Source organism: Artemia sp. Qi Xiang Cuo, chromosome 4, assembly GCF_049724085.1.
Source record: "Artemia sp. Qi Xiang Cuo chromosome 4, ASM4972408v1, whole genome shotgun sequence".
NCBI lineage: Eukaryota > Metazoa > Arthropoda > Branchiopoda > Anostraca > Artemiidae > Artemia > Artemia sp. Qi Xiang Cuo.
The window spans coordinates 30,433,308-30,505,396 of record NC_142797.1 but is presented as its reverse complement, the minus strand read 5'-3'; the positions used below and the strand labels follow the sequence as shown (position 1 = coordinate 30,505,396).

The 72,089-nt window shown below is 35.5% G+C and overlaps 1 protein-coding gene across 2 annotated transcripts; it reads right to left on the bottom strand.

The window, feature by feature from the left end:
* Positions 1–21,870: 21,870 nt before the first annotated feature.
* Prosbeta6 (proteasome beta6 subunit) lies at positions 21,871–48,593 on the bottom strand. Of its 2 annotated transcripts, XM_089087487.1 has the most exons (6): positions 48,530–48,592; positions 47,912–47,938; positions 33,604–33,793; positions 29,660–29,774; positions 25,653–25,774; positions 21,871–22,195 (listed from the first exon to the last, which is right to left on the bottom strand). In XM_089087487.1, the coding sequence occupies exons 1-6, from the start codon at positions 48,535–48,537 to the stop codon at positions 22,010–22,012; spliced, it is 648 nt and encodes a 215-aa protein (XP_088943613.1). In that variant the 5' UTR covers positions 48,538–48,592; the 3' UTR covers positions 21,871–22,009. The 2 variants fall into 2 exon arrangements, with proteins under 2 accessions (XP_088943613.1, XP_088943612.1); XM_089087486.1 differs by lacking the exon at positions 47,912–47,938 and having other exon boundaries at positions 48,503–48,593.
* Positions 48,594–72,089: the final 23,496 nt, after the last annotated feature.

Sequence of the window (72,089 nt, the reverse complement as noted above, 5' to 3'; positions counted from 1 at the left end):
AATTATATATTTCCCATCTATTCTGTCACATGTCTTTGTCTTGTCTCGTGCTAAGATGAAAGAAACTAACGAAGAAACCGGTTTGGTCTCGAGTTTTACTCAGCGTAAACTTGAGTGAGTGGCGCATAATACACAAGTACCACAATTCCTTCCCCCTACAGAAATAAAAAAAAAATAAAACTCAAATAAAATTCTCAAATTTGGAAACCCTATTTTCCACTGCGGGATATTTTCGGAGGGGGGGGGTATTTACCGGGGGGATATTTTCCTCGGGGGGATATTTTCCACGGGAGGGGGGCGATATTTTCCGGGGGAGGGTATTTTCTGGGGGATTGTTTCCGGGGGGTGGTAAACGCCGGCCACCAAATTTCACAGTCAAACTGGTGAAAATTTTCGCTGATTTGGCGGTGAAATGTTTCCTTTTTACCAGGGATCTTGGCATCGGAACAATGGGGATAGAATCAGAAGATGGGTCAATTGAAGATAATTTCAAAGCCTTAGCGCCCTTTTTATGCAATAAAAGAGAGGTCGCCAATTTCTGGGATTTTTGTGCTACAAAACATAAAATGTGGCCAGGATTGGGCTATAGCACTATTACAAGAAGATTATAATATAGTTAATCAATCTACAACTCTAGTAAAAGATATGATTCCGAATTTCAGAGGCCTTATTACTGCACGGAGGCACATTCCTCTCTAAATATCTATGTCAGCCCATAAGGAATGAATGGTTTATATTTGGTCTTCTTTGGGAAAGCAAATGGAAAAGTCCTTATTTGGTGCTTTACTTTTGTATATTATCGTTCCGTATACTATAATGTTATAAAAACGCGATTGGTGGTGCAATGTTTGCTCGGTGAAAATCTTATTCAGCTTCACAATCGTTCGGCAAATTACCTGTCCTTTGAAGAAAAATTTTTCAAATAGAATTTGATTTCCATCGGCGCGTAATGCTCTTCAATCTGCTGGCAGTCAGGGTAACCCCGTAAAAGAGGCACAAGGTTTCCAGAAGGAGCTACTGAAATAATAAGAAGAGAAGATAATAAAGACTGGATTCCTCCTCCTCATGGAGGTTTTACAAATTCCCTGAACAAAACAGTTCTTGCAAGCTATTCCTAGGCTGAATGTACCCAGGGCCGAATCCAGAGGGTTTTTTAGGGGCACATGTAACCTTCAAAGGGTCAAACTTTTTCCTGATTACCGAGGTAGAGGGGCGAAAAATACCAAATAGGTAGCCCAAATTTAATATGAGCCAACCCAAACATTGATTCTGTATTGTCCCCTGAATGTACCTCTCCCGAATTCGGTGCACCCGAGAAGATAATGGATACATGAAACTAAACGCGGGTCTAGGAGATTTCCCCCGAGAAAACTCCCGGATACTTCCCTTCCCCCTGAAATTTTCCCCGTAGGAGACCCCCCCTGGAAATTTCCCCCCATAGGAGATTCTGGCCCTCCTAGCTCCACAATGTCTGTGAGACTTTGAGACTGAAATATAAATCTCTTAATTTAATCTCTTAATCTTCTTAATTAAATCCCATAGTTAATATGTCAAAACAGTTAACCACCCCGGATTATTCCATTCGAAAGCTTTTTAGGCTCCCAAGCTATGCCATACTGGGTCAGTTCATTTTTTTTCGTGCAGAATTCCTTCAGGAAAGGCTTTCCAGCTACTGAAGTGAAGGGGTTTTTTTTCATTTAAGCCAGAGTATCTACAGGAAAGTACAAAACCTTGGCCTTCAGACGAGGTATAGAGACGATGATGAATTTGCAGTCTCCGTCCAAATGCTAGCTGCTCTTCCATTCGTGCCCATTTCGGAAGAACATTCTGCATTTACAGCTGTCGTAGCAAAACTTACTGAAAATGTGTTTGGGCCGATCATCACCTACTTTAAAGATAACTACATCGGTAGAATGCGTGAAAGTAGGAGAGTACCTTGCAACTTTCCGCCCCGTATCTGGAATTTGTTCGACAGAGCGAAAGATGAACTCCCCAGGACAAACAACAATGTTGAGGGTTATCATAAACAAATGCAGTCTTCAGTTTCGGCTCATCACCCTAGCCTTTGGAAGTTCTTGGACACCCTCAAGCGCGAACAAGCACTTAAAAGGTCGGTTGTGATTCAAGCAAAACCGGGACACCGGGGATTTAAATGCTAGAATTCTACGATAGATGGGAAACTACGGGAACGTCAGGACCCTGTAGTACCTGAGGCTTATTGCAAGAAATATTAGTAATTGTAGCATTTTAACCGTGTATGTATTACTGTGTATAACCAACTATTTACTTAGCAATTCCGAGGCTACATCCGATGCAAATAAGTCTGAGGCAAGGGTAGTCCCCGGTGGCGATTATTTCCGAGAGGGGGGATTTTCAGCGGGGGGACATCTCCTGGGAGGAATCACCAGGGAGATCTCCTACAGGAAAAAATTTAAGGGGGGAAATATCCTACGGGGGAAATTTCTGGGGGAAATTACCGAGGGGAAATCTCCGGGGGGGATTTTCTCGGTGGGAAATCTCGGGGGGGGGGGATTTTCTCGGTGGGAAATCACCGGAACCAACTAAACGCATATCAGGTTTAGTTGACTCATCCATTCCTTTTCAAACAAAGGCTATTACTGCCTTTCAGGTTTTATTTCTTACGTTTAAAACACATTTATCATTTTCTATTTATGATTACAAATGAAATTGAAAAGCTACGAAGAATTTTGCCAAAAATTAATACCGAAATCACCCACTACTAATCGCAGTTGTTATTACCATGCAAACAATGACCGCATATACTGTAGTTGGAACCGTTTAGCGATTATAAAATAGGATCGATGAAAATTGTACCAAAATTCTAAAATTATGTCATATGCGAAGTTCCCATACAATAATTTACAAAATCATTTAGTTGACTTACTCGAATCAAAGTGACTTTTGTTACTGCCCAAGGCGTAATCAGAATGGGGTTTTGGTGGTTTAGCTGCCCTTCGAACATTGAAAAATTAATTATAACACAAATATGTACTATTCGATAATATAATATTTATCCAAGGACCTTTTCCTAACTCTGACCTTTCCTCTCTAAAGATTTAATTGGGAATCAACTGCGGCTACAAGACTCGACATTACACTTGTTATTGATGCCCAGACAAACTATTCTATCTGACCCTTCTTAGTCTTCATTGACTAAAAAAATTCCCAATACTTTCAAAAACTAATGATTTCCATAGCTCTAAGCTATTCTGATCGGCCATAGAACTTTCTAAGTCGAAAAGCGGAGTCAGTAGATCGTCTCAAATTGCTCCTTGTCCCTAAAAAGGTCTCTAACGAGTCCCATTGTCCCCCTTGCCAATTGCCTGGAATAAGAACGGCTCCAAGTGGTGAATACTCAATGTGGGAAAGTTGCAGAGTTTTTTCAAAGTTGAGTGGACACTATTGGAACAACTTGACTTGTATTTTCCCTGATTGTGGAAACTTGAAGGATCATTCAACATCAATAAATGTTGGTTCGAAAAATTGATGTAACGTTTTCGATTGAACGGAGTTTGTTCATTGGAGGTTTTTAGAAGAGGTCTGCAATTCTGGTCTAATCGATATATGCTTGTTACTCTCTTCACGGCATAACCAGCACAAGATTATCAAACTGGGTTAAATGTGACCCAAACTATTTAAGAGTTTAAGGGTTTTTGTGTGCTAAGTATCTAATTAGCCCTAGAAAATCTTGTAGGGTTGAACCAAGCTTGCCATTTAGGGTTTTCAAAACAAATAAAATAAGTTGAAAAGATAGGACATGCATGAAACTTGTAAAAATCTGGGAATCTTAATACCGGAAATTCAAAGGGAAAACAGTAAGTTTACCATGAAGTGCAGGCTGAATTCAGGAATCTTCCACAACAACTAGAGCTTTTTTTTGTCGACTGGGGCCGAAAATCTTGCCTATTCGGAATATTAATCCCCCTAAATCAGTTTACTAAGTCAAAATTCGCTTGAAATGTGAAGCTATGCCTAAATAATGAAAAGAAGAAGTTACATTGCGAATTAAAGTCGTTATATAACGTGCAAAATATAATTTATTAGTTATTTAGTATAATTTTTCAGTTTCTCGTTTCAGGATTTAGTAGTTTCTCTAGACAGAGCAATTCTTTTTTTCTTCTTGAAAATGTTTGGTGATCATTGTCTTAGGAATGCTTCAGCCAAATTTACTATCGGTTACTTTGGAAATTACTTTGGAAATTTTGTCACAAGGAAACAAATAACAAACTATTTTTCAGACCCAAGCATGGCAATTGAACTTTCAGATTTGTTTCTGAAAATAAAGAATTGTTTTTCAGATTCTTACCCAAATTTGAGACGACTGGGATGTATGAAGAAGTTAAAAAAACAACATTCCCCCAATCAGGTACGTACGCAGAAATTGGTTTCGGGGGGGGGACCCTTCCAATCCCTTATTCTGTGAGAATTATCAGAAAATTTTGGGGGAAAAGTCGTGAGATTCCAGGGGGACGGGCTCGGAGCCCCTCTCCCTGCGTACATGCCAGCCCATAATACCTTTTCTGATCTCATGGACGAAACTTCAGCTCAACTTTAGTTTTATCCATCCTTTTTGACTGTATCCTAGTCTTGTCAGGTAATCCCTGAAAGCTAAAATAGATTTGTGACCCGTCCCTCCTGATCATATCTGTTAGTCAAGCAGTAAATATATTTTATTAGCTGCGTCAAGAAAGCAACTATTATACTTATTCGAAGTAAGACATGTTTTCAAATATTTAAGTCATTCCTTCGTCTCTTTTTAGAACACTTCTGAGAGATAGTGAAAAACATATTCGAATAAAGCGTGTACAAGTTTCGGCTCATAAATTTGCGTTCCATTCCAACTTTTTGAGCTAGTTGCAGTAAAAACTCGCCGAAAGTTCCAAAGAAATTAACACTAGAGCTTAGCTTCGGAGAAATAGAAGCATTTAATATTCGTCCAATCTAAAGATTTTTTTTTTTTTTAATAACGCAGTAAACACTGATTTGTAGCGAGTAATTTTTTTTTCGGAAAGGGCTTGAAACCTTAAATTACAATCAAAACCCTAGTTACTTATCTTTACCGCATTTAACTGCTGCCTGAGAGCGCTTTCTGATGGATCTATAAGTCAAGATCAAGGTCAAGATGCCTCACATCGCTCACAGAGGTCGAGGCCAGGTGGGGACCCTAGAAATGCACAAATACGAGCTAAACTTAAACTAAATCTAGTTAGGCTTGAATCCGATGCCCGAGTATGTGTACTTAAACTATCTGGTAGTTGTGCTGGCCTGAATTTAATCGCTCTCTATCCGTATCCCCAAGAGGTCGAATCAGTCCTTGGCCACGAAAAGGCATAATTGGGGCACTGACTCATACTTTTTACGAAGTTTAAATGAGATACGTAAACCCATTTTGATAGGTTTTCTGATTACAGAAATCTAAAGAGCACCTCTCCTTCACAGATTTAATATTCATTTGGAACCCCAAAACTACAGCTAGGAAAATAGCCATTATATCTCACCAAATTCGATCGATAACTGTCGAATCTGACAGCCCTTTCCGGTAAATGGTCCCCAAAGAAATGGAATAGGGACCCTTTACCCCTGCAGAGGTTAAACCGAGCACGGACATTTAAAAGGCACAACTAGAATGCTTACTAATATTTTTGTTCGTTTATGTCATATTCAAGGTCATTCTAATTCCCTAAGTTGGCCACTAAAGTAGGCCACCATTTCCCACAGAGACGGGATAAGGATCCTTTACCCCTACAAAACTCTAACCGAGTGTGGAAATTTAAAAGGTACAAAAAGGACGTATACCAATATTTTTGGTCGTTTATGTCATATTCAAGGTCATCCTGATTCTCCCTCCTCAAACCCTGACTTTTCACCAAAAGCAAACAAATAAGATCACAGGGGAAGGAAAATGGGAGAAAGGATTTCGAACTTTAGCATAAAGAGCAGGGGGTTGAGAAAGCGGCTTTATTTTTTTAAGTATTTTTCTTTTTTTTTAGACTTGAAATCACACGTCAGATACCATACGTTCATTAATAATGCATGGCTCATTCTCTTATGCCTAATGTTACTAATTTGTCACCAACTGATTAGCACGTGCTGTCTCCCCAACTAAAAGACTTTCTAACACTCGTTTCCTAACCTCATCATTCCACTCAAAATCTTTATTCAATTTACAATAACGAAAGTTAGGGAAATCAGTTACGGGTCGTTGCGTGGGAAAAAGAGGGCTTTCGGCTTGTCATTAAAGGTAATTTTCCAAGATGTATTAATTATTATTTGTTTCCACAATCAAACAAAATGTTTAGAAATCACTATGACCCTGTTAATTTATGTTACATTTGTTGGTTTGTTAAAACTGGACAAATTATATGGGCGAAACGCAATGGCACAGGGACTCAATCAGAAGGAGGGATCTCTTTCCCTTTGGGAGAAGAAGGTCAATACGACAGGTATACCGTTTAAACGGAAATATTGTAAAAATATTTCCACACAGTGGTTGAGAAGGAGACAATCCCCACTCTTTAGTCAGAATCGTTTGCCCCTCCCCCACAAGACCTGATGGGGAAATGTTAAGAGTACTGGAAAACTCAAATATTTTGAGGATCAAACTAAGCTTTCCTGAGACTTATCTTAAACTTCCTATGGAAAAAGATCCCTTGCCTTAGGGGCATGGGCTCAGTACGCCCATGGCACGTAGGTTCCTCCGTGCCTCTGTGCCATGTTAAAGCACCATATGGCACCTTCTGGAGTGGAAAGGCTGTGAGGCATAATAAGGCTATTATTAATCCCCATGTTCGAAAGCCCTTAATTGGAGGTTGTTATTCCCCTTCTTACCTCCTTAGAAAGTGTTGCCCCCTTAGAAACTAAAAAAAAGCTGTTTTTGAAAAATAAACTGCCAAATTTCACTTATTTATTTTCATTTCCATTAAAACGAATATATTTCTTATGTGCAAAGTCCCAGATATACAGATGAGAACACTCCCCTCGGACTTTAGTTTTGTAAGGATGTCTTTAGTTATGTAAGGAAGTTGCGCACACGAGCATCTTGAGGGAAAGTTTAAGGGAGGTAGGAAGGAAAACCTATATTTAATGTCATTTCAAACAGTTTGTGGTAACGAACTGTAAATAAGGTGTGCAAGGCCGTATCCAGGAGAGGTTAAGGTTTTTGACCCCCCCCCCCCCGCGAAATGTTTGCCGACTCGTAAAAGTGTAACAAAAATGAATATAAACAAATTTTTGATGCGTTTTTTAAGTTTTTGTAACCCCCCCTCCAGAGAAAAAATACTTTCGTAACCCTCCCCACAAAAAATCCTGGATACGGCCAAAAAGGAGCGACTCGGCCCAATAGTAACTGTAACTCTAAAAAATGGAATTTTGATAACAATAGATACATAAAAAAATTGATTTTTTATGCTGATTCCTAATATATAAAATCCATTAAGTTTAATATTACCCATCAAAAGCAACGAGCCCGACAAATGTTTCCTAATTTTCGAAAACTGGGGGGACATCCCCAAAAAGTCAAGCGACCTTTCGAAAATCACACCATCAGATTCGACATATCAGAGAACCCTACTATAGAGGGGTTTTAACTCTACTCTAGAGATATACCCTTTACTGTAGGCTACAGTATATTTTTTGCCAGAAAAAAGATCACGGATGAGTGTTTGTTATTTTTAATCCCCAGGATTGATCATATATAACCAATTATCCTAGAAGATCGGAAGAGGGTTCATTCAAACGGAATTCAAAAGTTGTAGTGCCCTTTTCAAACGACCAAAAAGACTGGCGGACAACTAGCCACCTCTTTACGCTCCCTTTTTCCACAAAAAAACCCAATCGAAATATTCCGAGATGGGCACTTGATTCAGTACAGTTAAAAGGTCTAATAACTATGCCTTTGGGGATTACTTGACCCTCCATAGTTCCTGAGGAAAGGGTCTTAAGTTACGTAATTTGATACATATAGTGTCTTTCATCGGGAAATAAACAGATTTTTTTGGAAGGGGGGGAATTCTCTTCGGAGGGATTCCACTGGAGAGGATTCCCTGTGCGGAGCAAAGTTTCCAGAGAAAATTTTACAGGAGGGGTGAAGGAAGGGGACTTCTTGGCTTAACCTTTAAGACGGTAAGAAATTAAATAAAAAAACTAGTTTTTTTTCAACTGAAAGTAAGGAGTAACTTTAAGACTTAAAAAGAACAGAAATTATTCTTTGTATGAGGGGGGCTGCCCCCTCCTCAATCCCACGAGGAATATTTTTAATAAAATTTTAAGACTTTGGCGTAAAGAACGAGGGATTGCGGAGAGGGCAGCACACCTCATATACGGTATATTTTATTTTTAAGTTTTAATGTTGCTCTTTACTTTCTATTGCAATAGATACATTGAAAGAATTGGTTTTTTATGCTGATTCCAGATATATAAAATTCATTAAGTTTAATGTTACCCGCCAAAAGCTTCAAGCCCGAAAAAATTTGCAGGATTTCGAAAAGGGGGGGGGAACACCCATCAGCAAGTCAAGGAATCTTGATGAGAATAGCACCATATTATTCAGCGTATCAGAGAGCCATGCTCTAGAGGTTTCAAGCTCCCATCTGAAAAAATATAAAATTTTGCATTTTTCACCAGAAGAAATATCACGGTTGCGTGTTTATTTTTCTTTTTATTTATTCTTATTTTACTTTATTTTTTTGTCGTTGTTGTTGTTCTTTCCCAGGGTTGATCGTATGGAATCAATGGTCTAGAAGATCGGGGAGGGCTTATCCAAAAGAAAATTTAAAGTTCTAGTGCCCTTCTTAAGTGACCAAACAGATTGGGGGGCAACTAGACCCCCTCCCATTCCCTTTTCTCCTCAAAATCATCTGATCAAATTTTTAGACAGCCATTTTGTTCAGCTTTGTCGAAAGGTCCAATAATTATGCCTCTGGGAATGAAATGTTCCCCCCCCCCCCCCCGCAGCCCCTGGGTAAAGGGCTGTAAGTTTTTTTGGGGGGAAATGGGAAAAGTAAAAATTTCCCCATTATTTACATATAGTATTTGTTATTAGCAAGTATAGACATTTTTGGTTGGGGGAGGAGTTTTTTTAGGGGGGATTTCAACGGGGAGAGTTTTCAGTGGAAAAGGAAGTTTCCGGGGGTGAATTTTCCAGGGGAAATTTGAAACAGGGGGAATTTGACAGAATTCCTATACGAAATTCTTTTTATTTGTCTCACTTTCTCCTTGGCGAAGCAATTTTGCATGTGGAGGCGTTCCGGAGGAATACTACGAGGGAAATTTTCAGCGGGATTGGAATTATCTGGGGATTCCTTCATTTGGGGAGAGGATTATTTTCTGATGAGAAATTTACCATGAGGAAATTTTCCGTGGGAGAAACTTTCCATTTGGGGAGGAGATTTCCGGCATGATTTATAAAATGATCAGGCATTAGATAAAAAAAGACAAGTTTTTTTTTCAAATGAAAGTAGGCTAGAAAGAATTTTCCTGGCGGAGTTGTCCACGTGAAATATACCAGGAAGAATTTTCAGCAAGGATGGAATTCCGAGAGGAATTCCATCCGAGAGGAGTTTTTCATTTTTCCGAGAGGAATTTTCCAGAGGAGGGGGACTTTAGACGGAAAGAACTTTCCACAGAGGAATTTTTCATAAGGGGAATTCCATGAAGGGGGAGGGGGATTTCCTTGCTTTATTTCAAAAACTGTCAAAAGTTAAATACAAACATGTTTTTTTCAACTGAAAGTAAGAAGCAACATTAAAACTTAAAACGAATAGAAATTATTCCGTATGTGAAAGAGCCTGCCCCATCGTCAATCTCTCTCTCTCTCTCTCTCTCTCTTTATGCTAAACTTTTATTTTTTGTCCAAACTCTTTAAGAACGACTCCTTAAGCACAAGGGCCGTTTAATTAGAACAAGAAACTTTTTCAAGTACTAAAAACTTTAGCGTGAAGAGCGAAGAATGGAGGAGGAGGCAGCCCACCCCATATAAGGAATGAATTCTGTTCGTCTTAAGTTTTAATTATGCTTCTTACTTTCAGTTGAAAAAACTTGTTTTTTCAAATTTAATTTCAACAAAAACCCATATTGGCTTCTTTAATTTGATCGCATAAATTAAACAAAAATCTTGTAGGTTTTTGTGTAAGTTTGAAAAGAACAAAAATGAGCAAAACTAATTTTCAGTAAATCACTTATTTTTAGAATTCTATCAATGTTGGGAAATATCGCGAGTTAGTTTATTTGAGCTGTTTTTGTAAATATAATTGCATATTCTATGAAGTAATAACTTTTGTTCGTTCTAAGTTTTAATTTTGTAAGAAACACTTTTTTTTTTACTAATTTGTTACTATAGGACTTTAGTCTTATAGCGTAGCACAAATAAGATTTTTCTTCCAAAACTTAATTTAGAATCAGTTTACCCCTTTTTTCCACATGGTTGTTGTCGGTTCAGTTGTTTTTAACATAGATTCCGGGACTGAAGAGTAGTTGCGAAGGAGTGAGAAGTTTTTGCGAGAAGAAAAAGAGGATCTTTTTTTGTCTGATAAATACCTGACTAATTGTTTCTTCCTTCCTATCCAAAAGTATAATCAACCTATTACTCGTTCTTTGCGGGCGATGCATTCGAAAAAAGTGTCAATAGAAAACTTGATTTGAACAAATAATGTAGTTAAGGAGGCTCGCTCATTCCCCCCCCCCCCCCCAAAAAAAAAACGAAAAAAAACTCTGAAGGTGTACATTGAGTTTATAAAGATTTCTGGTTTAGCAATGAGTTTGTCTATTGTATTTTGTTTAATATAATGTCTGAGACTTATCCAGTTCTTCTGTTTTTTTTTTTTACTATTTATTTTTTACAATAACGAATTTAGTTCATATTCTAATTAAAATTATACAAGTTTTCCATGTGGGTAGCCACATTGCTGTGGCTCTTGAAAATCCTTTTACTGACTTGATCTACATTTAATTTCTTTTAAACAATAATTTTTTGTCTATTGACATCTACTTTATTTGTCAGAAAAAAAATGTAAACAGAAAAACTGAGAACAGTACCTGGTCGGCGACTCGCATTCCTAGACATCTCTCCAACAAACATATACCAGAGGAGTCAACGGCCCTCTCCTCTAAAGACTTCCCCGATATTTTCCTTTTATTCATAATTCCCGACAGGTTTCGTGTAATTTGCCTATACTTAGGCTGCTTCAACAAGCAACCCCGTCCATTGAAATAGTTTCTTCAGAGATTAAATAAAAAAAAATAAGTTTTTTTTAACTGAAAGTAAGGAACGACGTTAAAGCTTAAAACGAACAGAAATTATTCCGTATATGAAAAGGGCTGTCCCCTCCTCAACACCTCGCTCTTTACGCTAAAGTTTTTTTATTGTCTAGACAAAATCAAACTTTAGCGTAAAGAGCGTGGCGCTGAGGAGGGGACAGCCCTTTCATATACGGAATAATTTCTGTTCGTTGTAAGTTTTAACGTCGTTCCTTACTTTCAGTTAAAACAAATTGTTTTTTTTATTTAATTTTTGAACGTTTTTGAATTAATGCACATTTTGATTTTGGCTCACCGTACATGAATAATTAAAAAAAAATTTGCATATTAATTTTACTTTTATTTGATTAAATCGCTTTCTCGAAACTTGTTTAATTTTATTTACGAAAGTTTTTATTAGTAATAAATGTACGTAATTTACGAATTAACGTACGTAACAAACTTCTATATTCATATATTTTTAATACATATATTAGGGGGTTCACCCCCTTGTCAATACCTTGCTCTTTAAGCTAAAGTTCAAATTTCGTTCCAATTCTTTAAAATGACCCCTTAATCACAAAGGCCGTTAATTAGAATAAATAGCTATTATGAAAGTACTAAAAAACCTTTGGCTTAAAGAGTGAGGTATTGACTAGGGGCTGAACCCAATCATATACGTAATATTTTCTGTTCGTTTTCAGTTTTGATGTTGCTTCTTACTTTCAGTTGAAAAACTTGTTTTTTTTCATTTAATTTCTGATCTTTTATTTTTAATAATTCTGGGAAATCCGGCGCCCCCTTCATAGCAGTATCCCTTCTCCCATGAAAACTTCCTTCATGGAAAGATCCTCCCACATAACCCTTGACCCACCCCCACCCCGCCACTACCAGAAAAACCCCCCTGAAAACGTCTGTATACTTCCCAATAACCAATACTCTATGTTAACATTGGGTAAAGTTCATAACTTTCAGCCCTCCGTCCGGGGACTTCGGGGGATTAAGTCATCCTAAAAGACATATTTATCATATTTTCGATCATGTTGAACAAAATGGCTATCTCAAAATTTTGATCGGGTGACTTTGGGAAAAAAATGAGCGTGGGAGGGGGCCTTGTTGCCCTCCATTTTTTGGTCACTTAAGAAGGGCACTAGAACTTTTAATTTTCATTCCAATGAGCTCTCCCACAATATTCTAGGACCACTGGGTCGATACGATCACCCCTGGGAAAAAACAAACAAACACGCATCCGTGATCTTCAAAAAATGCAAAATTCTACATTTTTGAAGATAGGAGCTTGAAAACTCTACAGTAGGGTTCTCTGATACGTTAAATATGATGGTGTGATTTTTATTAAGGTTCTATAACTTTTTTCGAAACTCAGCCAAATTTTCTCAGGCGCGTAACTTTTAATGGGTAGGACTAAACTTAATGAAACTTATATATTTGAAATCAGCATTAAAATCTGATTCTTTTGATGCATCATTTCGTATCAAAATCCCGTTTTCTAGAGTTTCGTTTACCATTAAGCCGGGTCGCTCCGTACTTACAGTTCGTTACCACGAACTGTTTGATTAAGTGTAATGTGTTTTGCTATTCACAGGTGTAAATGTGTGGTACTAAAAGTTACCTATTCCTTCGCTCCCACATCCTGCACTTTGCAAAAGAACGGTAAAATAGGGATCCTAAAATACTTTATTATTAGCTAATGATTACTTGATGGAAGACATATGGCAAATCATCTCAAAAGTTTACATCAACGGAAAATTGACTCTAAATATTAGTTGTGCATCATCCCCATTGTTTGCATTAATGCACAATTTCAAGCCACCCGGCAATGGAACCGGACACCTACTTGGAGCAGTGCATAAGTTATCCAAACATAATGATTGAATCAATTAAATACACAGTGTTCCCGGCATCAGAGAATGAAATTGTTTGTTTACCCCACACAAGACGTCGCCATATTGCCATAGCAGAGCTATATCACCTCACACAGACTAATAAAAACTTTGACAAGTGGCTGTACTGTATAGTTTGAAAAGCGCGCTCTTTTCAAGATGTCAAATAAACACATGAGACGGAAGTGTGAGGAAATGAAAGGGCGGCAGGTTGATGAAAGACCTTTAATGTTTAGGAGGTACTTTATAGTTCTTCTGGTTTCTAGACAATGAGCTTCGATAAGGAACACCCAAGACGAAATTACTGATTTCGACTACCTTTTTGCATATTATTTTGAAATTCTTCTCTATTGTGCAATCCTTGCAAACAAACTTTATTGTCATCATCATCATTGCGAGTTATTTTCATATGTTTTAGTATGGGATTTTATTAGTAATATTGGTTTAAGTCTGCTTTAAAAATCCACTTTTATACAAGAATATTCAGGCTAATTGTAGAACTGCCACTCAAAGTGGAAAGCAAATAGTGTATAGAAACCGTAAACATCAACTTAAACTCCGAACGAGGGATTAAAAGTTGACTTTCAAAGAGCCTTTATCTTACATCACTCCATGGAAGCAGAGTTGCCACTCAGCAGAAAAAAAACTGCGTGGGCAGTCACACGTAAAATTCGATAGTCATGAGGCCTCTGAAATGGTCAGAACCTCATTTGATTAGTAGCTCATAAAATGATTAGCATTTACATCTCTACATGTCGATCATACTTTCGGCCTAATATCCCCGTGTCCAAAACGAAATTGTGTGTCTGACGCTTTTGTTTCCTTTTTTCAAAATCAACAATAGGGCAACAAAAGCAACTGTTTTTTGTTCAAGGAATTTAAATCGGAAAAATGTATTAAAATTAGTGATGGACCAAATCTAGATATATTAGGTAGCATTACACGAAACATAATATATACATAGTAGATTTTGATTGGTATTCTTTGAGTAAGCAAGCACTCACAAAGGCAATTATTTACTCTATACGTTTGCAATTTATTTATACATCATACTCATCTTGCAACGATTCTTTCTTCTCATGACGCTTACTAAGTAGAAATTAACACTTAGCATTCTTGTACATCTGCAGGCCTAGATATTTTGTCTTGAATTATTTTTCATATTAATAGCAATCAGTTTGCTTATAAGGAGAGACTTACAGTGGGATTTACCGCTTCAATCTGTGCGCTGTTATTTAGCAGTTATGTCTAGACTTGCTGTTTTGTTCCTGTGTGTAAAACGTATAGACGCTTACATTATTTGAAGCTGATTTGTATTTTTTAGAAAATCCTGGGACCCTCCTTCCCGAATAGCAACTCCTTTCTTTTTGGTTTACAAGACACTATCTTATGGTATTCGAGTTTAGAGTTGAGTCCCCCCTTCTAATCAGCAGATAGTGCTTGTGCTCGTCAGGGAAGTTTAAGATCTGCTCATCTTGAGTCGGTATATCGTGACCTTCTTAATAACCTTCTCAGCACTTGGTTATCGTGTTGGATCTGGATTCACTAATTATTTTGGCTGCTGCTTTGCGCACTCCAACTTAAAGCTTTTCCTCCCAGTTTATCACAAGCTCTTGAGTCTTTTGAAACTGATAAAGCTATTTGTGTGTTCATTTTTTTTTATTTTCTTTTCTTGTTTTGCAATATACAGTCTTTTGGCTGGAGTTACGTACTACATTAGCTCACACGAAAAAAAACCCCGATAGGATAGGTATAACTTGTTCATAAATAATTAAGCAGAAAAATAAATACGTGGCGGCGTTACTCCCATAAAGATTCCATAGGCTGTGAAGGAGATTGAAATAATTTGTGTTATTTAATTACTAATTCAGAGAGAAAAAAAGAGATTATAATATTCCTCAACAAACAATGAACAGACTCCAATCAATCCCTTATCAAACTAAAAAAAGAAGGAAAAATTAGAAAAAAAACAAACAATTTTTAACATTAATCAGTTAATGATGAAAGTTTCTTCCCTTGGAAAAGAAGAAATAACATTATTAACAGGAAAGTTGTACCTGATTCTCTCCAGTTCCAGCAAAACGCACCAAGCGAAATTATAAATGAGAAATTTGGCCCTTGCATAGTTACCTGCTGTACGGGTACTCCACATAAAGTTAAAAACTTTCCAGAGAAAAATTAGTTCTTAAGAGAAGGGGTTGCAAATAATCAAAAACAATTCATAGGTAGTAATAACCCTGAAATTGCCTAGAGTCGGTACTAAACTTTTATTATTAGAGTCAGTACTTTTTGTTTTATTATTTATCCCCTAACATCTGTTTTATCATTGTAATTGTTTTGACGTACTTATGCTAGCTTTCGTGCCATTTTAGCCAGTAAATCATATTCTATTCTAACAGCACCTACCACACTATAACTCAGCAGAAAGGGTTATCAACCCGTGTGGGGCACGGTTGCCAACTTTTCGTTTCGTGAATATGTCCACTGAGCATCCAAAAATGTGTCATTTTCAACCAAATTATGTCCATATTTTGTCTATAAATTGTCCATAATATGTCCATTTTGAAATCTCAGAACCTTGTTGTTTTTTAACACTTGTGTTATTGACCAAGAGATGTTTTGTAAAGCTCTTTCAAAGCGGTCAGTTGACATCAAATATAATGAAAAATTAAAAAAAAATAATTGAATTCATCCATACAGAATAAATTAATGTGAAAACACTGAATTCATAAAAACACGTGAATAGTAAATAAAAACTAATTGTGGGAGCTTAATGCTCATTTTCCAACGAAAATTCTTTCTTGACAAGTATGGTCAGCATTTTCACTTCATTTGGTAGCTTCTTGTCAATCAGAGTATTTCTTGCGTATGTCATAACATAGAATCCAGGAGTCAAGTGACGTTCCAGAACGTCAGATATCAATTACTTTAGACTCTTAAAAAGAGCTCTATAACTTTCAATTTACAATCGAATGTGCTCCTTTCGAAGTTTCTACGACCACTCTTTCTATACTCCTTCTATATGCTTTGGTCAGATTTTTTTTTAATGAATAAGTAACACATTATGCCCGCATCGCTCTTTACTTCAGCAGTGCTATAACGCTGTCAATTATTTCTGGTTGTTTTGAGTTTTACATGTTCTTTGAGCTATTTTAAAAAACATTGCTATCTCATAATTTTCGACGAAATGCAATTGGGGAAAAGAGGGTTTCGGGAGGGGGGCGTTTTTTTCTTCTATCACTTTTTATTCTTTAAAGAGAACTAGAACTTTCAGTTTCAAATCAAAATAGTATTTTATAAAGTCTACACGACCACCCTTTGCATAAAAACATTGTATGCCCCCGAGGCATAATTTACAACCCTTATCCCCAGCCTCTGGGGGTTATATCAACCCCGAAGGCTTTGTGATATGATGTTTGGACTATTTTTTCAACAAAATGATTATCTCAACATTTCTATCGTGTGTATTTGGGAAAAAGAAGACGAAAGGGGTGGCTAATTGCCCTCTGATCACCCATGACTCTTAAAAATGGCACTAGAACATCTTATTTCCAATCCAATGAGCCCTCTCTGAAGTTTATACGACCACCCCTTCCATGAAAGCCTTATATGTTAGCAAAGGGCAACTAGTACAACTCATAGGCCTTGTCCTGAGGGCTTTTGGAGAAGGGGGGGGGTCACCTTCAAAAACATGATCAATGGACCTTTGAACTATGTTGAACAAAATGACAATATCAACATTTTGATTGGATGTGTTTGAGGAAATGATGGGCAAGGTTTTGATTTTTAATCACTGTGTTTGATTGATTTCCAAGGAATTGTTTTCTTAAAATGGGCACTAGAACTTTCAAATTACGATCAAATTAGTTCTTTCGAGGTTTCTACGACAACTATGCGTAGAGCCTTCGTCAGAATGTTTTGATTCCAGAACATCAAGAATTCAATTTTTTTTTTGTTAACATTCCATTTTTAGGTAGTAAAACTTGATAAATAGATAAATGTTTTTGCCCGAGTATCGGGAGCTAGTATTAACGAAAAAAGTGCCTGGTTACCTATTATCTTGACTGTAGCGTAAAATCAATGAGAAATAAAATGGTTTATAGATGAAATAACATAAACTTGCAAATAATTTCATGAATATTTGCAGATAGTTGTGTTTAAGAAAGAGCAAGCAATTTCGCAAAATACCGAATAAAATGTAAAAAATAATAGAAAGTAAGTAGTTAAGTAGATTTGGTGCTAGATAAGTAGTGCTAGTGAAATTTTTTTTTTACAAAAATATATATCCATTAGGGAAATATTTTGTTTTATGTATAAGTTTGCAAAATGTGTCCCTTTTATGTCCCAAATTTCTAAAATATGTCCTCTGTTTGTTCAATTATGGCATTGTGTCCCGAGACACAGGAATATGTCCTTTGGACATAAAATATGTCCATTTGGCAACCCTGGTGTGGGGTCGACTGTGCTGAACCTATCAATGACAAAACTACTGTGCGTATCTTAGTAGGTAGATAATTTAGTTCTATATGCTGCTAACCCATACGGCAGGCAAATAAACTCCAGGGGAAAATAGAGTCATGAGAGAAGGGGTAGCCAATCATACAAAAAACATCATAATAAGTGATTACCCTTAAAATGTTTCCGTCTGGAATTAGTGCCTAGTCGCATTTTTCAAACCAAAGCTCTTCAGTCAGGTTAATTAGCCCTTGCATCACTAAACGTATAAGTGATAAGACTTTTTATAGGGGAGATATAATCACCACATTTAGATTTTAGTTGTGGTTTAACTTTGTTCATAATTCGGTTAAGATTATTTGCACACACTAATTGATTCAACTTGCAGGGGCGTCATTTCGGAGGGAGAGGGGGTCCAGGGGGCAGTTCCCCTTCCCAATAATTTGGAGAAAAAATTATTATATAGCCCATACCTCTTGACCATCCGGATATGAACCCTTCTTGCCCCCCCCCCCCAGTAAAAATGTTGGAGCCACGGCCCTGTTAGCTATGATGATGGCAATAAGAATGTATAAGCGATCTTAACAAGTAATCTGAAATGCCCCATTTAACCCCAACAGTTTGTATGTAAACCTACCATGGACTTCCTAACCTAGACCAAAAAGAGCCCCGGGGCTAATATTTTCGATTATGAAACAAAAACCCAATCTGCTTGAAACTAACAGGGTATGTAGCCTGGGTCAAATTGCTGGTCGTGGTACACTTTTACTTTTAAGCAAAAAAAAGGGGCTTTTTCTGTTTGTATATTCGAAATGACGGTTACAATAGAAGCTGCAACCTAGAAAAGAGCAAACTATGGCCCATTGTAGCCGAAATGCACAAAACGGGTTAAAAAAAAACTTGTACGGTGAAAATCATTTTCGTCATTTCGATTTAAAATTATTTTAGGTGTTGTAATTTTTATTTAAATTCATCTCGACTACAGTTTTTAATTACGAAAAGAAAGTTCTGATAGTTTCGAAAAATAACCAGAAGTTACTCAAAATGACGCCAAATTGAAATAAAAAAGCAATATTGCAATCGTCCTCCCGAAAATCCCGAACTAAAGGTCTACAGTCCCGACCTTGGAACAACTTGGGACATCGTACTTTTTGCATGAGCAGCACTGATTTGTCTCCTTTTTTCTCAGAGGTGACCGTATTTAACCAGTGGTCGTCGAATATCAGAAGACGGCTCATTTGCCCGGAAATAAAAATCTCTAGTGCGCTTTTTCAGCAATTGAATAGAAGGCGCAAAAGGAAAGTCCTGTTTTCTGCTATTTGGTGCCGTACAAAGGGTTTGATCCAAATATGACCAACATACTTGAGTATAGAAATCCTGAGGCATCCGTTCGACTTTTTAGTGGGTTTTTCATAAACATCACTATCATCATCATCATGCCATGTGCACTTCGTTTCGTTCACTTATTATCTTTATGCCGGATGGATTATTTGAAAGCTAATGCTAACATATAGGTTCGCCTTGCATTCGCCTTGGTAGTAAAAGAACAACGTACTAAATGACACCCAGAACTATACTCTTTGGTACCATATCCGTAAGCGTCATCCACTCCTCATGTCTACTCATTAGGACAAGTAGCAATTGCATTTTATGTTTTCATTGATTTTTGTAGAAGCAAAAAGTTGAATTAAAAGAAAGGTCTTGTTTACGAAAAACAATTTATTGGAATCTTTACGCATTATACGTATGCACAGAATTTTCAGAAAGAGGCACCACAGGAGATGGAGAAGGATTTAAAGATTTAAAGGAAGGTTTTAGATCAAATAGAATGGAGCAAGAGCGTGTGCAGCCGAGTTGGCTTCAGGCGGCTTGGTGCTGCAGTGAGTTGTTAGTAGTAGTAGCATTTAGATTAAAGGAAGAGCAATCCTGATACTACTCTGTAAAATAAACACTTCTACAATTCTAGAAAACGTCTAGTCTTTTTTTTAAAATGTCAATACGGTAATTGACTTTCAGTATCGTAGCACTCCATGTCATGTTTTTTTTTACTTCATTTAGTTTACAGAAAGAACTAAATCTTCAACAAAAGAAAAGTTTAAGCACCGCAGAGAAGGGATAAATAACTTCTTCAATCAGGCCGACACACAACTGGACACCAAGTAGTCCCTGCGACCTCTAATTTACATGAGCATTTGTGCAAGCGGGGGTCGTTCCCAAGATCGGGGGTCGATCTTGGTCGATCGCAGTTTTTAGCACTTAGAGAGAGAAAGTCCAACAAACTCGACTTGACGTCCTGCAGAAGCATTTTCAAGGCCAATTATCTCCGACTCATTATGCATTCATGCCTTCAAGCATTACACTGCGATAGGGAGGCATCGTATAACATAATAACAAAAAAAAAGCCAACCTAAACAAACGGAAAATCAAATAACTGTCTATTACTCAAAATTTAATGTAATGCTGTTGTTAACCGGGCAATCATATTCTTGGGGGGAGGCACTCCTTAGGATCCACCGAAACGTCACGATGATGCCATGCAAACAGAATACTATTCCAGGGATAGAACAAAGAAAGAGGCTTATGACGGACCAGAGACTCGCAACCATCTCAGAACAGCTCCTGCCTTTTATACCCAGCCTACCCTCGGCAGGGTATCCACGAGAAAAATTTGATTTTCAGAATTGGTTGCTTAAGCAGCATGTGTTCTGGGCTTTAAGTCTGGAACATCACTGACATTGAGCCAGCAGAACCCGATGCAACCTCTGATTGGAGGATCACCGAGTCCCTATATTCTTGACACTACAAGAAGGGATTGTCGGGTCTTAACCAAACTTGGTGAGAGGTAAGAATAAGAGATTAGTGCCTGATGGGGTCCATGTTCCATACCATACCCATCCTACCTCTGTGAGGGATCGGGATGCCTAAATTCTTGCCATTGCAAAATCTACGACAATAAATCGTTCAATCTTAATCAAACTTGGTGGAATTTAAGATCTTGTGTCCTACTCGTGACGTTTCAAAGTTCATACCAATCCAACCTCTCTGGAAATAGAGGAAAGGGCTAGAAATCTTGCAGTAAAACATCAACTACAGCGGGTTGTCGGATTTAAAAAAAGCTGGTGAAAAGTGAAAGCTTCACTCCATGCTGCACTTCTTCAGATCCTTATCTGATATTATCTCTGTGAGGAGAGATGGATCCCTAATTTGTATTTATCAGAATATTTGCCAAAAGAGGGTGGTTAACCACAACCAAACGTTTCAAAATTAAGAACAAATTATCCTTCTTTGCCTAGTTATCCTTCTATCCTAGTTAGCCTTCTTTGCAGAGGTTGGCCGACTGACCATCAATAGAGCAACAGAAAGGAGGTCCCCTAAATCCTTATCATCGACACATCTACCACGCGAAAATGTTTGACTCCAACCCAACCTTGTGGAAAGCAAGACTAGGATATAGTTTTGCCCTTCTAGGGTTTGTACCTGACCAGACACTATGGGGGAAACAGGAGTTTCAAATTCTCCTTCCATTGTCAAATTACTAAGTGGGCACATAGAATTCAACAAAACCGGACCAACAACTACAATTTTGGTTTTAGGTCTCCTAGCTCTCTGGGAATGAAGCTAAATTGTTGTAATCTGTATCTATTGTAAAGACTCATCAGATTTAAGCTAAATATGGAATGAATTAGCTATTAGGGTCCAAGCTACACCTTTAGAAGGTTTGAGTCCAGCCCCATAGCTTATAGAGTATTTAATTACAAAAGCAAGGGTCATATCAGCTTATACGCAGATTTTGCTTCATTTATTGGCTAAGATAGTTCTTCACATCCATAGACCGGCTATTTCAAATAAAATTTATTTCTGGAGCTATCTAAATACACAGCAAATATCAAATGTGAAGCGAAACGTGCCTTTTTTCATTATGTGACATCCTCCACGATTGTGACCCGTGGCTCACAGAACCTGCAAGACTTCACAGTGCCTTGGCCTCTGAGGTCCAAAGTTTGGAATTTTGTCTTAACTTCTCTTTTTTCTTATTTAATTCCTTGAAGAAACCTTTTCTCACGAAGTTTAAAACTTTATTGTGATACATTCATTCGAAATATTTTGAAATTAAGAACAAATCGTGCTATATGAGGTTTTAAGCATAACAAATCACACTTGGAAACATGCCAAGAAAAACACAGTATGCTCTGCACTGTAATCCATTTTTTTCATCCACATACAAGTGAATATAACTCACAAAATAAAACCTAAACTTAAATGTAGAGTATAAGTTTTAATGAAAAAAACTTTTATGAATAAATGTAAACTGAAAATTAGTTTAAGTTTAAATGACAACGTCACTTATACTGTTGTAATATTTTAACAATCTTGCCAAAATAAAATAGTAGCAGAATAGCTTAATCCTTTCTCAATTCCATAAGCTGCGTGTCAATTCCATCCTTGGTTATAACATTTATCACAAGACCATCCCCAGTATGAATTTCACGTTCTGTTGCACTGATAAAGATGTCTTTGACAATTCCAATGGCTTTCTCTTTAGTAGGCATCTTCTTTTCAACGTTTTCCATATTATACATCGAGATCTATATGAAATAAGAAAAAAATAACTTGATGAAGGGGGAAAATACCTGTAAATGGGGATCGCATAGCACGCTCTTAGCACTACAAACCAAAATAACAATACAAGTAAGCCCTACTATTTCGTTGACTTATCTTTCAAAATGGTAATATACTCGTATACTACCGAGGCTATTTTTTAAGCCAAAATTCTAACTATACTTTTTTTTCGCTTGGGTAAACACTAACTTATGATCCTCGTCTGACTTAAAACTGAATTTGTCACTATTGTATAAAAATTTACCCATAATTATTTAAAAAACTTACACACGGTAATTTTTTAGGGGTTTGAACGCAATCCCCGCCCAAAAGATCTGAAAAGTTAATTGTATTTTATACTTTCCAGTCAACTAATAGCTTAGAAAATCTTTTACAGTCCTCCCCCCCCTTCCTGAATCAAAATCCTGGGTAAAGATAATCCTGGGTCAGCCTTCGCACGCTTCTAATTATCTTCTACTTTTAAAATTGCTGTTCGCGGATTTTTTTTTTCAACTCCAGGGGTTTGCGAACCCCTAGCTAAATTTTTGGCACATGTCTCCAAAACTATTTAACAAAAAATAGTTTTATTTCTAATTCTATAAATTATTAAAGTAACAAAAAAAAATATTTAAGTACTCTTATCATAAGTAAAAACACATATATGATTTTTCTTAACAACCACCACGGGCTAAATGGAACCTTCTGTATAATGAGTTAGGAAAATACTTGCTAGTACCCTCAATTACCCTTTGTCTGAGGTCACATTATTGTTACAGAGCAGGGGTCTACAGACCTACACTATTTCTCTATTGGATTTTTTTCCGCCATAGAAATGTTGACAAGTTTTTTGCAGAGAAATTAAGCATCGATGAGATTGTCTAATAATTAATCCAAGATAAGTAAAAAAAAAGGTTTGAAATAGCAGATGTGGAGGTTTCTTTAGAAGTTTTTTTTTAACAAAGAAAATATGCCAAAAATGGGTATAGAGACAAGTTCTATTTTCCAGCATTCTAAAACTTCTTTCGTTCCTTTTTAATCTGTTCCTTCCAATTTTTTTATTGGGTATGGACCTACCCCTCGCTTAGCTTAGCGACTTGGCTAAGATGACACAAGTTGTTCCATTTGATAGTTTCACAAAAGATTACTTATATAAACATCTAATATCTTTAAAAGACTAAAATAAGATTTATCCTAATTTAAGATAATATTTAGCCAGTAAAACAGAGAGATGACTAGGACACGTTTTATAGACGAGAGATGACAGATTGCCGAAAGATTGTGCTTTTTGGCCATTCATCTGGAGCCAAAAGAAAAGCAGGTCGTCACCGAATGGGGTGGTAAAAAATCATAAGGAAGGAATGAAAGGAAATTGAGACCTTATAGAATGGAGATTCGAAAAGATTGGGATAGATGGGGTCATGCGCAGCCATGTTAACCTCAGGTACCTTGGTGCTGCAGTGAGCTGTTACTAGTAGTAAAAGAAAGTAAAAATTCATTTTGTCAGTGGTGTTTAAGGGTTTTAGGAGTATTATATGACATGTATAAGGTGAAAAAACTCTACAAGTGTCCCAGAAAAAAACTCTACAAGTAACTCTACATGTATCCCAGAAAAAACTCTACAAGTGTCCCAGAACGGAAGGTTTGTAATTAGAGCGTGTAACAGTACAGTTTCTGTGGTGTAGATCAGATACGTCAGTTTTTTTGGATGCTTACAAGAGAGCATGCGTTCCATTTTTGCTTTTTGCCTAAATGAAAGTGAATATATCTCATTATAGAGATAACATGCTGTTACCATTAAAAGGTAACAATTTTTGATTATATCTTTGTAAGTATACCCTATTTTGTCTCACGACTCAGAGATCAAGGAGCCGTTCTAGCCGCGTAGTTGGCACGCTGAACTTGCAATTCTATGTCCTTCGAGGCAGTTGTTCGAGTCTTGGTGTCACTGATTATTTTGTTTTGGAGGATGGTATGTGATTTGACTCTGATCATATGATATTTTATCTTCTTGTTGCATCATAAGTTTCGTTTGAATGATAACATAGTTAATATAAGCCATTTTCCATTAATGGTTTGTCTCGCAAATTTCTGGCCACCGACATAAACTTAGTTACATTGTCATTTGTGGAAGATTTTTGACTGAAAATTTGTGTTAATTTTTTTTTCTAAAACCATTTTTTATTGATTTTTTGAAGAAAGTTTTCAGAAAACAGAACTTAACACACATTATCAGTCATAAATCTTCCACAAATGAAAATGGAACTAAGTATTTGCCTTTGGCCATAAACTTCGAGAGACAAAGCATTGATGGGCAATGGCTTATTTTAACTACATTAACTCATATTAACTCTTCAAACAAAAGGTTTTATGGAAAAAGATAGCACATCATACGAACAAGTTCAACAAATTACAAGGTAAGCAACTTCAAGATGGCAAAACAACCAGAAGTTATCACATATGGAGCAAGTTTTTCGACACTCAATACCATGTTTTTTTATTTTTTTTTTTAGGAATCGGTCACCTTGACCAATTTTCGGGCCACCAAACCAAAAAACGGTCCATTTTTAGGCCCCTCTTTTTGAGGGGTCTGCTATCCCAGCCTTTTTTTTTAGCAGTGGGGTTCCCTTAGCCCATAAACCTAAGGAAGCAAGTTTCTAGGCACTTAAAAAAAAAGTTTTTTGGACTAATTTTTTGGGGGAACCAAAAGCGTTTGCTTCTATTTTTTGTCCATTGAGATCTCCTTAGCTATTCGTCAATAAAAACCCAGTATTTTTTCCATTTTCAGAGTTAGTCCCCCCAGTCTATATTGTTTAGTGCATTAGGTGCCCCTTAACCCAGGAGCTTAAAGATATATGTTTATTATTCCTTTTTTCTTCGTTTTTCTAGTGTATTGGGGTTCCCGTGACCCAAGGACTTAAGGATGTAAGTTTCAGGTCGATCAGGAAAAAAATTTCTAGCCCTTTTTTCTCGGCCACATTTCTAGGAGACCTGTACTCCCAAACTAAATTTCGTGTTATGAATCCCCAAGGTGCGTATTCATTAGAACTCAAGTACTCTGAGATAACTGGCCACCTGAAAATTTTGATCCGATGCAATTGAAGGCCAGAGGAGTACCCCGGCCAAAAAAGATACAGGAGGGGGGGGGGGTTGGCTGTCCTCTGATCACAAAGAACTACGCAATTGTCTTTGTTGAAACAAATCGTCTTGTACATGGGACCCATAAGGGAAGACAGATTAGGCCCCTCCCTCCCCTTTAGGTCACCAAGAATATACGAAGGTAAAACAATTTTTATAACCTTCAAAATAAAAGAGAGACTTCTGGCAAAAAAAGCTTTTCATTCAAACTTCGCCTCCATGGAACATCTTTTGTGCCTCCCACTCCCTCCATCCCAATTCTTGAAGGCACCAATGCCAAACATAGACTAAAATAATGATTTTAGTTACCTGGTTGTCAAGGAATGGCTGGATTAGCGGTGCAGATGTGCCACCACAAGTAACAACATCTTTCTCCATGTGGCCAACAGGATCATAATGATAAACAACACCCTTTCCATCCTTATCAATACCTAAAAGACAAAAAGAATTTAGAATATTAAACAATTCAGACTGATTTTCGTATATTTTTTATGTCCAACCAGATGTTGGACAAAGGAACACGATTTGGAGTAAATACATAAGAAGATGAACACATTCTTCTATCAATCGTTTACGCCCAAGTTTGTGCTTCTCGAAAGGAGAGCAATGAGCTCCATTTTCAAAATATTATTAGATTTCAGTGACCAAAATCCTGATTGACCCCTTACTTCATACATAACAACAAAATTTGCTATTATTACGTTTTACCCCGAAAAAAACACAACAAAAAACGTGTTAATCATTGACCAAGCTGCAAAAGGCATAGGTGCAAACAGGTCATATTACTAGAGGGAGGTGGAGAGGTACTAGAGGATCTTTTCCTTTTCCATAGTAAAAGAAAAAATTATCGGTTTCTTAACCTTAGGTTTCTAGAGGCAGCGGTATATCCAGGAAAGAGAGATTCACCCTCTCTAGTTAACCCCTGTCATGAGTCCCACCATGATATAAGGTAAAAAAAAAAGGTTAAGGGGATTCGATACCTTAATGAATCACCCTATTTTATCCATTATAAATTTTTTTAGTTTGTGCTGCCGAACTACTTAGAATTGATTGGGTGGCTTGCAGATAGGGTGCCTGCCATAAGGGTGCCAGGGCTTGGATACGAGACCCGAATATAGGGCCTACGACAGGAAACTAATAGCTGACACCATTTCCCAAAAATCTTAAAAGGAATCATTTAACTTCGTCTGTTTTATGCCAGGGATAGAGACAGATATTCAGTCTTGATGAAACTTACATGAATAGAAAGTGTGATTTTTTTTATTTATTATTATTATTAAATGGAGCAGAATTTTCGTTTTAAAGATCAGGAAAGGGCAGTCCCTATAAATTTTCAAGCATACCCGAAGGGAAAACGCTTAAAATCAGATCAAAGGAAATATAATTTGATCAATTTGGCAGCTTTGGGAGTTCCCGTGGTGCTATCCGCTTTGATTACAAACCTTGCCAACACAGAGGACTTAAGATTTCATTTTTTTCCCCGTCAAATTTCATAGTCAAACCACAGATGTTAGATAGCTCTCGATGGTAGCTAGTCCCTGGGAGAATTCACTATTAGACTCTTTGTTTTTGAGCGGTCAGCCGACACTGCGGCTTGCAAAACGATTTTAAGATTTTGAATACCCTTAAAAACAAGAGTTGTTGACAAGTGCTGTCAAGAAACATAAATAGTAGTCAAAGAAAGTTACCAGTTTGACACCATCAGGAACAACCACAGTGAAGGAAGACAGCAAAAGATGTGCATCTTAATTGTAGCACAATTGTGCCTCAGAAATCCCGAATCCATTGAGTTCAACTTTTTTTAGGCAAGCCACTTGATTGACTATTAAATTTGCACAATAAGCTTTGCTGCATAGCTTCCTCCCTTTATTTTTATTTGTTTATGAGAGCAATTACACAAATAATGTTGAATATTTGAATTATACACAGAAAATAACAGAAACTATTTGCCCCTACGTATATGTATACAGGCGCCGAAATACGTATTTTTTATAGTCTTCACGAATGGATCACGTCATATATCGCAAACGGATTACGTCACTTTTATGGAGTTTCTACGTAATTTGCTTTTCCATTTAATTTACAAAAAAAAAAAAAAAAACTAATTCGCACAACATTTCTTATGGTACTAACCACAGTATCATTATGACCACAGGTCATTCATAATGCCTGGTCCATTATTTTAGTTTTACCTTAATTTCTTACTTCCAGCGATATCCTCGTTTTTTTGCTGTATGCTTTTATAACTTATTTGGTGTTCCTCGCAGCAACAAAATGTCTCTTCTTTACATTTCTTTGTTTCCTATCATACATCTGCATGAATAGTTTGCAACAATAGGAAGATAAATCTGCGAACCAACATTAATATATTGGAAGCCATGATAATGACAGTGGTCAAGTACGGTTTGAAACGCAGGTGCTTTGAAAGTCTGGGGAAGGTTTGCTAAATGTTTTCCAGAGGAATTGTATAAGGATAGTCTTAGGCACCCGATTGACCTATCCATCAAGAAGCTGTTCGAAAAAGTGTGATTCGGCCCACATTTTAGGGAAAGAAAGGTTAAGATGGCTAGGCCACGTGTTACAGATGAAGGATGACAGATTGCCAAAGATTGTGCATTTTGCTAATCCATCTGGGATCGAACGAAAAATAATGAAACCTACAACAAACAGAAATTAAAACGAATAATTGCAGAAAAGAATAAAGATTACAGATACTGATATTGATGAATAATGAAATCCTACAACAAGTAGAGATTAAAGTGAATCTCGAGTAAAACTTAAATCAAATAGCAATCAGTACAAACAAACAAGAGTTCGACTACTGTCTTCCCCCTAACCGAAAGCCTTTTAAATGATTTAGAAAGGCCTAAAATAAATGATGAAAAAATCATGCTGAATTCAGAAAACATTACTGATTATCATAAAAATGAGAATTGTAAAGTGCCTGAAAAATGTGTAGTATCTGTGATAGATAAAAACACTAAATTTCGTAATTTCCCCAGTTTGACTGAGTTAAATATACACTTTAAGTTGATCACTGGTCAGAGAATTCTTCAGGGGATATCAGCAAACAGTATTAATACCATTGTTGATGTTAATATGTGTGCTGATAGGAAGGAAGAGCGCCCCATCACTGAAAGCCCCTCTTATTTCCACCTCATTCTCCCGAAATGGGGTGGGAAGACATCATAAACTTCATTCCTTCTCTGGAACTTCATGGGATGGGAGTAAAGAGTGAACCTTTGAATAGATTGGGATTTAGGAGGAGCGGGCGCAACTGTGTTGGACTAAGGCGGTTTGGTGTTATGGTGAGTTGTCAATAGTAGTAGTATGTATCATACATCTGTATAGTTTTGAGATCTTTCTCACATGATTATTCAGGAATTGTCATGCACTTGGTCACTCCTTGTTCGAAAATACTACCTTTCATATTCCCAGTGCTTTCATTTTGTGAGATTTGTCCTGAAGTTAAGAATTTTTGGTCTCTAGCAAGATTCCTTTAAGAATTTTTGAGAATCCAAGATTTTTCAATATTTCCTGATTTTTACAGAACATATTGATGACTCTAGTAAGAATTCGGGTTTTAGGGACAAATTAAAATGTTGGTAGAAATCCGACATATTAGTTGGCATTCTTTGTGCCTGATTCTCACTCCGTCTCGTGACATTTTGTGATGCTAGAGCTTCTAAAGGCCACCAAAATTTGAAATTAATAAAAAGCGACTAAATCCAACTTAAATAGGCAGAAGAGAGATGGCAACAAGCTAACACTGATATACAGCATGTTTACCCAAGTTTTCTCCCTAGAACTGTGTCAACAGAGCTTCCTGTTAAAGGAATGAACAGGCGGGTTTTCGGAGATAACATCCCTCATGAGACCATTCCAAATCGAGGTCAGCGTTATACAAAGCGGTTCATCAATCACTTAGAAAGAAGTGTCTTCTCATGAAAGTAATCTGACCATAACGATTTTCTGCATGTTTGCAGTATCGGCCAGGCAGACGGCAGTACAAATAAGGGTAGCTCGTTGGAAGGACTGAAGGGGGGTGATGGATGTACTTCTAGAAATGAGTAGCTGATACCACGTCAAATCTCATACTGAGAGATTAAAAAGTTATCCTCTCTTACTGCTATAGCTCATCCTTGAGGCCCGACTCTTGATCCTCTCAAGTGGCGCAATATTTATTTAAAATGCATAAAAACACCCAATTTTTACAACCCCTTGATAATTTGATTTTTCCTAACACTCAAGGTGTGAACTGTGCACTTGGTAGTCAAAATGTAACCTATAAACCATTAGAATAAATTCTGACTCACCTGCTAAAACATTAGACACATAGTAAGGGAAAAACCTTTTCTGGTAGAGCATAGTGGATAACATTTGAGCAACAGCAGAAGTAGACATTGGTTTCAAATGCTGATGAAGGTAAATCTAAAGAAAAAAAAATTGTAGAACATGGAGAAATAATAGTATTCATATAATTAAACTGCTAAATTTAAATACAAGGCAATCCATAAACAATTTTTAGCCAAGAGCAGAAGCGCTTTAGAGTGCTCACTTTCAGAAAAAAACATAGCATGTCAGTGTTGAGCCCAAAACAAAAGGGTGTATCTTATATTTCCATAACAAAAAAAAATTCAAGTGTCCTAAATCACACTGTTTGAGGATTTTCTTCTCATTCATATACCCAATCACTGAGTACACCTTTCCTGTTTGGCATCCTGACATACCCAAATGATTGTTTAGCTAAAATATTTTAATTTTCTTTTTATAGACATTTTTATACTAAACTGTTTTTTTTCTCTCTCGCAAGACCAAATTGTCTGTGGGTTTGTTTGGTAAGATGAGATATTTATTTCAAAAAATCACTATCACAAGCCCCCAAAAGCCGCATTCTAATTTCAGAGCCAAAAACATCATAAAAAAACACCAAAACTGGAAGCCTGGCAAAGAATGCCAAAGCAAAAACGAAAATAAAAATCAGAAAGAATAAACATTCGTCAGTCAGTAATTAAACTAAAATATGTCAATTAAAAAGTTAAATAAATAAAAATGGTCAAATAAAACTAAAAAATAAATACATTTAAAAAACGTTAACAGGACACTAAAAAAGGGCAGGGGAACAAAACATGCAATCAAATACAAAACCGAGGCAGCACCACTGTCCAATAAAAAAAAAAAGAGAAACTAGCAGGATATATTGTTTATTTTTCCTGTAATGAAGGAGACAAAGATTTATTCATATCTGGAGGTAAAGCAGCAAACGGGGAACAAGATATGAATGGGTTCAGAAACAGCTCGAGGCAGCCGAAATCTGTAAGGGGAGTGACGTTTGGGGAGATTGCTTTTCGTGCGTGGCTTTGTTATTGCATTTTTTGCAAAACAGTTGCTCTCTTCTGCTAAAATGTTTCCAACCTAGCTAAGAACCTAGCTAAGAACCAACCTAGCAAGTTCTATCATACCTATTAAATCTTTTTTAATAAGTAATCACCAAAAATCATCAATAAGCTTCAGCATTAATCAATCTTCTTGGAATAGAGCCAAATCTTTCCAAGACATTATGCATAATTGCTTCTTGTATGACTTTTCTTCTGTTATTCCAGCTGTTTATTTCCAGCTTTTTCGCCCATCCACCTTTTATCAACTGCTTTTTCAGCCATATCTAGTGTAAATTTGAAGTTCTCGGGGGGGGGGGGTAGCTGCCCTCCTCTGCCCCCCTTTCCGTACGCCCATGGAAGGTTCAGCTTCAAAAGACGCATAATATATAGAGATACTTGCTTTTCAACAAATATAACAGAATCAGCTAAGGTGAATTTGCAACTAGGTAAAAGTTGTGAGTCCATGGGGGGAAACGTGGAAGATTTTTCGCGAAACGAAAGAGAACTGAATGAAGTTCCAACTTATCTGTTATAGTAAATATTTTCCAAAACGTTGCTAAGTATAATAATACATAGAAAAGAATGCTATGTATAAATAATAAGAAATATTTTAAGGAAAGAAAATTTTTAATATAAATATAGAAAATATTCTTTTTTAAGAAAAGAATATTTGCTTTTTCTTGGTGGAGACCGTTCTTTTTTGTAAGTCAGATATGTAGTAAAAACTTGAGGTATCTTTCTCCATTTCAAACTCATTTTTGAACAAAAAACACTTTTTTTTGGTGGGCGGGGGCACAATATCAATCTAATGTATGAGCAAGCTCTTTGACAATAATAAGTATTCCCTTTCATAGCTCCCAAAGCAATCAATTAAAGACTAGTTTTTTATTGTTTCAACCCTGGTGACCGTTTTCCCTGGACTTTGTTCCCAGTAACTTAATAAAATCTTGGTGCTTTGCGCCACGATTTTTCCGACGCCGTTAAAATTCTTTGTTCGGTTCAATAAAAACCACGAAAATACTCGCATGTCATCTACAGAAATTTCGAACTTGATCAATAAACGCAGCAGTTTTAACGACTCCTGCCGTTATTTTATAGATGGTGCCACAACTTTCTATTTGGTTAAATTAACATCATTAAAATAGTGACATGATATGTACCAAAATCTAAATCTCGGTTGGTAATTACAGCGATTTTACCGACTCGTGCAGTGATTTTACGTATTGTATTCGAAACGGAGATTATGCTAATTATTGATAAAAACGGTTGGTAAAAATAACCAGCCAGTCGGTAAAATCTCTTGATTTTACCCAGCTTGTGACCTCCTTGAGGAAATAAATAACAAATACAACTGAGCAATCAAACACTTCAATGAAACTAAATAGGGTGAGAAAGACTATAGGACTTTGGACTATAGTCAAAATTAAAGTTTGAGCTAGTTCCACCTATACGGGAGGGGGGAGGTATGTGTTTAAAAAGTGTTTTTATCGCTACCCTATATAACGAAAGTTCAGGTATATATATAATTTTTCATATAGTATCTTGATAAATCAAGCTATTATATTTAATCCTGTATCCATTTATAATGTGTATACTGTTCTTTGCAACTGTAAAAAAACAAGCTAATGTTTACCATTTTTGTTTTGATATAATAAATGAGCAACAAGATACGTTCTGCTAGTAAATCTGAAGTGAGGTATAGTTTTTGTTATTAATCAATAAGGTTAAATTGGTCCCTCAACTGCAATCAAGGTTAAAAAAAATTATCCTTGAAAATATAGCTCTTGGAAATGAGAACCTAATGAAAACATCAATACAGGTGCTAAAATAAAATACAATTGGTTAGTGATTTTTATTAGTTTTAAAAGAAGTATGCTATTTCCACTCAGAAATAAGGTTGATAGACTCCTTGACATTTACAATATCAAAAATAAAACTAAAAACTAATACTAGTCATTTATGCTAAATGCAGTAGGTTGAACTTTCTATAAAAGTGGTTTCTAGCCTTTTTTGTTCATATCCCCCTTGAAAAGACCCCCACCTCTGTCCTAAAAAAACTCAACCTCTAGCTTTAATGTTCCAATTGTCAGTCTCACAATTCAAATGAAGGAAAGGGTAGACTTTCAACTCATATTAAAAAAATCACAAGAGGCCTAAGGTCTTAAAAATCTATATACTTATAAAGCATACAGGAGGAACAAGGGTAGGATCTCCTGATGGTGGCTTAATTTTGTGCTAAAACTGCACTTTTTCTCATTTCATAATCCACCCCTAGGAACAGTATTCCAAGCCTACCCTAAGTCAAAAAGTTGAATCTGTGTGCAAGAATGCTTTGAAGCATCATCCTCAGAGAACAAACCTACCTCAAGGTCAAAGTCTGAGGGGGGTGGGATACCATAATATTATTCTGAGGGGGGGGGGGGCAATTGTGAGTGTTATATGTTATTTGCTATAAATACGTTGGAAACAGAATACTTGAAACTACATTATATTCTCCTTTAAAAGGGGTTTGGTAAAGTAAGAACAAAAAATGATCAACCAATCTGATCAAAAGACATCTGACCAAAAATACATGGGACAAACTCACATTCCTGAGTATTTACATTCTTCAATGAACTACACTCCTACCCCAGAAAAATATCACAATCCCATCCCTAGATGTTCAGGCTTTAGTTCACTTCTAAAAAATTGACGAAAAATTAAGCAAGAAAAACGGGTTTTAATTTTAATAAAGCAGTGAATATATTTATTCACTCCAGTGAATATATTATTATTAATATTAAAATTAAAACCCGTTTTTCTTGCTTAATTTTCCGTAAATGGAAAAGCAGTGTGGTCTAAGAAATTATTCTAAAAAATTATGGCTGAAATTTTGAACTGACCTTCATTCTAGCTTCAATATTCTTAGTAAGTGTTAAAACATCTGCCCAGCATCCTGTTGAGCCAAGAATTGTTCCATCCGAAAGCTTAAACAGCTTTGACTGATGACGGGTTAGGATGCTATAACCTTCACTCAATCTTGTATCAGAAGCAATTACAACAAAATCCTCTCCAGCAATAGCAACAACAGTCCTAGAAGTAAAATGAGCCTTGTCAAAAAATTAATGAAACAATTATATTTACTTGGCTTGAGGCATATTTGTGCAAACAAAAGAAAGGATATACTAGTCAGAAAGGGTATCCAAAGAAAAATTTCTAGTTGGGTCAGGGATTCAAAAAAAAAATTCAGAGAATTATTGCATCAATTGCAAATATTATACAATCTTGTATTTTCTGTGCAACTAGTCTTCCTAGAAGAGTGCAGTTGCCCATCCTGGATCTTTAAAGGAAACAACCTTTTGAGCAATTATTCTGACATGTGTTATCCTATTCCTTTTATCTAAAATTGGAAGCTTTTGTGAGATGACTAAGCACAGTTCAACCAGACAGTTTGCTTTCAAGATTGTTCCCTAGTATCCCTTAAAGAAAACTGGTTTACACTACTTCTCATAGAGGGACAATGTAGTATCCAGGAGGGGGGGGGGTTACAGAGTTTGAACCCTCCCCCCTTGCAATTTTTGTCTGACTGGTAAAAACGTAACAAAAAGCATTTAAACAAATTGTTGATGCCTTTTATTGTAAACCCCCCCCCCCAAAAAAAGTCTGAGAATCTGGATGCATTCTTGTAGAGCTACCAAAACTGAAGCCAATAACAAATTATAGTTATATAGGCATCATCAGTCCAAAGCTTCAAGAACCAACTTAGACACCTGATGTTTCATGGACAGCACTACACAATTCAAAACTAGTAGTGTTATAATTAACTCTGTAAATTGTGTGGTGTGCTCAATTTGCAACAGTGATAAATAAAAATTAAAATAGGGATAAAATCCTTTTAATAGACAGTGATAAATTTCACATACAGTTATAAATTTCACAAAAATACTAGATATTTTGGTCACATATGGCAGTGACCATCATCAGTAGTAGAACTACTGAGTTTTATTACTGTAGTAAAACTACTGAGTTTTACTACTGATGATGGTCACTACATATGTGACCAAAATATCTAGTATTTTTTTGAAATTTATTACTGTTTGTAAAATTTATCATTGTCTATTAAAAGGATTTTATCCCTGTTTTAATTTTTGTGAATCCTCATGGAAATGCAGTGTGGTCTCCAAAATTATCTTGGCAACAACAAACTAATGTTTATTTTTGCTTTTCTTATCTAAAAGGTAAAATACCCTAAATAAATAAATATACTAAGTCCATCCATAAAATGCTTGGTAACTTGAATTGAATATCCAAAATTCTTAGGTTATAAGTTTTAGAACGAATAATCCCTAATGCCAGTAATTATTCAATCCAGAGATGGTTTAAAACCTCCATTCACAAGCAGTCATCATGAATAAGACTGGGGAGTAATGGTAGATAATCAACTAAAATATTTCTACACAAAGTAAAGTTATGTCTAACTCCAAGCACTAATGAAGAAGCTCATAGCCTTACTCTAGCTTATTACAGGTTCAGAGAGCCAAGATAGGGACTTAGGGAGCTATTTTCATGCTAAAAGGAACCATCTGGACCTGAAAATCAGTTTCAGGAATAGCCTACTTAAGGGGGAACAATCACTAAATAAAACTAAAAATGACAGGTCTGAAGAAGTAAAATAAATGTATCAAAAAATTTGAGCTGAGACCAGTACATTTATGCTCTAAGTAAGAAAGAAAACTGGAATGATGATTTGCATATATCTTTCCAAGATTGAGCCCCCGTGACCACAAAAAAGTAGACCACCAGAGAACTCTCATATCATGGAAGGTGTGTGCTTTCATGAGCTATTCCAGCCATTCTTGAGTATTTCTATTTTTCTTTCTTAAGTTTGATTTCACATTTGAACTTTGAAGGACTTAGGGAGCTATTTTCATGCTAAAAGGAACCATCTGGACCTGGAAATCAGTTTCAGGAATAGCCTACTTAAGGGGGAACAATCACTAAATAAAACTAAAAATGACAGGTCTGAAGAAGTAAAATAAATGTATAAAAAAATTTGAGCTGAGACCAGTACATTTATGCTCTAAGTAAGAAAGAAAACTGGAATGATGATTTGCATATATCTTTCCAAGATTGAGTCCCCGTGACCATAAAAAAGTAGACCACCAGAGAACTCTCATATCATGAAAGGTGTGTGCTTTCATGAGCTATTCCAGCCATTCTTGAGTATCTCTATTTTTCTTTCATAAGTTTGATTTCACATTTGAACTTTTCACTTCCAAAAATGGCATCAAAACAATAGCAAAGAGTGGGAAAAAGGCTTAGTTCTCTTTAATCTGCACTACCTTTTGCTGGAACAGGACTGCAATCAGCAACTGTTTGTTTAGTTTGTGCACTTTTGAGCTGTTTTGAGAGTGAAGACCAAGAACACTCCCTTTCATCACACAAGAAATCAAGCTAGCAGTCTGGAAGAAAAAGAAGTTCTGGAGAGGGTACAAGGACGTCCCAACACAGGCAAATCATGACAAATTCAAACAAATATGAAATAAAGTCAACCTTACAAGAGAAGTTACTAGCAAGTTTGAGGAGTCTTTAGCTTCAGCATTGAAAACAAATCTGAAGATTTTTTGGAAGTATGCCTCCACTCAAAAGCCTGGAAGACATTCAGTAACCAAACTCTCAGTCAATGGGAATACCATAAGCAACCCTGGAGACATAGCTGAAGATCTGAACCAGAAGTTCAAGTCAGTTTTTACTCCAGAAGATGCCCCCTTGCCACAGATGCCGGAATATGATATTCAGAAACCAATGCAAATTATTACTGTCAGAACTTTGGATGTGGAATCACGGCTCAAAAGATTGAACCCAAATAAGTCAGTTGGTCCTGATGGGGTTCACCCTCGGACTTTGAAAGAGGCTCAAGCAGAGCTTGCCCTCCCCTAGCAAAACTGTTCCAGAAGTCTCTTGATACCAAACAAGTCCCTCAAGATTGGCGAAATGCAAATATTACACCTGTCCACAAGGGTGGAAACAGGAACTGTGCAGCCAATTACCAGCCCATAAGCGTCACCTCAACAGTCAGTAAAATTCTTGAAGGAATTGTGAATACTTCTGTTCTGAAACACATGATTGACAACAGACTACTTACCAATAGCCAACATGGATTCAGATCTGACTGCTAGGTCAAGACTTGATTCATATGAATATGTCACCAAACTGCTAGACCTGGGTATCCCTGCTGATATGATATTATTAGACTTTGCAAAGGCTTTTCACAAAGTTTTCCATCACTGTTTGAAGGCAAAACTCTTAGCTACCAGGATACATGTGGAGGTTATTGAATGGGTGATGCAGTTCCTCTCAGGAAGAAAGCAGAAAGTTAAAATGTTTGGGGATTACAGGCAAGAATTCCTGTCAGAACTTGCTTAACATTCAGAGATGCAAGACAGTACATTTCAGGAAAAAGAATGAGAAGTGGCAGTACCATATGAGTGGAGGGAATGGCTATGGGTTATCGATTGGTTCTATGACAGCTGAAAGAGATTTGGGAATAGTCGTCAAGAAGAATTGAAGCCTCACAAACACACACAAACAGCAGTTGCCAGAGCATTTTAGATACTTGGAATAATTAAGCATATAGTACATAGCAGATCATCCAAAGTCATGACAAAGCTGTACCTTAAATTGCATTGTCCAGCAAAATAAGGAAATAATCCTGGAAGAATGTTCCAGGGGGTCACTACTCTATTGGAGAAATAGTGGTTGCCAAGTCTGCTGAGATCTCTCTTCTGGAGCAGTTTCTGTACAAAGGTCTTGTGTGACCATTGCTGGAATTTGGGATATGTGTTGCCATGCCCCTGAATAGGGTGACAAACAGAAAATAGTCTGTTCAAAGGTGCACAACCAAAGTTATTGATGGATGCAAGAACCTCAAAGTTCTTGCAAAAATTAGATGTTGGTAAAGAATGGGATGCAATTTCAGTCAATGTCTATTGATTGTATCATCTTGCCTGAAAAAACTACAGCTCCCAGCACTTGTCTACAGACAACAGAGGGGCAATGTCATCTTGGTTTACAAGCTACTGCATGCTGATTTTTCTTCTCAGAAGTCTTTCCAACTTGACAAATTATCCAGGCCAAGAGGGCATAGTAAGAAGCTGCTCTGGAACAGAGCTCACAGTAGACTCTGCAACCACTATTTCTCCATTAGAGTGGTGGCCCCCCTGGAACAGTCTTTCCAATGCAGCTGCCATCACTCCCTCTGTTGATGCATTCAAGATTTCCATTGATAAGAATTGGTCCACCAAACCATGGAAAATAGAGTGGGATACTGCCAACCCAATGGCTCCCCATCATCACTGACCAGCAGCTCTAGAGGATTTTTTCCTTATTTTGCTGGACAATGCATTTAAGGTAATTTTTGGTAAGGTAGCTGCTACCATTGAACTGTGTCACATGTATCTCAACCATGTCCTTCTTTTAAATACCATTTCAGTCATTTCTAGGCCTCCTTTAGCAATCTATTAGCTGGAGGTTCCATGGAATCAAAAGCCTTTTTTCCTTTAGAGTTTTTTTCCAGAATCCCTGTTTTCAGACTATTTAAATAAGTTATGTTATAAGCTCCTGTTCTTTAAGCCACTTCTCTGCAACCAAATCTTGCTGACAGAGGGGTAATGTGACCTTATACAGAGGGGTCATGAGCCCACTTTCTGCCTCCACCTTGTTTTTGCAACTGATCATGTCTTGTTTTTTTTTAAACCTACTTTTCAACACAGTCATTGTCCATTTTTTTTTCTTCCAGTGTTTACTACACCAAAAAAGTTTTCAGACCCTTAAGATTTTCAAAGTAGCATTCCTGGATGACTAATTTTTGTGCAAAAACACAAGAAAAAAAAACTGAAGCAGTATACATTGTTAAGCTCTTCAAGAAGTGCTGAACAGCATTAAAAAGAAATTTTTGTCTCTCTTAGATCTAAAGTTGATTTTCTTACAATTTGCAAACTTTCTAATATCACTACTAATAAAGGATCAAAAAGAAACTAATCTCTAGTTTATTTAGTACTGAGAGAACTATAAATTTTCAGGAGACACATGTGTTACATTCCCTTGACCTTGGTCTCAAACAAAGAGCACAGAATCAACCAAATCATAAACAGAAACAGCTTGTAAATTAAATAGCAGCACTTTTGGACTTAAAAGGGCACCCATGATAGGCAAATGCTAAATGTGCAAGTAACCAGTGCCTATGCCCTACTACTTTTTATTAAGATATTTCCTTCTTTGGAGCTGCCCAAATAGAATGTTACAATAAGAATTTAGGTGTCACTTTACAGTCTATTTAAGGGCTTTAAATTTTATTTGTGCTTTTTTTTAATGCAATTCCTGCTATTTCAGTAGAATTTTAAGAAACATTGAGAGTTTTATTCCTAAATTTAAGAAGTAGATTTAGGCTACAGATCTTTAAAACCTACAAATTGGGATAAAGCATAAGTATGAAGCTGAAAACACTTTTCTGATGCCTTATTTGAGCAGAGGATCTATTTGATAAGGTTTTATTATTAGAACACAAAGATTATTAAAGACCATCAAATGTCAGTGGTGCCATGAAGAGAGAAGCAGTAGAGGTAGGGCCTTCAAAATATCTTCCCAAAAGACCATTAAGGCACTGGGTGTATTCATGCAAATATCAGTCACCTAACACTTCTACTTTCTAATATAGCAAAAGTCCTCAAGCTAGAATTGTACAAAAACAATTATTATGTTAAAGTACCAAGGACACCTAAAATGAAAACTAATTCATTAAATTGGCCAAGTGCAAACTTACACAGCCATATACGTCTTAAATTAGTGTGAAAAACTGATAATTGATTTTTTAAGGAGAAAGATCGCCAGTTTACATAATGTATTCCAATAGGAAAGTTCGTGGCCAATTTCAAAAAAAAAAATTTAAAGAACGTGTGCTGTTAAACGGCAGAAAATGACCAAAAAATAAAAAAATCAGCATATAGCCTTAGAAAGTGTTGTTTTCTTGTATGTTCTGGTAAAACAGAAATCAGAACCTAGTTCAGCAAAGCTCTTTTCTTTGAAAAATACTTTTAAGGAATGCTTCTAGAAAAGAGCAATGCTAGACTAGGCCTAGTCTTGATGTTACTAGGATTTTTGGCACTCCAGGATCTTTTAACCATGAAGCAGTTTAAAGGTAACCATTAATGATTCTAAAAGAAAGTATCAATATGTAGGCTACCCTATTGGTAGTTTTGCAGACTTAATGACTTCCACTGATAGCCTACCTTATGTAGGCTAAGGTAAGACACCTAGTTGGCTGTGTGATTTACTTGAATATTTTGATATAAATCTACCTCATAGTTATTATATAATAGTAGCATATACCTTTTATGCTTTTTTTTATATTAGAAATACAAATTACTTGGGTGAGCACTGTTTGACTTTTAAAGTCATTGGTTCTTTATACTCTAAGCAACAAATATTGTCATTTACTCTTATATACAAAGCACTATAAAGTCAAAACAATAGGCAATATTGTGTTTCCTTTAAAAATGGAGAATGATATAAAGTCTTCTGTATGTCTTTTTAACATCAAATTATGATAGAGAAACATGAATAAAGTTATACAGAATACTTTTTGGTTCTCTTATTCAATATATGGTCCACTAAAATGTCATACAAAAGAAATTACATTACCCCACTGATACATAGAGAAAACAACAAAGTCATACAGATGACCTTTCATAGTTCCAATTGCAGTTCAGGCAACTTGGTGGTCACATATCAATCCTAAAACTTAGTCAACCTACCTGAGAATTTATGTGGCCAGGAAAATTAGGCTTAGGATGCTTCTTCATTGGCAAGTTCTGTAGACATTGTCTGTTATGAGTCAACCCAAAAATCTTAGTCATCTCTATTGTAATTCAAGTAGACTTTCCAAGTAGGCCTGTCCCCCTAAAGTCTAAGACATTTTGACCAAGTTTTAGGATTATCATGACCACTAAGTCACCTGGACTTGCTGTCCTCAGTCAGAAAACCCAATTTATAAGCCAAGACAGTTACACTAAAACAGAATTAATTGAAAATTGGTTGACTGAAAAGTTCCCTGGCCTTGTGTACAAACAAGTGACAGGGTCCACCCGCCTAAAGTCTTAGACGGGCAACCCAGTTTATAAGCTCAGACAGTTACACTAACACAAAATCCATTCAAAATTGGTTGACCCAACAAGTTGCCTGGATTTGCAGGTGAACAAGTGACATAAGGTCTGCCTGCCTATAGTTTCAGGCAAGGGCAGCTGAGTTTTAGGACTGACATATGAACATCAAATTGCCTGGACTCACAGGCAAACCAGCAACAATAATAATAATGGATTGAATTTTCAGAATATATATCCTATAGGCCTTCAAAAAATTATGGGTATTTACTAGTGAAAATGATGTCACACTGTTATACTAAAGCAATGCTAGAAAAAAAAGTACTGTTCTAATATCTGGGGAACATGCGAGAAGTGAAGTTTGGTTAATGCTAGTGAAATAAAACAAAATAGGATAAAAATATAATAGCTTAGAAACAAATTTTGGCTGTATATTTGCACATTAGGGGGGTGGGGTAAAGCATAGCATATAATAAATACATAACCTGAACTAACCTAGGTATCTTTTTTCCTCCTAAACCCCAAAAAACTAAAGCTTAAATATAGTTCCTGGAGTGAGAAACCCCTTGTTTATAGAGCATAAGATAGGAAATTACTGGTTACTGTTATCTGTTCTTGGCTTTTCTCAAGTTGCATTCTTGCATGTTGCCCATATATTAGAACAGTACCAAAAAAATTTAGTGAAACAAAACAGAAATTACATTAAGAACAAAATTAGAGAGTAGTGGCTTCTCGGAATGATAAATGTTGATTAAATAAAGCAATACTATTAGATCATTATCTGTCATTGTTATTATGTAATATATATCATTGTATTATGACTCGTATACAATATATTATTTTATTGTTTGTACTTGCCATTGTACACTTCTTATTTTAATTCAGCATTAGGCCACATAATTTTGTGGTTCCAATCTCAAGAGGGGGGAGCAATTGCCTCAGTTATACTTTCAGAAAAACATTCTTATATCTATTTTGCTACTTTTTATTTTATCATTTCTTAATGGTTATTTTTTCCCAATTTACATTTTGAGGATTGGAATCACTGACAGAATTACTAGAAACAAATCATCAGCACAACTGGGTTATATTTTGTTTAGTGATGAGCCTGAATAAAAGATTCTTACTTAGTTACTTCATAATAAATAAATTATAATGGTTAATAGACTTTGAAGTTGATAGCACAAACCTATGGTTTACTCTCCCCCCCCCTAATATGGAAATATATAGCCTAAGTCAGCTTGAATGATTAGTCAGCTACAAATAACATATTTTTCTCTCAAGCAAGTTATTTAAACACGCATATTTTTGAGCATACGTCTAATAGGTTTTTTTGGGCTGTTCTGAGCCTTCTAGCACCTTCAGAGCTCCAAATTAATACCTCCTGTCTAGTGATTATTTAATTATAAAAGAGCATGAAAAATACTCATTATTTTGAATTGTGCTGAAACGCTAAATTTTGTTGAAAACTGCAGTCTAGGCTATGTACCAAAAAATATGGTGTTGATTTATAATTCAGGGTATATTTTTCACCATTATGGTGGGAGGGAGGGGAGGGGGTCTTTATAAATTTAGCTATATATGGATTCACAATGGAATTCTGACTATACGTGTCTTATTTTTTAGGCCAGACCATCGTAATATTAAATTAGGCTAATCAGAAAACTTTGAATATAGCTTTGAACTTAGAGGCTTAATTTTTTTATAATGCCCTTTGCCTATCACCTTTAAAACAGTTGAAATGGGTGACTTTGATATTGATTTTTTTTTTTTTTTTTTTTGCTCTTTTGGATTCTTAAAAAGATATCTTGTATTAAAAACAGGTTTTTAATAACAATTTAAAAAAATACATTTTAAAGTTTTGTTTTGGCTTCTTTACAGAATATATGTCATGCAGGCTAAGGCTGAACTGCTGCTTTTTTATTACTTTTGGCTGCTCTTTTGGATATGATTCGTTGTTTCTTTTGTGGATTCCTTTCAAATTATAAAATGATAAATATCTAATATAAGTCAAATTATAAAATGCATCTAAAAGGAGTAAATTTATCAAATTGAAAAATACATGATGAACAATTCACATGACAATGAAACAAAAACGCTTCAATTACAATGAAACAAAAAACACTTAATGGTTTATTCAGTATGTTACTTTTTAACTTTTTGGCATCCCTGCTTTCAATAAAAAAAAAATCAAGGTACTATAACTTAAATATAATAGCTTCCTATGCTTCCCCTCTGGATACTATCTTGATAGGATACCATCTGTGCTTTAAATATCAAAAATATTTAACTTATTGGCACCCCTTCTTAAAAAAAAAAATCAAGGTACTATGATTTAAATATTATAGCTCACTACCCCCACCCCCTCTCTCTGGCTACCACCTTGATAAAATACCATCTCTGCTTTAAATTAAAAAAAAAAATTTGGGATCCCTGCTTTCAATAAAAAAAAATTCGAGATATTATCATTTAAATGTAATACTTCCCACCCCTCCCCCACTGGATACCACATTGATAGGATACTGTCTCAGCTTTCATTAGAACAATAAGTTACTTAATAATTAACTAGGTCACTATATAGTTCAAACAAACACACAAAATAACGTTAAAAAGCTTAGTGTTCCTTGAAAAAAATTGAGGGTATGAGTAAGGGGGTACAAAGACAACAACAAAAATGTCAAAATTATTCATATATAACTCAAATTATTGGAAAACTGAGTCATAGATTTGCCTTGGCAATTCAATAAGATCCAAATAATATAATTAAAAGGGAGAACACACAAAATCCAAATTAGGCAAGTAGTCTATGATAAATTGCAAAATACCCAAGACAATGAACAAGTTCAAATATGGGGGCGCCTGGGTCTATCAAAATATTTCAATGGTTTCCCAGGGAATTTGATATAATTTTCTTCCGTCTCCACTTTAAATGAAAAAAAAAATTATTTTTTTGGTATCCCCACTTTCAATAAAAAAAATGAGGTATTATTATTTAAAATGATAGCCCCCTATCCTCCCTCCTATAAGCAATAATTTACAATTTTTTTTTAATCATATTTTTTAGGTAACTTCCAGTTCAATCTTTAATTCCCAAACCTTGTACATAGCTTAGTCTATAGCTAAATTTTGTCACAATAGAATGTATTTTTTTGGGGATTTAACTTGAAAATAAAATTCTTGACTACAAACAATGTAAGAAATAGCGATTGGGAAACTGGATTTGAAATGATTTAAACTCATTTCATAAAGACAATCCTGTTTTTTGTCAACATATGAAGAACTGTGTATAAGGCAATATTTACAATTGCATATTGCATCTGTCTGTTTTTTATTATTATTATTCATTTATTGCCCGTCAAAAAAAGGTACAAAAGGTACAGTAGACGGAGTAATCACTAAAGCAAACAAAAAAGAAAACAAAAAAGAAGAAAAAGAAGGACACAAACACACATTGAAAATTCAAACACATGACAAAAGAAAACTCTTCATTGCATTAATACGAACAGTGACTATATGCATTACATTAATATAAAAAAAACTATTGTGAACAAATTGTTGACCCTGGATGATTAAACTTACTTTGAAAACGGGATACAGATTTATTAATGCTAATATTAGGGTCAGATAGCTTATACAAATGAATAATTTTACGATTTCTTGTCCAAGGGGGCAAGAAATGTTGAAGATATTTAGCAAATCTGAAGAAGATTGATTATAGGTGCTTTTTATCTGTAACTGTAAAAAATTTCCAGAAAGGAGCAATGTAAAGCAGATGTGGAAGGGCTGTGGCGTTGTAAATGGATGCTAGAATATAATGGTTGAAACGTAGTTTGCTTTTTATAATTACAGCGTAAGAAATGCTAATTTTACGCTCAACGTGAGAAATCAGCAGACAACGTGTGTGGCCTATAGATGTGGCAATTGGGAGGCCCAGGTATGTAATACGGTCTGAGGGTCTAACAAGAGAACCGTCCATATTTATAAAAGAAGTAGAGGGGTTGCGCCAATTGAAAAGAATTACTTTGGATTTCTCAGGATTAAAAGACAGACCAACTTTTGAATGTTCATCTTTGAGGATTTTGAAATTCTGCTCAATGCGCTGGATTGTACAGCTGAGATTCAGGATGTCATCAGCATAACAAATAAGAGACATATCAATTCTCCCAAGAATGCATGAAGGAAGACACTGCAAATTTTGTTATGCAAAGTAACAAAAGAGACAAAAATTAATGAACAAGAGAGTAGTGAAGAATTATGATATGCCAAGTAATATTTGGCAGGGAAAGTCACTGGTGATAAATCACTAGGGGTGGCACCATGATTGCATGGTTTTTGGGGATTCAGGGAAAAAAATTTTTTTTTGGGGTGATGCATAGATTTTCGGGGAAATACCCGAAAATTTGGAGATAGTGAAAGCCCTGCTTGATTTCTAATCAGGAAAATTGAAATACTAATACTAAACCACACAAGAAAGAAAAGCTCTGAATTTGCAGTTGATGCAATAAAGAATTGCCACGAAATTAATTTAAAATCAACCAAATGCCACCGCCTCTGTTGGCTGTGGCCGCCTGTGGGGCACCAGCAGCATTACAACACTTTGGCGGTGTCTGACCAGGCCTCTTGTTGGCGGCGTTTGGTTGATCTGCCGGCATGGCGTCGGGGTCTAGCTGGAACAAGTATCCTGAAATGGATCTTTCATACCTTCTAGCGCTTGGTCATCATCAAAAATATTTTCAGATACATCAGAATAGTCACTTTCTGAACTTGAGGTCATATTTTTTTCACAAAATGTATTTTCACTAATATATATAACAATCAACAGATTTTGTAAATTTTAATTTTCACAAATGAAAAACATTGTCGGATCCATAGAAAATAGTTTCCGCTAATATTATTCAGCTCTGCAGTTTATCATTGTTTTATTATTGACAACACTGTCTTGCAAATTTATTCAAACTAAAAATACTTATAGCAGCTAAACAAAAACTTGTAGGAAACCCAGACTTTCAGGTATGAATAGACCTAAAATAGATTAAGAGGGCTAAATATGTTTTCATTTTGGTGTCCTTGGTACTTTAAGAAAAAGCATAAAAAAGGCATTGAGTAGTGTTTACACCTTTTCTCTTTGTAAATAATGAGACTATCTCCAGATTTACCAGAGGAATTGTTGTTTCAAAAACTAGAACTGCTGAAAATGAGACCAAAAACCCAAAGTTGAGGTTAAACATTTTCCTCTGAATTTAGATAGGCATAGACCTCTCATCTATAAAATATTCTAAGCCTTCAAAATAATGAACCAATAGTGATAATAGCTTTTAAATTCCCTAACTACTTTCCAAGATAAAAGCCTCTCAGCTAGGACCTAACTCAAAACTATAATATAACACCAGGCTATAAATAAATTCTTACTTTATAATATTCAACTGTTGACATTATTTTGAAGTGATGTAAAACTATTGACTAGAGGATATTTTGCAATAACACCCTCCCCCCATTAACCAAGAGATACAATGAGTCAAACCTTAATTATTTATATTATTTTTTTTACCAAGGCACGTCATAAAGAAAGAATTGTTTTAGAAACTTTGGAAGGAGCTCACTTTATTGGAAATTGAATGTTCTAGCATCTTTTTTTTTAAGTCAAAAGTGATTGGAGGGTAACCAACTCCCCTCTCACACACACCAATTCCCTAGACACATTCAATCAAAATTTTGAGACATCCATTTTGTTCTGCATAGTTGAAAGGTCCAGTAACTATGTTTCTGGATATGTACTCTTTCCTTAGTCTTCATGGCAAGAGCTGTAAGCAGTGACATTCTGGGGGGGGGATACCAACTTTTTTGGTATTTGGTAAAATTTTGCAAAATTGGCTGAAATTTTGCAAAATGTTTGACTTCTGCAGAAAATTTGGCATAAATCAGATAGCAATTTGGTAAAACTTAAAAAGATCACCCCCCCCCCCAATAAAATGAGCCTCAGGATGCCCCTGGCTGTAAGGTATGCAATTTGGCCATTGTTTAGAAAGTTAGGAATAAAGTGAATATACCATTTGATGCGTTTTTTATGCTGATTACAAATACAACAATCATTTCAATTGGAAATGAATTTTAGCCCCCCTCCCTATATTTGTCAATTCAAAATATATATTTGCACATATGGGGGTGGGGTTAGGTTAGGGGAAGCTGAAATTCATTTCTGATATAAATGATTATTATATTTGTAATCAGCATAAAAAAGGCATTGAATGGTGTATTCACTTTATTACTAACTCAATAATATAATTTGGTAAATATTTACCAGATTCTCCTCTCTTGTTCCTGGTTTAAGAGCCATGTTTTGACTGCATAAAGCAGAACTGGCATGCTGTTGCTATTTAAGAGTTGTAATTTCAGCCATAGAGATAATCATTAGGACCACCAAACTTTTATAGTATATTAAAGGCTCTATTGATTCAACCAATTCTTGTGAGCTCTTCTTTTGTGGTAGCATCATGTATTTTCAATTAGCCTATGCTTCTTAGGTAAATGAAATGGACAACACCATTTTGTAAATAATGAATCAAATTAATTCCATGGTCCTGTCTTCAAAGAATAATAAATGAGAAAACTTATATAGGCTATTCAAAAAAGAGGTATTTTCTTTCAAGTCCAGGGGGCAGAGGGGGCTCTGGCCCACCTGGCTGAATGATGCTGCCTTATATTTTAGGCTATATTTTTATTTTGAGATTTCTATTCAGGATTGGAAGTGCTGAATTAGACCAGCTAAGCCCACCCTCCCAATAATTCAGCTTATGGGTGCCAATGTTACCTATAACCTCATGCCTTCTAATTAACTCACTTATTAGGCTATCTGAATTTGTAAACCTTAGCCTAGTTATCACAATAAATGAGTTTGAAAATTAGCCAGTTCCATTTTTACCACAAGCCAGTTCATGCCTTTTTAGTCAAAATTTTCTTAGTTGCCAATTTTATTTATGCCTAGAAAATTTTGCTCAAGCCAATGGTTGCAGAACATAACTAAGACCATATTCCTGGGAAATATTCAATTATTTACCCTCCATTTTCACTGTAGGGGCTCCACCTAGCCATTTATTTGTTAAATTATGAGATACAACTCCTAAACTTCTTCTTCATTCTTCTTCTATTTCACAGCTGGTGGGCTTTTCAGTTGAGAAGAAGAGTTGATACTAGGCTATTTAGCCCTTTTCCTTTTGCTTCACTCTGTGGGCTACAGAGCTACTGGCTTGGTTGTCTCTTGATATTCTCAGATATCTTTCAGTAGATCTTTCAACTCAAGGAGATCAAATATAAGATGATAGATATCAATTTCTCTGCTCAGTGTGCAGGTATAGTTGGCTAGGCTCTTGGCTGATAGTGAGATTTTGTGGTGTTTGAAGCACTTTAACAGTTTACAATGCAAGGTATGCTGTGCAGACATCAGCATATTACATTCAAATAGGCAGTGGTCAATTGTTTCATTATTTTTAAATACAATACCTGCAAAGAGGGTACAGGGGAACTGAACCACTTGAATTAGGAAACTGATATGAGAATGCAAGAAAATTTAGTCCATTTGTTCCAGAATGAATTCTATGATAAATTTTAGAAAAATAATTGGAATAGAAGAAAATATTCGATTATTTACCCTCCATTTTCACTGTAGGGGTTCCACCTAGCCATTTATTTGTTAAATTATGAGATAGGACTCCTAAAATTAGCTAGTCACAAAATTTTTGGTCGACTTCTTCGCAAAATGTATTGAGAAAGCTTCGGATTGCCGGTCTTAAAGTCAGCCAAAGTATTTTATTCATTTTTGCTATCTGATCAAGGAAGCTGTTTTGACTTTCTATTAATATTTGCGAAAAGCGGAAAGCTACAAAGCCAATATAGGCCTTTCCATTCATACATGAAAAATTGATAACATTAGGTAAATTTTAATTACAATAGGTACCACTTATGGTTTTCAAATAATTGATAATTCTGGCTATTTTTCTGAATATGCAAATCAATAGCATAATAAACAAACCAATAATTAAAAACCACATATAACCGTACAATTCATAAAACCAGATAGAATGATAGTCAAGACCCCATTTCAGGTGCTTATTTTCTTGTTATCATTATAAGAATGACAACGAAATAAATAAGTTTCAGTCAATATTCTTAATAGTTTCTACGCTACAGAACTTTTTAAGCTGATACAACTGGCATATTCCTTCCTGAACTGCAAATACCTCCGCTTTAGTATTCTATTTTTTTGTTTGTGGCTGGATTTTTTTTATATCACGAATAATACACATTTTTAGCGGAACGCAAAAATAGCACTTTAGTGTCACTGACAGCACATCAAATAAATGAAATTCCACGAGTTACAGAAATGATAAATGATTGAAGTCCGAATCAAGCCTTTTTCTGATTTCTACTATTCCATTATTCCTTAGTTATTTATTTTTTATCTGGGGTTTTCTAGCTGTTAAATAAAAGTTCAAATAGGGATAAAATAGGATTAAACTTCAGAATAAAACAAATAGGATTGAACTTTTATTTACCGTCATAGAAAAGGCGTTATTCTTTCTCCAATCACTTTCAACTATTAAAAAAAGCACTAGCCCTTTCAATTTCCAATCAAATGAGCGCTTTTGTTTTTTCTACGACAATAAAAACCTTATAGGCCCCCAGGGTATAAATTATACCCCTAGCCCTGCGGTCTGGGGGGGGGGGGTTGGTTGTCATCCTCTAAGACCTAATTTACAGAATTTTCTACTACGTTGAACAAAATGGCTATCTGAAAATTTTAATTGGATGTGTTTGGGGGAAGGGGGGCATGAGAGGGGGGTTAGTTACCCTCCAGTCACTTTCAACTATTAAAAAGGTCACTAGCCCTCTCAATTTCCAATTGAATGAGCCCCTTTTGATGTTTTTACGACAGCTCTATCATTAAAACCTTATATGCCCCCAGGGCATAACTATCAACCTTTGCCCTGGGGACTCTGAGGGGTTTATCATCCTTAAATACATAATTTCTAGAACTTTAAACTACGTTGAAAAAAATGGCTATCTCTAAACTTTCATTGAATATGTTTGGGGAAATGATGGGCGTGAGAGGGGGGGTAATTACTCTCCACTCACTTTCGACTATTAAAAAGGGCAATTTCAATTTCCAATCAAATGAGCCCCTTTTGAAATTTCAAATAGGGATAAAATAGGATTAAACTTCAGAATAAAACAAATAGGATTGAACTTTTATTTACCGTCATAGAAAAGTAGTGTGGTCTTCGAAACTACCTAGCTGTTAAACCTTTCACCTTTTTCATTTACGTGTGCAACCCTTTAGTCTAAAATAACAGGTTAAATAACTTAGAAATTATTTTGGTTCTTGCTTTTGCAGGCACATTACTTGATTTATTGACAATTAGGCAAAAATATGAACCTACCTGCTCGAGAGTAAGCTGAACTGCAGTCCAAGCCAGAGAACTTTGTTTGTTCCGAAAGATTCTTACTACAAATCCACAACAAATGTGGTGACCTAAATGATTTATTTTTGTTATTAGAATCGTAGTTTGGCGTAACCAAATTAAACTCCCACCGTGCCTAAGGTTCCAAAGACATTTTTCCACTGTGACTACCATCTTTATTTGGTTATTTTAAAAACTTCTTCTTTAAAGTAAAAAAAAATCTTGCTAACCTACAATTGTGCTTGATTTGTCACTAGTAAGAATGTATGCATATAAGAACCAAAGGGTAAAACTCTATTTAGTGTTGTAATCGGATCGAACATTAATGCGGCCAAGGTGGTGGAAATCTCCAATTGACTCAATGTTTGTTTTGAAAGTACTCTTCCACTGCCCCCTCCACCTTAATTTTTTTTTTATCTTCTCAAAACTAAGATAAGCTTAAATAATTCAAAAATCTACGGAAACGGGTCAGTTTTCTTTAGAACAGGTTTGCCTTTATGATACTATTTGGCTTACTTTTTTAGTTTTCACTTTCATTTTCACTTTATTTAGAACAATTGTCTACAACTTTGCCACCCCCTTCCTGAATTTTGGTGAAATTACGCCACTGTTGTCCATCACTGTACCAGAACTACAAGTATCTGGTCAAATAAAGACTTTCCTGATTTTGTATGGCCATAGGCTTGATACAACCACCTCTGGTAAAAGAAAGGAACGACAAAAAGTGTATAGGCCTATGTACGCATGACTTTCTTAAGTTTTAACTGTACTGATTTATTTACAAACTCTTATAAGAAAAAACATTGTTTACAAGAACCATCAAGGAATGACAACAAAGTGCCTGATAAAAGACCATGTTATTTCATTAAGATTGCACCTTTCGTAGATTTTACCTTCATCCCTTAAAAAAAAAAAAACTAATTATCGAAACATATTCGTGCTTATAACTTGTGACTGTTAATTTTAAGTTTGCATTTGGAATCAGCCTAAAAACTTAATTATTTTGGCATTTCTATTGTGTTGAAACTTATATCTTCAAGTTTAGACTACTACTTGTTTCACATGCTTCTGCTTCTTCAGCTCTTCTTTGTGGTGGAATTCTCATTTCTGTGGTAGGAATCCTAATAACCCGGTATTCAGGACTTAAAATAAATATCATTGTACCTATTTCTGATTCTTTTTATATTCTAATGTTTATTGGTCCTGGAGTTAGACGAAATAGAGGCTTATGTCGTTATATATTTAATGCATGATTGGTAGTGTCTTCGTTCATAATCTGCAATCCTTATCTCCTGGGGATGGGATGTGTTTTTCATTACGTTTGCTGATGGTATTGTTTTATTGAGTGGTTCTAAAACTAGACTAATTAAGAATTTTAACTCCCTTTCTAGTAAACTTAAGGATAGGGGTTCTCTCTATTAATGTTAAATGTCAATATTTTCCTGTTAATGTTAATAGCCTGTCAACGAAATTGATTCACCAAAAGAGTATTTGGTTTCAGGTTTTTGATACTGTTGTGCATTTGAGGTTACCTTGTTGTGCTCCAGTTCGAGATTCAAATTCTATACTAATTTTAATTATTCAAGAAAAAATCAGAAAGATGTTTGGATCAAAAACAAAGCTACGTGGTATCTATCGTCATGGTATTTTAGGTCTATTTTTAACGCAGTAATACTCCTGTCTGTCATTGGCTTCATTGGCGTGACAGCCTGTCCTAAGCCAGGAAAAGAGAGGAGGGTTAGGTGACAGGCTTGCTACCTGTCCCTGTAAAAAAATATCCAGCAAAGGAAACGTCAAAAGTAGCCTCGGATGATTCATCTTCTTTCCTGATAACGAACCCAGTGCGTCCCCGGACACAATTCTTGACTGCAAAATAAGCAACGAAAATTGGCTTCTGGAACGTGAGAACTACGAGTGAGTTATCAAAGACTGATCAAGTTCACAGAAAGATGAAATAATACAATATTGACATACTGGCCCTGAGTGAAATTCTGTGGAAAGGTATGTGCCAAGAGAACCTGGAGAATGGATATGTGTTATTTTATGGTGGCGATTACACCCATCATAGGCCCATGGTAGGAATACTTACGTCCCCCGAAGCACATTTATTTGACCTCAAACGGACTAGGTGATATAAATGAAAATAGCGCGTTACTAGTAGACTATGCGCTAAGTAAGGATTTTGTCGTTGCCTGAGCTGTTTTTGACCACAAAACGATGCATAAATACACATGGATGTCACCAGACGGCTCAACTCGGAATCAGATGGATCATTCTCTGACCTCTTGCAGGTGGCGTACAAGCCTTTTAGCTGTACGCGGATAAAGAGAAACTGACGCACAGTCCGATCATACGCTTATGGTCTCTCATATGCAGATCAAACTTCGTGATTCTCAGAAACCCTGTTCAAACCTAAAGAAACCATGCGATATGCAAAACAACAAGGCCGCAAGGCTGGCAGAGAGTTTTGTATGACTCCACAAAATAGGTTTGATGCAATAGCAGTGGAAGCCAGCGAACCAGAATGAAGTAAGACACCGTAAAAAGTGTATACACTACGGTTGCTGCAAAAAAGCTAGGTTTCAGGAAGAAACCAAAGGAAAGATGGATCTCTTACACCACGTGGAAGTTAATTGACATAATTGGAGGTTAATTGAGCATAAGGTACTTAAGCAGACCTTTCTGTCTGCTCCCAAAGTGCGTGCACAGTTACACAGCTACTCTACAAGGAGAAGGACAAAGAAATTAAAAAGTGTCTGTGAAGGATAAAAGACTTTTCCTCGAAAATAAATCTGCTTTAATAGAATAAGCCACTTTAAAGAGTGAATCTTAAACTGTTTACGGGCTGACTAATGAGATGGCCGGGAATCCAAGCTGTAGAATCACCCTGGTAAAAAACGAGAATGGAGTGATTTTACCAGATTCCCATAAAATAGACGAAAGATGGGCTTCCCACTTTAAGAAACTATCAAATAACCGAGACCCAGTGACCTAAAAAATGTACCTGATACCCCCTTTTTACAGCTCGACATCAATATAGACCCACTAAGCTCTGCCGAGATCATGTATGCATCAAAAAAGCTAAAAACCGGACGAGCTCCTGGCATAGATGGAATCTCAGCAGAAATGCTAAGCATTCAATAAGAACCTGTCTCTCAGTGTGGGTCATCCTTTTCAACAATATATGGAATATAGGGAGGATTCCCCGTGAATGGACTACGGGGATATTAGTGAAAATCTTCGAAAAGGGAGCCAAAATGTTGTGTGATAATATGTTGTGTGATGTTGTGTGATATCAATCTTCTGTCAGCACCCTTTAGACTATTGACTTCTTTTATGTTGGACCGGATTCAAGAGGCACTAGATACACATCTGCGAGAAGAACAGGATGGTTTTAGAGCCGGCAGATCGTGCTCTGACTTGATATTTGTACTGAGAACGCTTGTTGAGGAATCAAAAGAATGGAACAACAAGGTATTTCTACTATTTATTGACTTTGAGAAGGACTGAGTTGACTAAGTTTGACCGAGTTGACCGAGAATGTTTGTGGAGAGTCTTCAAGTATTATGGGGTGCCGGGAAAAATAGTGAGTATGATTGTTTCCCTGTACAAAGAGACTGAGTGCTGTGTTAAGACTGAGAATGGCTCATCCACATTTTTTTCCCATTTCTATTTGTAGTTATAAAGGACTACATATTAAAACAAACTCCGGATATGTCATAAAAGTAAGCAGTAAGTGAATTTCTGATTTAGATTTCACGGATGACGTAGTCTTGTTTGAATATTTTAAACAGAGGTTACAGCAGTCACTTGAGGCAATTATAGAAAATGCGGAAAATGTCGAGCTAACCATTAGTGTTGACAAATCAAAGAGCATGTTCATTTGAAACTCACCGCTTCTTCTGCATCACAAGAATACAAATCTAGAACAAGCGAAGGATTTCAAATACCTTGGTAACTGGATCGACTCTGATGGTGAAATAATGACCGGGATTAGACACAGAATTGGTCAGTGAACCGGACCTTTAATAGAAAGAAGCTCATTTGGAGGAGCAGCAAATACTCTTTGTGACCGAAGATACGTCTCTTCAATAGAAATGTGCACTCCATACTCATCTACGCTAGTAGATGAGTATGGAGCTGTTTGAATCAACAGCTTCAAAAAAGAGAATTCTTTAATCCAAATATGTGTCTAAGGAGAATTTTGAATATAAGCTGGCTACAGAAAGTCAGTAGCTCTGAAACTCCTAATAGAACCAGTCAGCTTCTCATTACTGCTGTTATAAGGAAGAAGAGGTGGACATATCTAGGATATATACTCTGCATGAAAGAAGGCCTCCTCGGACAGCCTAAAACTGGAAACGAGGTGATAGAAGAAGGCGAGGTTGTCCAAAGAAAACTTTGCTGCGAACTTTTGATCGAGATCTGAGGATGGCCGAGACCTCGTTAATACCTCAAAGGGAAGATGTCACTGCTGCAGCATCGATTCAGGATGAGTGGAGAGGCTCCGTCGACGCCCTATGTGCCGCTAATGGCTCTGAAGGAACTAAGGTAAGGTCTAATGTAAGCAATCCTGCATGTTCTCTATCCTTCCTTTCTTTTTAGAGATTTCAAATTTGCGATTTTTCATCAATTGGTGTTTGCTATTTTAAATGTTGTAGACTTTTACTGGGTTTCCGAATTTGTTTTAGTAACAAAGAGTCAGTTTCGAGCTTTAAAATTAAAGAGGCATTGGAATTACCTAATTCTAAGATAAATGGTGTCCGGCGTTCTCCCCCCCCCCGGAAAATACCCCCGCGGAAAATACCCTCGGAAAACACCCCCGCTCCTCGCGGAAAATACCCCCCCCCCCAAATATTCCCCCGGAAAATATCCACCACCCCCCACCCCCGCGGAAAATTTCCCCTGGAAAATGTCCCCCGTAAAATATTCCCCCGCGGAAAATTTTTTCAGCTTAGCGCGATACAAGACAAAGACAAGTGACAGAATATATGGGAAATATACAATTTGGGCTATATATTTACACATAAGGGGGGGGGGGAGTAAAGTATTTGAAGTCAGAAAACAATTATTATTTCATAATATGCAGAATAATTGTACCTATTTTACCCCCCCCCCCTAATGTGCAAATATATAGCCCAAATTTGTTTCTAAAGTAACGAAGAAATCAGTATGTTCATAAGTTTTACACATCTTAATCTTCAGTCAGTGGCACACAAGAACAACACACAAGTATCGGATTTTTTCATTGAGAGAGAACTTTAACGTAAAGAGCGAGGTCTTTAGGAGGAGGCAACCCCTTTCATATATGTAATAATTTCAGTTCGTTTTAAGGTTTGATGTTGCCCTGCACTTTCAGTTGAAAAACTTGTTTTTTTTTTAAATTTAATTATTTACAGATAGTATTTGTTAATGAGAAACATAAGTTTTTTAAAGAAAAGTAAAGAGCCTAATTAAGCCAAAAATAAGCAGAAATAAAGTCCAATAATCTTCAAAGTAAAAACTATGGAGTATAACAGAAAAAAAATAAAAAAATAAAAAATATTTTTTTTATATGAAAAAGACTATGTCAATAAAATAAACGGAAATTAATATAAAAATCTTTTTCCACAAAACAACGTTTGTCAAAGAGTAGTAAACAGCCTCGTTAAGCCAAAAATGAGTAGAAATGAATTTAAATAATTTTCCAAGCGTTAAACTACCACAAATCACCATAAATAAATGAATTGAACCCAAAACGAAAAAAATTGCAATAAAAAACCTATTCAAACTCAAAATAGCAACAATTAGCATGAGTAGGGCTGAAAACCCCCACACCTTCTCAAGACCAGAACATAATTATCATTTTACTGAAAACAAAATACATTTTAAATGTTTTCACTTTTTTGACTTTAACAAATAAAGAAGTATTAAGATTATAAGGAATAGATATCAGAATATGTATATCAAACTGACAATACACAATTTTTTTTGTTTTTTTTTTAAAATAAAGTGCAAATTATTTTCTGTTCTGAAGAACACATGGGTTTTGTTAGACATACTGCTTTTACTTTTTGCTAGCTTTGAGCTTTTGGCTATCTATTGTAATTTCTGTTAGTTTTGGGTTTCATTTATTTTTTAATGCTGACTGGTGGTAGTTTTACACTTGGAAGATAAGAAAAACAAACTCGTAGAATTTGACAACGCTTTCAGTATAGTCCTTCTAATGAATTCGCCGCCTTTATGTTCCTTCCGGTTTTTCTGGTAGGTAATTCTATTCTACAGGATCATTACACTCTTTCAAAGAGGAACGAGTATAACTTGATTGGTGATTAGGATTTGAATAAAAGGAATAGTTTTTTTTACAATTCATATTAGTAAAGATTGTGTGATGCTATAAGACTGGTTTCGTTTCATGGGTTCATTAATAGAAGGACTAATGCTTTTTGAAAAGGGTAATTACTTCTTTAGTTTACGAGATTTGCGAATTTTTTGCGAAAAGGTATTTGCGTAAAGGTATTGCGATGGTTAAGAATGCCTCACGGGTAATTAAAGAATGGGATGCTTGCATCAACAATACAAAGAATAAGCTCAGATACTTAATAGATTTGACGCTTACAAGAGACATTGCTAGAAAGTATTCAATAGCATAATTGAAAAGTAACGATAGAATGACATTGTGACTTGACCTAGCTTTACCTCGTCGATGTGGTCTGTATAATACATAAGTAACGTTTGAAAAGTATTGTCAATTTAAAAAGAAATGGCTGAAAAGTGTTTTGAGAGAGATGGGTTGAGTTGCAGGGTTGAGTTGCATGAGAGTTCAGTTAAAGGGGGTACAGTTACACGGGGGTTTCGGTTATACAGGGGTTCAGTTACAAGGGGGTTCAGTTGCACGGGGGTTGAGTTAAATGGGGATTGATTTCCACGAGAGTAGTGCTTTGTTGGGGTTTAGCTTGTCACAGTTTTAAAAGAGCTTTACGGGAATTGAGAGAGTCAGTCGCATAAGTCCCTGTGATTTTTTCTTTACGTGGTTGTCATTAAAAACGAAATTTGTGTGTTAAATAAGTAGTTTTGTATTTTTTAAAAGAACTTTAAGGTGATTGAGAGACTCAGTTGCCTGATTCCGTGTGATTTTTCTTTACTTGTTAGTCATTAAAAAAGAATTTTTTGTGTTAAATAAGTATTTTTTGTATCTTTTAAAAGAGCTTTAAAGGGTTTGAGAGACTCAGTTGCCTAATTCCGTGTGGTTTTCCTCTACTTGGTGGTCATTAAAAACGAAATTTTTGTGTTAAATAAGTAGTTTTTGTATCTTTTAAAAGAGCTTTAAGGGGTTTGAGAGACTCAGTTGCCTGATTCCGTGTGGTGTTTCTACAGGGGTTCAGTTACAAGGGGGTTCAGTTACAAGGGGGTTGAGTTAAATGGGGATTGAGTTCCACGAGATTACTAGAAAATGACTGAAAAGTGTTTTGAGGGAGATGGGTTGCATGGAGGGTTGAGTTGTATGAGAGTTCAGTTAAAGGGGGTACAGTTACACGGGGGTGTCGGTTATACAGGGGTTCAGTTACAAGAGGGTTCAGTTGCAAGAGGGTTCAGTTAAATGGGGATTGAGTTCCACGAGAGTAGTGCTTTGTCGTGGTTTAGCTTGTCACAGTTTTAAAAAGAGCTTTACAGGGTTTGAGAGACTCAGTTGCCTAATTCCGTGTGGTTTTTCTTTACTTGGTGGTCATTAAAAACGAAATTTTTTTGTTAAATAAGTAGTTTTTGTATCTTTTAAAAGAGCTTTACAGGGTTTGAGAGACTCAGTTGCCTAATTCTGTGTGGTTTTCCTTTACTTGGTGGTCATTAAAAACGAAATTTTTGTGTTAAATCAGTAGTTTTTGTATCTTTTAAAAGAGCTTTAAGGGGTTTGAGAGACTCAGTTGCCTGATTCCGTGTGGTTTTTCTTTACTTAGTAGTCATTAAAAACGAAATTTTTGTGTTAAATAAGTATTTTTTGTATCTTTTAAAAGAGCTTTAAGGGGTTTGAGAGACTCAGTTGCATTATTCCGTGTGGTGGTTATACAGGGGTTCAGTTACAAGGGGGTTGAGTTGCACGGGGGTTGAGTTAAATGGGAATTGAGTTCCACGAGAGTACGAGAAAATGACTGAAAAGTGTTTTGAGGGAGATGGGTTGCATGGAGGGTTGAGTTGCATGAGAGTTCAGTTAAAGGGGGGACAGTTACACGGGGGTTTAGGTTATACAGGGGTTCAGTTACAAGGGGGTTCAGTTGCACGAGGGTTGAGTTAAATGGGGATTGAGTTCCACGAGAGTAGTGCTTTGTCATGGTTTAGCTTGTCACAGTTTTAAAAAGAGCTTTACAGGGTTTGAGAGACTCAGTTGCCTGATTCCGTGTGGTTTTTCTTAACTTGGTGGTCATTAAAAACGAAAATTTTGTGTTACATAAGTATTTTTTGTATCTTTTAAAAGAGCTTTAAGGGGTTTTAGAGACTAAGTTGCCTTATTCCGTGTGGTTTTTATTTACTTAGAGGTCATTAAAAACGAAATTTTTTTGTTAAATAAGTTGTTTTTGTATCTTTTAAAAGAGCTTTAAGGGGATTGAGAGACTCAGTTGCCTAATTCCGCGTGATTTTTCTTTACTTGGTGGTCAATAAAAACGACATTTGGGTGATAAATAAGTAGTTTTTGTATCTTTTAAAAGAGCTTTACGGGGATTGAGAGACTCAGTTGCCTGATTCCGTGTGATTTTTCTTTACTTGGTGGTCATTAAAAACGAAATTTTTGTGTTAAATAAGTAGTTTTTGTATCTTTTAAAAGAGCTTTACGGGGATTGAGAGACTCAGTTGCCTGATTCCGTGTAGTTTTTTCTTTACTTGGTGATCATTTGTTGTATCTTTTAAAAGAGCTTTACAGGGTTTGAGAGACTCAGTTGCCGGATTCCGTGTGGTTTTTCTTTACTTGGTGATCATTTGTTGTATCTTTTAAATGAGCTTTACAGAGTTTGAGAGACTTAGTTGCCTAATTCCGTGTGGTTTTCCTTTACTTGGTGGTCATTAAAAACGAAATTTTTGTGTTAAATCAGTAGTTTTTGTATCTTTTAAAAGAGCTTTAAGGGGTTTTACCTTGTCACAGTTACATTTTCTTTATATTTCAAAGTTCATTTTGAATTTCTTTCGCTGAAATGCAAGAGTTGGAATATTTCAGTAGTGTTTCGTTGTGATTTAGCTTGTCACAGTTACATTTTCTTGATTTTTCAAATTTCATTTTGAATTTCTTTCTTTGAAATGCAAGAGTTGGAATATTTCAGTAGTGTTTGGTTGTGGTTTACCTTGTCACACTTACATTTTCTTTATTTTTCAAAGTTCATTTTGAATTTCTTTCGCTGAAATGCAAGAGTTGGAAGTTTTAAGGTTTTTTTTTTAGTTTTTTAAATTGTATCAGATGCATTATATTTATTTATAATTTTTAATTTTTAATTAATTTCGTTGATATGCAAGAGTTGTAATATTTCAGGAGCGTGTGGTTGTGGTTTAACTGGTCACAGTTACATTTTCATGATTGTTCAAAGTACATTTAGAATTTCTTTCGATGAAATGCAAGAGTTGGAATATTTCAGTAGTGTTTGGTTGTGGTTTACCTTGTCACAGTTACATTTTCTTGATTTTTCAAAGTTCATTTTGAATTTCTTTCGTTGAAATGCAAGAGTTGGAATATTTCAGTAGTGTTTGGTTGTGGTTTACCTTGTCACAGTTACATTTTCTTGATTTTTCAAAGTTCATTTTGAATTTCTTTCATTGAAATGCAAGAGTTGGAATATTTCAGTAGTGTTTGGTTGTGGTTTACCTTGTCACTGTTAGATTTTCTTGATTTTTAAATGTTCTTTTTGTATTTCTTTCGTTGTATTTCAAGATGTTGAATTTTTAAGTAGTGTTTTATTGTGGTTTTAGTTGTAAAAGTAACAGTTTCTTGATTTTTATATGTTAATTTTGAATTTCTTTCGTTGAAATGCAAGAGTTGGAATATTTCAGTAGTGTTTGGTTGTGGTTTACCTTGTCACAATTACATTTTCTTGATTTTTCAAAGTTCATTTTCAATTTCTTTCGTTGAAATGGAAGAATTGGAATATTTCAGTTGTGTTTGGTTGTGGTTTACCTTGTCACAGTTACATTTTCTTGATTTTTCAAAGTTCATTTTGAATTTCTTTCGTTGAAATGCAAGAGTTGGAATATTTCAGTAGTGTTTGGTTGTGGTTTACCTTGTCACAGTTACATTTTCTTGATTTTTCAAATTTAATTTTTAATTTCCTACGCTTACATGCATGTTTTTTATTTTTTCTTTAGTTTTTTGCCGTGTTTGTCAAGTAACCTTTGTATTGTAAATTATTCTCAAATTACATTTGAATATCTTTCGTTGAAATGCCATAGGTGGAATATTTAACTCGCGTCCTGTTATGGTTTACATTGTCAAACTTACAGTTTTTTGATTGTCCAAAGTTGATTTTGAATTTAATTTGATGAAATCCTTGAGTTGGACTATTTGGGAAGTTTTTGGTTGTGGTTTACCTTGACAAAGTTACATATTCTAGATTTTTCAAAGGAGATTTTGAATTTCTTTCATTGAAATGCAAGAGTTGGACTCGTTCAGAAGTGTTTGGTTGTGTTTTTCCTTGTAACAGTTAAATTTTCTTGATTTTTCAAAGATCATTTAGAATTTCTTTCGTTGAAATGTAAGAGTTGGAATATTTCAGTAGTGTTTGGTTGTGGTTTACCTTGTCCCAGTTACATTTTCTTGATTTTTCAAAGTTCATTTTGAATTTCTTTCATTGAAATGCAAGAGTTGGAATATTTCAGTAGTGTTTGGTTGTGGTTTACCTTGTCACAGTTGCATTTTCTTGATTTTTCAAAGTTCATTTTGAATTTCTTTCGCTGAAATGCAAGAGTTGAAATAGGTCAGTAGTGTTTGGTTATGGAGAACCTTGTGAATGTTAGATTTTCTTGATTTTTCATAGTTCATTTAGATTTTGTTTCGTTTTTATTAAATAGAAGAACTTTTTAAGTAGTGTTTGTTTGTGGTTTAACTTGTCACAGTTACATTTTATTGATTTTTCAAAGTTCATTTTGTTTTTCTTTCTTTTTTATTATTGTTTTTTTATTTTTCATGTTATAGTTTGTGTTTATTTCCGTGTCACAAGTAAATTTTCTTTTTTTTTAAATTTTCTTTTTTTTTTTGTTTCGTTGATATGCAAGAGTTTGAATATTTCAGTAGTGTTTGGTTGTGGTTTACCTTGTCACAATTACATTTTCTTGATTTTTCAAAGTTCATTTTCAATTTCTTTCGTTGAAATGGAAGAATTGGAATATTTCAGTAGTGTTTGGTTGTGGTTTACCTTGTCACAGTTACATTTTCTTGATTTTTCAAAGTTCATTTTGAATTTCTTTCGTTGAAATGCAAGAGTTGGAATATTTCAGTAGTGTTTGGTTGTGGTTTACCTTGTCACAGTTACATTTTCTTGATTTTTCAAAGTTCATTTTGAATTTCTTTCGTTGAAATGCAAGAGTTGGAATATTTCAGTAGTGTTTGGTCGTGGTTTACCTTGTCACAGTTATATTTTCGTGATTTTTCAAAGTTCATTTGAATATCTTTTGTTGAAATTCAAGAGTTGGAATATTTCAGTAGTGTTTGGTTGTGGTTTACCTTGTCACAGTTACATTTTCATGATTTTTCAAAGTTCATTTTGAATTTCATTCGTTGAAATGCAAGAGTTGGAATATTTCAGTAGTGTTTGGTTGTGGTTTACCTTGTCACAGTTACATTTTCTTGATTTTTCAAAGTTCATTTTGAATTTCTTTCGTTGAAATGCAAGAGTTGGAATATTTCAGTAGTGTTTGGTTGTGGTTTACCTTGTCACAGTTACATTTTCCTGATTTTTCAAAGTTCATTTTGAATTTCTTTCGTTGAAATGCAAGAGTTGGAATATTTCACTAGTGTTTGGTTGTGGTTAACCGTGTCACAGTTACATTTTCTTGATTTTTCAAAGTTCATTTTGAATTTCTTTCGTTGAAATGCAAGAGTTGGAATATTTCATTAGTGTTTGGTTGTGGTTTACCTTGTCACAGTTCCATTTTATTGATTTTTCAAAGTTCATTTTGAATTTCTTTCGTTGAAATGCAAGAGTTGGAATATTTCAGTAGTGTTTGTTTATGGTTTACCTTGTCACAGTTACATTTTCTTGATTTTTCAAAGTTCATTTTGAATTTCTTTCGTTGAAATGCGAGAGTTGGAATATTTCAGTAGTGTTTGGTTGTGGTTTACCTTGTCACAATTACATTTTATTGATTTTTCAAAGTTCATTTTGTATTTGTTTAGTTTAATTGCATGTTTTGGAATATTTCAGTAGTGTTTGGTTGTGGTTTACCTTTTCTCAGTTACATTTTCTTGATTTTTCAAATTTCATTTTGAATTTTTTTCGTTGAAATTCAAAAGTTGGAATATTTCAGTAGTGTTTGGGTGTGGTTTACCTTGTCAAAGTTACATTTTCTTGATTTTTCAAAGTTCATTTGAATTTCTGTCGTTGAAATTCAAGAGTTGGAAAATTTAAGTAGTGTTTTGTTGTGGTTTACAATGTAAAAGTTAAATTTTCTTGATTTTTCAAATTTCATTTTTAATTTATTTCATTGAAATGAGAGAGTTTGAATATTTTATTAGTGTTGGTTGTGGTTTAACTTGTCACAGTTACATTTTCTTGATTTTTCAAAGTTCATTTTGAATTTCTTTCATTGAAATGCAAGAGTTGGAATATTTCAGTAGTGTATGGTTGGGGTTTACCTTGTCACAGTTACATTTTCTTGATTTTTCAAAGTTCATTTTGAATTTCTTTCTTAGAAATGCAAGATTTTTAATATTTCAGTTGTGTTTTTTTTTATGTTACCATTTCAAAGATTATTTATAAATATTTTTATATTAAATAGATTAATATATTTATATTAAACTATTTTGTTTGAATTTTTAAGTATTGTTTGATTGTTGTTTAACTTGTCACAGTTACATTTTCTTGATTTTTCAAAGTTCATTTTGAATTTCTTTCGCTGAAATGCAAGAGTTGGAATATTTCAGTGTAACAGGTACATTTTCTTGTTTTTTCAAATTTCATTTTGAATTTCCTTTGTTTAAATGCAATTGTTTTAATATTTCTGTAGTGTTTGTTTTTGGTTTACCTTGTCACAGTTACATTTTCTTGATTTTTAAAAGATCTTTTTTAATTTCTTTCGTTGAAATGCCAGAGATGGAATATTTAAGTGGTGTTTGGTTGTGGTTTACCTTGTCACAGTTACATTTTCTTGATTTTTCAAAGTTCATTTTGAATTTCTTTCATTGAAATGCAAGAGTTGGAATATTTCAGTAGTGTTTGGTTGTGGTTTACCTTGTCACAGTTACATTTTCTTGATTTTTCAAAGTTCATTTTGAATTTCTTTCGTTGAAATGCAAGAGTTGGAATATTTCAGCAGTGTTTGGTTGTGGTTTACCTTGTCACAGTTACATTTTCTTGATTTTTCATAGTTCATTTTGAATTTCTTTTGTTGAAATGCAAGAGTTGGAATATTTCAGTAGTGTTTTGTTGTGGTTTAACTTGTAACAGTTACATTTTCTAGAATTTTCAAAGTTGATTTTGAATTTCTTTCGTTGAAATGCAAGAGTTGGAATATTTCAGTAGTGTTTGCTTGTGGTTTACCTTGTCACAGTTACATTTTCGTGATTTTTCAAAGTTCATTTTGAATTTCTTTCGTTGAAATGCAAGAGTTGGAATATTTCAGTAGTGTTTGGTTGTGGTTTACCTTGTCACAGTTACATTTTCATTGTTTTTTCAAAGTTCAATTTGAATTTCTTTCTTTGAAATGCAAGAGTTGGAATATTTCAGTAGTGTTTGGTTGTGGTTTACCTTGTCACAATTACATTTTCTTGATTTTTCAAAGTTCATTTTGAATTTCTTTCGTTGAAATGCAAGAATTGGAATATTTCAGTAGTGTTTGGTTGTGGTTTACCTTGTCACAGTTACATTTTCTTGATTTTTCAAAGTTCATTTTGAATTTCTTTCGTTGAAATGCAAGAGTTGGAATATTTCAGTAGTGTTTGGTTGTGGTTTGCCTTGTCACAGTTACATTTTCTTGATTTTTCAAAGTTCATTTTGAATTTCTTTCGTTGAAATGCAAGAGTTGGAATATTTCAGTAGTTTTTGCTTGTGGGTTACCTTGTCACAGTTACATTTTCTTGATTTTTCAAAGTTCATTTTGAATCATTCAAGAAACGTGATTAAACACGTTTTTAAACTACATGCTATGTGCATGCCTTTCCTTGGCACATTCCCAAACGAACGGGGATTCCCCGCTGGTTCCTACACATTGCAAAAAAGTGAGCAGTACGAAAACTCCAAAAGTTGGGTTAATCTAGGTTCACTTAGAGTGGCGCGCCACTCTAAGTGAAAGAACAAAATGAACAGTGCTACCTATAAGAGAAAATTTCCCCTAAGAAAACCCTAAAAGGGTGCAAAGCTAGGACAGAAGATGGTGATTTTGTTCCTAATTGATCGAGGAAAAATTCATGATTGCATCCATTCAACCGCAAGCAATGTTTTCTTTTATTTTAGCAAGCATAAAATGCGTGGATTAATTTTATGAATAAGTATTTACATTAAAAGTAAGTTTTGCTTTTGCCAAATTTACAGTTAAAATTTAGTTTTAGGAATTCTTATTCAATGGAATTTTGTTTGCAAATTTTGCAAAACGAGCAGAAATCAACATAAATTGGGCTCAAAACCCCTATGCCCTCCCAAGGCCAGAACATAATTTGCAATTTACTGAAACAATACACATAAATGTGCATTGTCAGTTATATAAACATATACTGATGTTTAGTAATAAATATATTAATATTATTTGATTTATTAAAGTTATAAAAGTAAAAACATTTAAATTTTTTTCAGTAAAGTGCAAATTATATTCTGGCCTTGGAAAGGCATAGGGGTTTTGAGTCCAACTTATGTCAATTTCTGCTCGTTTTGAGTTTGACTCGGTTAGTTATTGTAATATCTGTCCTTTTGAGGTTTCATCTATTTATCGATGCTGATTTGTGGTAGTTTCACGCTTGGTAGATTATTTGATTTTATTTTTGCTCATTTTTTGTTTAATGGAGCTCTTTACTTTTCTTTGAAAAAATTATTTTGTGGAAAAAGTGTTTTTAATTAATTTCTCTTCGTTTTATATTGATATAGTCTTTTCAGGGAAAAAGAAAATAATACTTTAAATCTTTTCTTTTTTTTAAGACTTTATAGTTTGGCCAGCTATTTGTATGCTGGAGAAAAATTTTCAGCAATTTTTTACAACATACACCCTCTTAAAAATCTAGACACAAATAGTAGTGTTTAATTTAGTTTCATACCTCCTCTAGTTGACCTGAAATGGAAAACTTGATGCCATTCGCAAAAAAATATGTTTACTTTCTTTGATAGGTTGGATACACTTGCGCTATTTTGATTTGGTTAAATTTTAAGAGCACAAGCTTTTAATCGAATGATACCATTTCCATAACGGACCATTTCCGTTATACCCATACCACTTCTAAACATCTTTTTGGTATTTCTTTGTATATATACCAAAGATTTAAGCGTTTTTTTTAAAATAATGTTTTATTTTTCAAGTTTTATTCACCAAAAACACCAAATGTTTAAGTTTTGTTTACCACAGTTTAATAAACCACATCTTTTCATATAATAAATATTTAAGCTTGAAATTTTTAATCTAATATTTCATTTTTTAATCCTTATTTACCAAATATTTAATTTTTTTATAGTTTTATATACCATATGGTTTTATACATCCAATATTTAATATTTCAATTTTAATCAAATATTTAATTTTTTAAGAATTATTTACCCAATATTCAAGTTGTATTTTTTTAAATAGCGTTTAATTTTTCGAATCTTATTCACCAAAAATATCAATGTTTAAGCTTTTTTAAGCATAATTTTATATGCCACATCCTTACACATAACAGATACTTAAGCTTGAAATTTAATCTAATATTTAATCTTTTAAGCCTTATTTACCTAATATCTTAGTATGTTATGTTATAATTTTATATATCAAACAGTTTTAAATAGCCTCATACAAGCTTTCATATGACAACTCCTTCGCTACAAACTGCCCTGGTCTAAACAACAACACCAACAAAAAAATAATACATTATACCCACATCGATCTTTACTATAAAAATGTCAAGCCTTCCAATCACTTTCGACTATTAAAAAGGGCACTAGGCCTTTCGATTTCCAATCAAATGAGCCCTTTTTGAGTTTCTACTACAAAACTTCCTATTAACACCTTATATGCCCCCAGGGCGTAAATTAAAACTCTTACCCTAAGGGCTGTGAGGATGGTTGTCATCCTCTAAGACCTATTTTCCAGAAATTTCAACTACGTTAAGCAAAATGGCTATCTCAAAATTTAATTGGATGTGTCTGGGGAAATGGTGGGCATGAGAGGGGCGTTATTCTTTCTCCAATCACTTTCAACTATTAAAAAAGGCACTAGCCCTTTCAATTTCCAATCAAATGAGCGCTTTTGATGTTTCTACGACAATAAAAACCTTATATGCCCCCAGGGGATAACTTACACCCCTCACCCTGGGGGCTGGGGGGGGTGGTTGTCATCCTCAAAGACCTAATTTTCAGAACTTTCTACTATGTTCAACAAAATGGCTATCTGAAAATTTTGATTAGATGTGTTTGGGGGAATGGGGGGCGTGAGAGGGGGGTTAGTTATCCTCCAATCACTTTCAACTATGAAAAAGGGCACTAGCCCTTTCCATTTCCAATTGAATGAGCCCCTTTTGATGTTTTTACGACAACTCTATCATTAAAACCTTATATGCCCCCACGGCATAACTATCAACCTTTGCCCCTGGGGACTCTGGGGGGTTTGTCATCCTTAAATACATAATTTCCAGAACTTTCAACTACGTTGAACAAAATGGCTATCTCTAAACTTTGATTGAATGTGTTTGGGGAAATGGTGGGCGTGAGAGGGGGGTTAATTACTCTCCATTCACTTTCGACTAATAAAAAGGACAATTTCAATTTCCAATCAAATGAGCCCCTTTTGAAATTTTTACAACAACTTTCTATATAAACCTTATATGCCCCCAGGGCATAACTTACAACCCTTGCACTGAGGGCTCTGATGGGGTTATCATCCTAAAACACCTAATTTCCAGAACTTTCGACTACGTTGAAAAAAATGGATAACTCTAAAATTTTGATTGGATGTGTTTGGGGAAATGGTAGGCGTCAGAGGGGGATTAGTTGCCCTTCAATCACTTTCAACTATTAACAGGGCACTAGCCCTTCCAATTTTCAATTGAATGAGCCCATTTTGATGTTTTTACAACGTCGCTTTCTATAAAAACCTTACATGCTCCAAGGGCATAACTTACAAGCCTTGCCCTAAGGGTTGCAGGGGGGGGGGATTGGTTGTCATCCTTAAAGACCTAATTTCCAAAACTTTCCAAACCTAATAATTTTGATTGGATGTGTTTGGGGAAAAGGTGGGCGTGAGGACGGGGGGGGGGTTAGTTCCCCTCAAATCACTTTTGACTATTAAAAAGGGCACTAGCCCTTTGAATTTCTAATCAAATGATCCCCTTTTCAAGTTTCTACGACAAAGATTTCAATAAAAACCTTATATGCCCCCAGAGAATCACTTATAGCCCTTACCCTAAAGACTTTGAGGGGAGTGTCCTGCTCAAAGGTATAATTTCCTAAACTTTAAACAGCGTGGAACAAAATGGCTATCTAAAAATTTTGATTGGATATGTTTGGGGAAATGGTGGGCGTGGAAGGGGTGTTAGTTGCCTTCCAATCACTTTCGACTATTAAAAAGGGCACTAGCCATTTCAATTTCCAACTGAACAAGCCCTTTTTGAAGTTTCTACGACGACGCGTTCTATAAAAACCTTATTTGCCCCAGGGCATAACTTACAACCCTTTTCCTGAGGGCTGTGGGGGAATGTCCGCCTCAAAAACATAATTTCTATCTGAAAATCCACAGCACTGAACAAAATGGCTATCTAAAACTTTTGATTGGATGTGTTTGGGGAAAAGGTGGGCGTGAGGGGGGGGGGGTTAGTTGCCCTCAAATTACTTTCGGCTATTGAAAAGGGCACTAGCCCTTTGAATTTCTAATCAAATGAGCCCCTTTTCAAGTTTCTACGACAAAGATTTCAATAAAAACCTTATATGCCCCCAGGGAATCACTTATAGCCCTGGCCCTGAAGACTTTGAGGGGAGTATCCTGCTCTAAGGTATAATTTCCTAAACATTAAACTGCGTGGAACAAAATGGCTATCTAAAAATTTTGATTGGATATGTTTGGGGAAATGGTGGGCGTGGAAGGGGTTTTAGTTGCCTTCCAATCACTTTCGACTATTAAAAAGGGCACTAGCCATTTCAATTTCCAACTGAACAAGCCCTTTTTGAAGTTTCTAGGACGACGCGTTCATTAAAAACCTTATTTGCCCCCAGGGCATAACTTACAACCCTTGTCCTGAGGGCTGTGGGGGAATGTCCGCCTCAAAAACATAATTTCTATCTGGAAATCCACAGCACTGAACAAAATGGCTATCTAAAAATTTTGATTGGATTTGTTTGGGAAAACGTTGGCGAGAGAGGGGGGCTAGTTGCCGTCAAATCACTTTCACTATTAAAAAGGGCACTAGACCTTTGAATTTACAATCGACTGAGCCTTTTTTAAGTTTCTAAGACCAATATTCAAATAAAAACTTTAGAGCTCCCAGGTCATAGCTTTTAATCAATGTTATAGAGTTTGTGGGGGGAGTGTTCAGTTTAATGGTTTAACTTCCCGAACTTTAAACTACGTCGCACAATTTGGCAATCTCAAAAAATTCATTGGATGTGTTTGGGGAAATGGTGGGCTTGGACTTTCGACTATTAAAAAGAGCACTAGCCATTTAAATTTCTAATCGAATTAGATCTTTTTGAAGTTTCTACAACAACGCGTTCTATAAAAACTTTATATGCCCCCAGGGCATAACTTAAAACCCTTGCCCGCGGAGTGTCCTCCTCAAAAACATATTTTCTATCTTGAAATCAACTACGCTGAACAAAATGGCTATCTCAAAACTTTGATTGGATGTGTTTGGGGGAATGACGGGCGTGGGGGGGACTAGTTGCCCTCTAATCACTTTTGATTATTAAAAAGGGCAATAGCCCTTTGAATTTTCAATCGAATGAGCCTTTTTTGAAGTTTCTACGACAACACTTTCTGTAAAAAACCTTACATGCTCTAAGGGTATAACTTACAACCCTTGCCCTGAGGGTTGTGGGGGAGTGTCCTCCTCAAAAACATATTTTCCCTCTTGAAATCAACTACGCTGAACAAAATGGCTATCTAAAAATTTTGATTGGATGTGTTTGGGGGTATGACGGGCGTGGGGGGGACTAGTTGCCCTCTAATCACTTTTGACTATTAAAAAGGGCACTAGCCATTTCAATTTCTAATCGAATGAGATCTTTTTGAAGTTTCTACAACAACGTGTACCGTGAGTAAAATATGACATATTTAAAATACAAAAAAATAAAGATCCTTCTTTCTAAAGATAATTCCGACTTCCTCTAATTAAGTTTAAATCTAGTTTCAAAAAAAGAAAAGTCCTTAATGAGCAAAGAGAAAAATTGCATTTTAGCCTCAGACAAAGAACAGCGCTATCCAGTTTTGGATTTCGCAAAGATAGTGGGCAATAAAAAAGATGCTACACACAATGATTGTCAGGAAGTTTAAATTATAAGAGCGGTGTGAACGTTTGAATCATCAGAAATATTTAAAACAAGTTACTGGACGAAGGATTCGCATCCTTGGGCCACTTGGGCCAATTGTGAGCCAGCTCTTAGAGCGCAGGACAAAAAAATTATGTTTGACAGTGGGGTAAAAGTGCTTTTGGGAAGATTATTTAGACCAGGACTATTTTGGCGTTTAGTCAATGTGGCTCAATCAATTATATATTGTCTGCTCGTGTCTGTCGTTAGTTAAATTGAGCTTTGCAGTGTGCCTAAAATGTAAGAAGCAACAGAAACATTGACGTTCTCATGTCGCTTATTTTATATTATATGTCTTTATACAGTCGCAAAGCAGATAAAAGTTTCTTTTGTTTCTGAGAGAGTATTTCCTGGAATCTAATTTTTGAACGCTTAGAACGAGCAACTGGCTTTGAGATAACATAACGAAATAAAGTTACATTTTTATACCTAAATATTTTATTTTCTCACTTTCTGCGAGTGGTGCGATCGATACACCGACTTAAATCATAATATTAAATATGGTGGAGTCCTTAGTGCCGAAAAGGGCTGTCACGGAGAACTTAGAACTTAATAGGGCGCAAGTTCACAGCTTTAAAGCCTAGAATTGTAATTGAGGCGGTCAATCTTTATGACGCCAATTAAGCCCAGTTACTTAAATTTTTATCGCTACAAATGGCGCGGTAGGAAACTTGGGAAAATCATGTGAACTCATTAGGCTATAAACTTTGTAATTGAAATTTAATTATTGGAGAGATACAGACCTATAAGTAATGTGATTAAGCCTATAAACGCTAAGCTATTATAGGAAAACCCTTTAAAATATCTCATAGGAGATAATAGCCTCCCCCAAAATAGGTTAATTTAAAAAATAAATTTATTTTTAGTTATTCAAACGAAAAAAAAAAATGTCAGAAGAATTAGACGAACAATTAAAGGCGCAAAAGTTGGTCGCGAAAAATATAGAAATAGCAAAGTCTAAACCGCAGTACAATGGACAATCAGATATCGATGAATTTAATATCCAATTGGCCCAGTTTGTAGAATTAACAAAAACAGAGCTAGAAACGTTAATCGACATGCTTCTATTACGATTAAAAGACCAGGCCTTAACCTTTCTAAAACAGATTGAACGTACTATAGGTGACGACGCCAACTTGCCAATAAATACTGTGGATAAATTGTTAACGGCATTTAAAAACAGGTTTATCGAAACAAGTTCTACAAATAAATTAAAACACGGAATGGTATGCTTTGACCATTCACAAAATATAAGAGAATATCTTGATAATATACGGATTTCAGTTGAAACAAAATACGGAAAAGATTCGGGAGAACTGTTTAAAAAAGTCATATTACATACCTTTTTTGCAAGGCCTACCCCTGAAACTATATAGAATGGTAATATCCAAAAATATTAAGACGTTGGATCTTGTGGCTCAGAAGGTAGAGCGATTGATCGAAGTTGATACAATTGTGACTAATCCCAGTAAAGTGAAAATAAACTGCCTAGGTAAGTCAAACTCAAGCCTGACCTTCAAGGGTGATCAGGTGTCTTCAAATTTCTTTTAAACAGATAACTCCCCAGTGCAACAAAGAAATGAAACGCAAGAACCCGCTAGGCAGAAAACCGTACGTTTTCAGCCCGTCAAACAATCTAGTTATGAAAATAACCATACAATAAGAAGATGCTATATTTGTAACCAACCTGGGCACATCGCGAGGGAGTGCTGTTATGTCCCCAACAGCACTCCAAGAATTGCTGTCGGCAGTATGCAAAATTATGGCAACCGTTTGTTCGGAAGAACAAATTTTAGTGCCGGTGGTGCACTAGGCTATAGCCAGGGAAGATTGCGCCAATTAGTACCTTACAACGCGTACCAACCAAATTTGTATAACCCTCCCCCCAATAGACAAAATAATTATCGGCCGACAA

Excerpts from the sequence above, each read along its gene's own strand:
- Prosbeta6 (XM_089087486.1), bottom strand. The coding sequence starts at position 48,537 with ATGGCTAGGTGGAACCCCTACAGTGAAAATGGAGG. Across the intron at positions 29,775-33,603 it reads ATATTGAAGCTAGAATGAAG|ATTTACCTTCATCAGCATTT; the intron begins GTCAGTTCAAAA and ends TTTTTTCTTTAG. Across the intron at positions 25,775-29,659 it reads TGTGTCTAATGTTTTAGCAG|GTATTGATAAGGATGGAAAG; the intron begins GTGAGTCAGAAT and ends TTTGTCTTTTAG.